Source organism: Zalophus californianus, chromosome 4 (assembly GCF_009762305.2).
Source record: "Zalophus californianus isolate mZalCal1 chromosome 4, mZalCal1.pri.v2, whole genome shotgun sequence".
NCBI classification, from domain to species: Eukaryota; Metazoa; Chordata; class Mammalia; order Carnivora; family Otariidae; genus Zalophus; species Zalophus californianus.
In genome coordinates this window covers 3,484,052-3,555,047 of record NC_045598.1, presented here as the reverse complement: position 1 = coordinate 3,555,047, position 70,996 = coordinate 3,484,052, and the positions used below count along the sequence as shown (strand labels likewise).

Here is a 70,996-nt window from a genome sequence, read left to right as displayed (position 1 = left end):
CATTTGGCTCTTGTTCTGGGACCAGTACTCCGTGGGGCACAGTCCTCTCCTGGTGAATGGCAGAGGCCCTAGAGGACAAGTGGACACATGCAATGCCCCCTGAAGGCCTGGACTTAGAACTGACACCTGGGCAGTTATGCTAACATTCCACTGATCAAAGCAAGTCACATGGCTCAGCCAGGTGCATGGGATGGGGCAATGTATGCCACCTTGAGGAAGCCGGAGCCAGGGAAGGGGCAAAAAGAAGAATTGCAGACAAATAAGACCCCATGGGATCCCTGTGGACCCATACCTGCTGATATTGTCTCCCGTGACATCTTGATATAAACTTGTGGTTAACACATCCTAGATCAGGTTCTCTCTGTCCCAGGGCTTTGAATCTTGACTGGAGTCATGCAAACCTATATAAGTAGCTATAGACCATGCATGCTTATTGGAGATCATTCATGTAGCTGCAGACCATTAATAAGATTGTAGACCATTCATGCTGATTGGAGACCATGTATGCTGGATGCAGACCATTCAGACTGGTTGCAGACCACTCAGGCTGGTTGCAGATCATTCATGTGGCTGCAGACCATTCGTGAGGTTGTAGACCATTCAGGCTGATTGCAGACCATTCATGTTTTCCACTGGCATTGTACTATTGTCACCAAGACATTCTAGAAAGAACCGCTTGACTCCTGGTGCACCATTCTTCCCTTGGTGATCCTGAGAGCTCCCCTCACATCTTACTGCCAAATTTCATTTTTGCTTAACTCACCTGCATCTGGAGAATGCAGACTCCTATAAAAGACTTGTAGAGAAACAGACCACCTTCTTCATAACTAGGCTGTGCACCCTGACCTCCCAAAATTTCCCTGGGGAAATTCCCCAGCTGGGTTTCTCCTCTGGGTTTGTGTGTTCAGAGTCAAGAATGTACTGAGGGCTCCATTTATGTGAGATGTCCAGAATAAGCAAATCTATGGGGACAGAAAGTAGATTAATTGTTGCCTGGGGCTGGGGACATGGGGGGAATGGGGAGTAACTGCTAATGGGTACGGTTTTTTTGGGAGGGATGATAAAAATATTCTAGAAATGATGGTGGAGATGGTTGCACAGCTCTGAATATACTAAAACCTTTAAATGGATGAATTGTGTGGTTATATGGATTGTATCTCAATAAAGCTGTCTTAAAACAAAAGGAATATACGAGGGCCTTATAACAGTAGTTACCACCCAAGGGCAAAGCCCACTCCCACCCAGGGGACATTTGGAAATGTCTGGAGATGTTCTTGGTGGTCACAGCTGGAGTGGCATTAGGGGCATTTAATGGGTGGAGGCGTGAGATGCCGCTGCGCATCCTAGGTGCACAGGACAGCCCCCACAGCAAAGAGTGGTCGGGCCCCCAGTGTCTGCAGGACTGTGCTGGAGAAACTCCGGGGTAGAGAGGAACTCACAGGAGTAGGCTCCAACCGTCCAGTTGCAAATCCTGGCTCCAGCGGCAGACCTGGAAAATTAGGTCATTTTCCTGGGCTTCGGTTTCCCGCCTGTGAACTTGGGGATGTTTGCAATAGCCCGGGCCTCCTCCACCTGCCAGGCTCTGGGACACTCACCCCTGTCTTGCCTGCATAAAGTCACTTAATTCTGTGTCAAGAATCTAAGCTAAAATCCAAAGGGACTCTTTGTTTGAAGGGTAACTTTGAGTCTGAATTACATGGGGATTGAGAGTAATAATAGAAGGAGGAACCACCCTTGTCCGGGGAGGTTTGTCCCCAGCTTTGCGCACCACAAGCACTGCTCATTGAATCCTTGAGGGAGGCAGTGCTAAGACTGCAGGAAGGAATCTGAGGCTCAGGTCCTGGAGGGACCCTATGGCTACAGCTGGTGGGGGCCGTGCCTCCAGAGCCCACACTGTGACCACACACCTGTGTTCACCTCCTCATTCTTTGAGGCGAGCGCCCCTGGGGAGGCGCCTGCCTTCCTGCAGCCGAGGGCCCCAGAGACCCACTCAGATTAGTCAATGACACTTTCTGGATCCCGCCCGCCCCCCATCCCCCAAGCTGTTGTCAGCATTCAGTGAAAAACCTTCCATCAGCATCAGTCCTAATGTTTTCAGGCAAGTCCTTCAACTACATTTCGTGGCAATGGTTTTGTTTCACTGAATCGGGTTGAAGTGGCTGGACGCAATCGGGGCAGACAAACAGATGTCGTCAAGGGGGCCAGGACCCTGATTCCATGGGATTCTTGCTATCTTCCGGCCCTGCTGGCTGCCTGTCACTTCCCATCTGGGAGATGCCCCGGGAAGAACCAACGAGGGTGACATCCCATGCATGTGAGCAGAGCCAGAGTCGGGAAGATAATGTTTTCTCAGGGCAGCTTCGGGTCGAGTGCCAGAAGAGCCTCATAGCGGGACCTCAAGGCCCGCGGACGTCGGTCCGTCAGCATCCTCACTGGAGACAGACAGACTCATCCTCACTGCCAGGGTCAGGGGCAGGCATGAGTATGTCCGTGCGTCTGATAACACCTCATTGTTTGGCAGTCATGTATACAGAACACCGCTGGCTCCCAAACTGTGGTAATGCCCGGCAAGGCACCCATCCGGGGTTTGAACCCAGCCCTGCTGCTAACTGAAGTTTGACCTTCCTAAGCCCTGTTTCTAAAGTAGGAATGGTTAATTCCCTTCCTAGAGGATGTTTGTGAGAAAGACAAGGGAGGGCAGAGGGCTGTCTCTGGAGCCCGCGCGCCCTTGTCATTGTCCCGGCTATGCTTCACCTGCCCCTCTTGAGGGCAGGAGCCCCTCACGATTTCAATGCGTGGTGTGGGCCATGGGCACGAGCTGAAATCACCGAGGGAAAGCCCTTCCAATAATCCTGGGACATAGTAAGTGCTCAGTAAATGTAGTTACTATGATTAGTAGTCGTGTCACTAATTGAGTGAGTGTCGTAAACTCTCAGCATGTTCTGCATTGTTGTTTGTGCCAAAAAGCCTCCATGATCACATGTTGCAGAAAATGCAGTTGGTCTCGCCAAGTGGATTTGCTTAGGGTGAGCTGGAGAGGGGTAAGAGGCAGAAGGAAAGGCCCAGATCTCCACGTCAAGGTGCCGATTCAGACTTCTGATACAGTTTTGAGCTGGCCCCGCCCGGTTGTGCCCGAGGTCACCCAAGCGTTTGTTCACATGAACACAGAGGGTCCTGCTGTCTGGCCGGAGACTCAGGGAAGCAGCAGCTCCTGGTAGAACCTTCCCGGGGACCCCTCTGTCCTCAGGCACGCTCTTGGCTTCACTGCACACATCAGAACGAGCGGTGCTGGTTGGCTTTCTTGAGCAGATCAGCCATTGATTAGGCTCTTAATTAGTTCCTTCCTCTTTGCATCCCCCAGAGCCAGGCACACAGAGGGTGTTTGTGGGTGAATGAAGGACCTGTCATCTGGCCAGGAAGACATCGTCTGTCTGCAGTGAGGTCAGTAGCAGAAATCCGAGAAGATGCACAGATCCTGCCCCCAGGACCCCTGCACACAGACCCTCCACCCACGGGGCCAGGGAGTGTCACCTGTGTGCAGGGACGTATGTGGGACTCTGCAGGCAGGGAAGGGTGTGGGAGGCAGTGAGGGGGGCAGGAAGGCACCAGCAGAGGCCCAGAGGCCCAGAAGGGCTGCAGAAAGTTTGAGCTTTTCCTTAGGCCATGAGGAGCTTCAAGGATTTCCCAGTAACAAGGAGCAATGCTCAGGGGTGACCTCTAGGGTCAGCAAAGGGATGCTGAGGCTGGGTGTCCTGGGGCTCAGTTCCCTATGCTGGAGGGTGGTTGCCTGCTAGGGTTGAAGACAGCAGAAACCCCTGAGTCTGCAGGTGCTGGCCAGGAGAAGGGCAGAGCCTGGGGCTAAGGTTTACTATTCTTCTTACTGTTTCTGATGTTCTGTCAGCCCCTGGACCATTGGGAGTCTTGACAACTCTTGTCTTCCTGGTATTGGGCCCAGGGCCCAGCTCGTATTAGGGATAGTCTGCAGAGCTGTGAGTCAATTATTGAAATATTCCCTTGACTTTTGATTTAAATATGCCCCATGCAGATTTAAAGGAATGTCATCATTGTCCTGAGATCCTTGGGGTGTTGGGGCGGGGGTAGCAATTGCTTCCTCTTTGCCAAAAGTTTGTCAGGTGAGATGACTCTGTGCTGGGACATTTGGGGATGGGCGCGAGAACCATCCTTGTTATATCTGCCAGTGCGTGTCCCCGTGAGCAGCAGTTCCTGGTGTCTATATGACTTCCCCTTCGGTGATGCAGCATTTGGTCCAGCAAGGAGCTAGCAGATGGGTCCATTCTTGAGGCCTTGGCATCAGTCGTCAGAGGATTTAATTAGTGACCTTTAATCATTTATTCTAAAATGGATGGATGTTCACTGATAAAATCCAAACACTCCCACTCTCTCTATATGACTCAGCCTTAATTTGGAAGACAGACTGGCTTTGATAAGAATTAGCCAGGGAGGGGCACCTGGGTGGCTCAGCCGGTTAAACATCTGCCTTCGGCTCAGGTCATGATCTTGGGGTCCCGGGATTGAGCCTGGAGTCAGGCTCCCTGCTCCACGGGAAGCCTGCTTCTCCCTCTGCCTCAGCCTGCAGCTTCCGCTGCTTGTGCTCTCTTTCTCACTGTCCAATAAATAAAGAAGTTCTTAGGAAAAAAAAAAAAGACTTGGCCAGGGAATAATGGCTTATTTATTTGAAATTTGGACGTAGCCAGAAGCCCTTCTCACTGGGTCAACACTGGGTGAAAGATTCTAGTTAGTGAAAAAAGTGAAGGTCAAAGCCACATCTACAGCGAGGAGACTGAGTGGGGCAGAGTGCATGGGGGCAGGGCAAGGAAGCCTGCATTGGCCTGTCCGGTGGCCATCACGAAATAGCTTTGCCGTCTCACGCCCAGTGCTATGGACTGAATGAGTGCCCTTAGGTTTATATGTTGAGGCCCTAATCCTCAGTGAGACCATATTTGAAGTTGGGCCCCTTGGGAGGTCATTGAGGTTTGAGGTTGGAGTGCCCACTGACAGGATTTGTGGACCAGGACTCTCTCTGCCGGGTGAGGGTGCAGTGGGAAGGCAGCCATCGGTGAGCAATAGATGTCTATCGGTTAAGCCACCTGGTCTGTGGTTCTGGGTTAGAGCAGCCGAGCTCACTGATACAGCCGGGTCAAGAGAATGGTCTCCTCAGACAGAAGAGCTGATCGTGGTTCTTAAATATAAGGAGACACTGAGCTGAGCACAAATGGTGGAGGGTGTGAACTTACAACAGGAAGAAGGACGTTCTGCGATGGAGATCCGTGGGTTTCCCGGGTGATGTTGATTTTAAAAGATGGTTTAAATGGCCTCCTGCTGCAGGATGAAGACCGGAGAACATGAACTCATGAGATCTTTTTTTTTTCCCCTAAGATTCTGGGGCTCAGTGGATTCTCAGAAGCTCTTCAAGAGTGACCCGAAATACAGCCCCATCGTGCTGAACAACTTTCACATTCTAATAACCCGACAGCTGGGTTTGCTCTCACGATGACCTCAATTCACAGCACGCTGGAGTGCTGAGCAAGCCTCACGTGTGGAAGGACTGGAGGTCTACTTAAGCACTGGCGTTCACTCCTGCAGTACCTATGAAACGCTTCGCAAGAGTCTTTACATCATTTAGAAAGCAGAGCCTGAAGCAAGTGTTAAAATGCTGATATTGTCTTTGGAAGTTGCAAGCTCAGGGTGGCAAGAGTGAGGAGAAGCGGGTGGTAGGGCAAGAAAAAGAGCAAAGCAATGGGGTGGGATCCATTACCTTGCCTTTGTTGCTCCGTAAAGAGTGGTGGCCAGACACAGTCCGTGGCAGGTGCGCTCACTCGTGAGCAGTACCTGGGTGTGGTCTGTGGAGAGGAGAAAGGATGCAGACGTACCTGTCCCTCCTTCCGTCCATGAACCACAGCAAAGCTGATTCCTCTGCACTCTGGGTGTGTTGTCCACCTTCTGGGGGCTTCTCAGGAAGCTCCTTCTCGGAGCACCTGCCCTTCTATCATCTCGTATCGGTTGGTCTTATGTGCTATTTAACCAAAGTACTTATAACAAAGGCAACCGGCAGAAGCAAGTCTGGGGACACACACAGTGGACTCAGCTGCTGTAACAATGTTGCACCCCGTATTATGGCATTTCACCCAAGTCTGGTCATGCAGGGGTGACTCAGCACACTGGGGGGCACTGGCTAAGAGAGAAGAACCAAAGGTGGCTGATGGAAGCGGAGGAGGTGTCCAAACATTTATGCTCACAAGCACCATGCACCATAGAGTCTGTCACACCAGCGAGGCCTGTGGTGGCTCCTGCCTTCAAGGCACCCACAGCTGGGGAGAAAATACACGCACTCAGGAGCGCCAGATCACTGGGTAACAGTGCACAGCAGGATCTGAAGGCCAGCCAGGGGGGAGTCGCGAGCTTGGCCAAATACGTCTATACCAAGACCCTAAGTTCATTGTTTTTTTTGCTGTTTTTTTTCGCGTAGGATTTTTCTTTCCATCAGCGCAGCCAAGCTCAGAGAAAGAGTGGGGATGGGCAGCAAGACTACTGACATAATGGGGTGATTTAGTTCAGTGAAGTTCAGATAAAGTGGAGAAGCTACATGTGGGCCATGGATGTTTCCATTTTAACACCAAATGTATAAACATGTATTTCATTGTGTTCATCGTTTGGTGTAAGACAGAGTCCTCTTCTCTGGACGCTGTTTCCTGATTGGAATTCCAAGCTCTGCCTCCCTCCCACCCTCCCGTCTCCTCCATAAACCACACTTGCAATAGTCAGCCTTTGATTTCTAGTTTAGGACGGAGAACTAGAAGTCATATTTAAGACAATCTGAGGTTAGAATCCTGGATTCATGTGATTAAGTCTGCAATCTTTCATGGTGGACTCGCCCAACCTAACTCAACCGCACGATAATTAAGAAATTACCTTTATTTATTCTTTCTCAAACAGCCTATCTTCAGAGCACCTGCCCTTTTATCATCGCGTATCGGTTGTTTTACGTGTTATTTAACTAAAGTACTATGACAAAGACACATGGTAGACTCAGCCGCTGGGTGGCTTGTAATAGTTTATTCTCCCTGCGTTCTGGAGGCCAAGGTTCTGAGATCACGGCGTAGGTACGGCGGGTTCTTTCTGAGGCCTGGAAGGAGAGAACCAGTCGCCGGTTCTGATGGTTCGCTGGCAATCCTTGGCGCCCCTGGGCTTAGCAGATGCAGTCACCCAAACCTCTGTCTCTGTGGGCACACGGTCTGTTCCCTGTGTGCACGTCTGTGTTTCTTCTCTTACAAATACATCAGACATGTATTTAGGGTCCACCTTAATCTAGGATGACCTCATCTTAACTTGATGACACCTGTGGAGACCCTATTTCCAAATAAAGTCACATTCACGGGTTCCATGGGTTAGGACTCCACCGTATCTTTTTTTTTTTTTTTTTTAATTTTTTATTGTTATGTTAATCACCATATATTACATCATTAGTTTTTGGTGCAGTGTTCCATGATTCATTGTTTGTTCATAACACCCAGTGCTCCATGCAGAACGTGCCCTCCTCAATACCCATCACCAGGCTAACCCATCCCCCTACCCCCCTCCCCTCTAGAACCCTCAGTTTGTTTTTCAGAGTCCATCATCTCTCATGGATCGTCTCCCCCTCTGACATACTCCCCTTTTCTTCCTCTTCTATTATCTTCTTCTTTTTCTTTTTTCTTAAAATATGTTGCGTTATTTGTTTCAGAAGTACAGATCTGTGATTCAACAGTCTTGCACAATTCACAGCGCTCACCGTAGCACATACCCTCCCCAATATCTATCACCCAGCCACCCCATCCCTCCCACCCCCCACCACTCCAGCAACCCTCAGTTTGTTTCCTGAGATTAAGAATTCCTCATATCAGTGAGGTCATGTGATACATGTCTTTCTCTGATTGACTTATTTCACTCAGCATAACACCCTCCAGTTCCATCCACGTCGTTGCAAATGGCAAGATCTCATTCCTTTTGATGGCTGCATAATATTCCATTGTATATATACACCACTTCTTCTTTATCCATTCATCTGTCGATGGGCATCTTGGCTCTTTCCACAGTTTGGCTATTGTGGACATTGCTGCTATAAACATTGGGGTACACGTACCCCTTCGGGTCCCTACATTTGTATCTTTGTGGTAAATACCCAGTAGTGCAATTGCTGGATCGAACGGTAGCTCTAATTTCAACTGTTTGAGGAACCTCCATACTGTTTTCCAGAGTGGCTGCACCAGCTTGCATTCCCACCGACAGTGTAGGAGGGTTCCCCTTTCTCCACATCCCCGCCAACATCTGTCGTTCCCTGACTTGTTAATTTTAGCCATTCTGACGGGTGTGAGGTGGTATCTCATTGAGGTTTTCATTTGGACTCCACCGTATCTTTTTGGGAGACCCAATCCAAACTGTAACAATGAGCTGTCATTCCTGGCGGGAGCAGAAGTACACAGGCTTACTTCAGGTGAGTCCATCTCACTAAGTATTTGGTGAACACAAGGCAATCCCATGCTCTGCAGCCTGCTGGTCCAGCAAGTTGGTTAAATGGGGAAGGTCAAGGAAGCCTCAGCCACCTAGGACATTCCAGACCCAGCAGTGCAGCGTCAAGGTTCTGGGATGTCTTCGCATGGGCGGGAGGACCTTGGCTTCCATCTGAGACCTGGAAGGCAGGTCCAGCTTCCTGGGCTGGGGCCAGAGCAGGAACCCACTGGGTCTCAGGTGCAATGAGGGGCAGGCAAAGGCCACGGTCTCCCAGAATTCACCCTGGGGGTGCGGTTGGCCAAAACACAGACCAAATCAAAAGTCTTCTTCCCACCTTTGACGTCTTAAATTGATCCATCACTGAACCCTGCCAATTTCATCCCCTCAGTGTTTCTCAAATTCCTCTGCTACCTTTGGTTCTTTGGATCCCAAGCTGAACCCAAAGTGTGGTGTGGCAAAAGACCTCCCACCCCCAGCTCACCTGTGGTCATGGCTTCAGAGACTCTTATTAAATTATTTGTATTGTCACCATTATTATTAGTTGATTGACAAGTAATTTTTGAGCGAGCACCTGCAGTGAAGAGGCTTCCATTTACAAGGGGAGCCCAAGCCCCCAAGGAAGTATAGAACAATGCCTCCTAAAAGCGGGTCACATGCGCTTATCGATATGCTTTGATGTCTAAGACTAAAAGCAAGAAAGTGAAACCCATGGTCCCAGGAAAGAAGAGGAGGCCAGGTGGCCTCAAGTCACTGGCTGGAGGGGCCAGGCGGGTATGGGGCCCAGGCTGCCCAGAGCCGGGACTCAGGTCCCCCATCAGACTCCGCAGAAGCAGTGAGAAGGATAAATGACACGCCAGGACGTACAGAAAATGGGACAGCTTCAAAGGAACATTAAAATATGTGTGTGTAAAGCATTTAAAGAGATAAAGGGAAGAAAAGATGCTCCAAAGCAAGAACATGACACTGGGGCGGGGGGAAGCACACAGAGGGGCGGGGGGCTGCGGCAGAATGAAGCAGAACCACAGAAATTAAGCAAAAATAAAACGAAACCAAGTAAAACCACATGGGTACGTTGACAGTCACCTAGAATGAGTGACTTAGGGAAACCATCCAGGAAAGAGAAGATTCGAGACCCAGGCAGAAGGAGGAGCAGATCCAGTGTCTGCCGAAGGGGGGCACAAATGAGAGGCAGGGGTGGGGAGGACGAGGCAGCTTTTCAAAGCCGCGATGGCTGAGGGTCCCTCTGAACTGATGAAATTCTGCGCAGATGGAAAAAGCAGTCTCTGAGCAGGATACGTGAGAACGCAGTCCCGTACAAACACATGGAGCTTCGCATTTGTTGACTGCAATTCAAAGAGAAAAATCGTAGCTGCCATCAGGGAGAAAAACGGGTGCTTTCACACACTGCTGGGGGGAATGCAGATTGATAAATCCTTTTGGGGGGAGGTATTTTGCTATAACAGATATGAGTCTTAAAAAAAAACCCACAAACCCATTTACTCATCATGTTCACTTCCAGAAATCTGTTCAAAGAAAGCAGTAATTGGTATATACAAGGATTTGAATTTAGCAGTGTTTGTAATGGGAAAAACAAAAATTGGAAGAATCTAAATTATTTCTAAACAAACAAATACATATAAACCATGGTACTAACTATAAGCCGAAATCTGACCCAGCCATAAAAATTATGTTTAAAAGAGTATTTAAGGATGTGGAAGGACAAGCATGACTAATTCACGTGGTTATTAACTGAAAGAGAAAGCAGGCAAGTCACATGCATACTCTGACTCTGTGTGTTCACATGTGCTCATGTGTGCATGTGTGTGGGTGCATGTAAGTGGAAAGATTTTATGATTGCACTAATTATCTCTGGGTAGTGGGCACACCATGATTTTCCATGTGGATCTTCCCTGCATTACCTGCAATAAACATGTATTAATATTGTTGTAATAAATGCATTAACTCCGAGCCCCTTGGAGGCTCCACGTTGGCCAGACCACTAACAGCACAGGGATGAAGAGTGAATGCTTGGGAGCCCCAACAGCCTAGCTCAAACCCCTCAGTCGCTTGCCCCCTGGAGACCAGAGCAAGTCACTTAGCCAGTCTTGAGACTTCATTTCCTTACGTGCCTACCTCTCCAGGCTGGGGAGCATTAAATGCTGTAGCCCATGTAATGTGCTTAACATGGAGCCAGGTACAGTGTTGGTGCAAATAAATAAGTTGCCTAAATAAGCCAACACTATTTCTGAGTATGATACTTCATCAGCTAGAATTCTATGTCCTATGGCACTAGCTTTGCAAAACGTCTGCTGCAGAAGGAAGCCGGATGGGCAAATGGAAGAGGAGAAAATCCTGATAAGAATGTTAAGAAGAGCTCCGCATGTACACGGGGAGTAGACACCTGAAGTGTGGGTGGCGTTCAGGTTCAGTGTGCTCTGGCAACGCTCATAGAGAACCGGTTGGTGTGAGGTCTTGGAGCAGATCATCTTCTGAAGGTGTAACTGGATGGTGTGGAGGGGCATGGAGGCACTATTGTGCATGAGTTCCGTGCCATACAGGGAATCAGAGTCCTATCCAAAGCAATAATGCGAAGTGCATGTGACTGAGGGCTCCAAACAGCCAGGCTGGTAAGCCTGGGGAATGCGGGAGGGCTTCCAACCCGAGGAAGCCTGTTGAAGACTCTGTCGCAATACAATGGTCTCGGGGACCTGGGCTTACCAGTGCTGTGGCGTGCTCCATACCGCACACTCTCCAGGGCTTCCCATAGAACGGCCCCAGCTCTCGGTGGATGGGGTGGGGGTCCAAGCAGGTCCTTGCTGAGAAGAGTGGCCCTGGCCTCAGCCACCACTGCTTCCCAGATACTCTGGTCCCTGATCCCCTTTGTGTTGAGGGCCTGAGCCAGACAGGATGCTGTTGGGCTGAAAGTCACAGAAAACTGCACCAAGCCATGCATTAAACAGAATACAGATTTTTTTTCCCTTTGTCCCAGAGTAATCTGAAAACGTTCCTCCAGGTTTCAGACCCCTGGTCTTGCTGCTGCTGCAGCTGCAGGGTGAGCTGTTGTCAGCCCGACCAGGAGCACGATGGCCGAGGAGGCCAGGAGGCCTGAGGGACCCGAGTACAGGCAAGTCCCCTCCTCTCTGCCATGGCAAGGTCATGGCCTCGTCTTGCACAGGAGATGGGGAAGGGGCTCAACCCTGGTCTTCTGCATGTATGAACGTAGGATGCCCCGAGATCTCATGAATGGGTGAGTTTAATGCCATTAAACTTCACCCCGTTCTCCAGCCCCATGGCCCACTGGATGGAGGCCCATTAGGAAGACAGGCGCAGCTCCAGAAAATAAAGAAGCATCACTCTCTTTGCAGTTCTGAGTGTTGGGAGCGAGCCTACAGTGCTGGGCATCTGTTGGGTGTGTGCAAGGTGCTGGGTGCTCCCTAGAGAATGTCTTTTCATGCCCAAAGTCCCCCCCAGGTGTGGATGACTCTCCCCATTTCACAGCTGAGAACCCAGTGTCCATCCTTTGTCCAGAGCCACTGTGTTTGCTGGGTGCAGGCTAAGCTGCTAGGAGAGGGGCCCTCACTCCAGCACCTTCCATGGCACACGGCTTCCTTTCTCTTTTATGCATGCCCAGAATGAGCAGGCCAGACTGCGCCCTGATTCCCCGTCATCATTCCCTCAGCAGGGAGGGGAAGCAAGGAGAAAGTCCAGGGTGAGAACCTTCGAGCTGCGTGGACACTTTGTGCTCACAGCACGTCGGCCTGAGTTTAAGCACGCGGCCACCCTTACCTCCTAGATGGTCCCAGCTTGGGCTGCTAAAACAAAATACCACGGGCTGGACGGTGTAAACAGCAGGCATCTACTTCTCACAGTTCTGGAGGCTGGAGGTCCAAGATCAAGGAGCCAGCAGATTCGGTCTGGTGAGGGATTGCTTCCTAGAATAAGAGATGGACAGCTACCTCCTTGATGCATCCTCACAGGGGGGCAGTAGGCGAGTGAGTGAGTGACGGTTTCTTCCTCTTCTTACAAGGGAACCAATCCCACCGTGGGTTCCCCCCAGGACCTCATCTAAACCTAGACACCGCCCAAAAGGACGCCTTTCCTCCTACGAGCACACGGGGTTGGGGCATCAGCACATGCCTTTGGTGAGGGGCGCAGGAGTCTGGGGAGGTGGGCTGTGAGCCACAAAACCTTGCAGGGGAGTAGGTTCAAAGTTGTCGGCTGCCCGTGCACGCAGTCCCTGCTCCGGCACGTGGTCTGCACGGTCACAACCTCCCCACCTTGGCCCACACTTGCTCCTCCCCAGGAGAAACTCACAGTCCTTGCCTCCTGATCATCTGCGACTTCAGCATGAACTTTTGGGAGGACACAATGCAGCTCAAGGCAGATTCGTTCTTTGTAGCTCCTGTGTCCTTACGCCCAGCACGGAGCCCCCTTCGTGGGGAAGTGAGCCAGTGTTTAGAACACAAAGGGCTGACTTGAGTATCGGAACTGCTGTGGTGCTGATTTAGTGCACAAATCTTGAGAATTCCACAGGAGAGCACCCTCCCTGGACAGAAGCGTTCCGGAGATGTAGGCAAACAGCCGGGGGCCGGCCCAGCTCTGGAGGAGCCGCCGCCCCCATATCTGACCACACTTGCCACGTTCGCAGGAAATGGAATCAGCCCCATCCACCTAAGAGCTGCAGAGAACCCCTAAGGGGGGCTTTTTCCTAACGGAGCTGCCAGTGACCGAGGGCTGGGCAGACGAGGTGAGTCTCTCCCCAGGACAGGCATGGGCACCCAGTCCAGACAACTCCTGGCCTACGAAGGGACACAGATTGCCCGAATTCGAGTCCACGGCATTCTTGGACACTGGTGGGGGCAGGCCAGCCCCTCTTGCTGCTGTGTTTGATGGGAAGCGGTGAGTGGCCCCAGGCCTGGTGTGAAAGCGTCACTTACCTGCCGCCCCTTCTTCCTCTTGAGATGATGAGCCGGCTGCCGGGAGGGAGGCACAGTGCTGGCAGCCCAGGCTTCTGCCTGGAATATTTAAACACCGGACTCCACTGGCCCAGAAGGTAATCACATGTTAAATTATGGAAGGTCTCTGGGTTCGGCTCAGCCGCAGTCGAGAATGGATGGGTTGTGGTAATTCACGAGGCAGGCACATCTTTAACTGCCTGGCGAGAACATTCTTGCATAACTCGTGAGCGGCTTCGCCGTCAGAGGGGGGGACCAACCGAGCCCCCAGAGCTGGGCCTTATCAGTGGGGTGGTGTCGACATCTGCGCTGTGAGCGGACACTCTTGCCTGGGGCCTACCCACCAGCGGTTAGGTTTTAGCGGCATATTTAAAATGATGTCGCTATTGGACACAACCCCCTGCCTTACGCATTGCTAACTCCTTGTTTGGGTCGGCTCAGGCCTCCCTAACAAACTACCGCAGGCAGACATTCATTTCTCGCAGTCCTGGGGGCTCAAAGTCCAAGACTAGAGTGCTGGCAGATTCAGTTCCCAGTGAAAACCCTCTTCCTGGCTTGTAGGGGTGCACCTTCTGGCTGTGTCCCTGCATGGTGGGGAGAGGGAGGATATGCCTGTCTCTGAGGCCATCATTCGGCCCGCACAGACCCGTCCTGAGGTTGGGGTGTGCAGCCGTGAGCAAGGAGACAGGACCGCTGCCACCACGGGCTCACGTTGTAGCGTAAACCCCGTAAACCCCGTTTCCCTGCACAACACCTTTCCTGCTGACACCCTTCCTGCCGCGGTGGTGGGCATGGAGGGGTGCATACCCAGAGCAGCACTCTCCTGCGAGAACTTCCAGGATGATAGAAACGTTCTCTATCCACGACCGGCACGGGGAGCACCAGAACTGAGACGTGGCCAGGGTGACTGAGGGACTGAAGTTTAAGTTTTATTTTGTTTTAGTTAATGAAAATGCTGGTGCCCACGGGAGGCTGGTAGCCCCCATGCCAGTTAGCACCGCACGCCTGGGTCTCCCTGCAGATCCCGCTCCCCGCCAGCGCATCCCCAGGTCAGATCTGAGGCCACTGTGTTTGGCCAGCATCCCCTCCAACACAGGACACAGTAAGGCTGTGCTTGCTGGCTCCCGGGGCCTCCCTCCTTTTATTTTCCTTTTGTTTGCTAAACCAGGCACTTGTATTCTGACATTTTCCTCTGGATTCTTTCCTGTAGTAAGAAATATGAAATCCATAAGTCCTAAGTCTGCCAAAACCACAGTTTAAACAAATCTTTTCCTCATTGCCTTCCCGATTCAGGAAATCTGACTGTGGTGTCTAATCCCAGCAGAACCATCTCCCAGGCCCGTCCTGCCCACGGCCCTCCTGCCTGCCCTCCTCCCCGACGCAAGACCGTCTACGAACGCTTGCGTGTTGTAGGGCACGGACGTGGGCCAGGCACCCTCCCACACGCTCTGCAGATGCTAACTTGTTAGTTCTTTATCAGTCATGCAACATACATCATTCACCCCATTTTTACAGGTGAAGAAACGGAGTTATGGAGCGCTCTGAGGGACGGCCTGAGGCCCACGGCATAAGGGACAGAGAGCCAGGACTCGAACCCAGGCCGTGAAAGAGAGGTGCTTGCTTTGCTGGGCTTCTCCCCGAGCCCTGAGCCCTGCATTTCTCTGTCAGGACCCAGGTGCCCCAGCACCTACACAGAGGGTGCCCCTTGAAAGCTATGTCCCCTTCTCTGCCCTGTGAGCTGTCCAGCGTTCCTGTCCTGCTTCCTGCAGCTGTCACCGTCCTCAAAAAGGGAGAGCCCCGTGGCTCTGGCCCTAAGCCTCACCTGCAGCTTTAAATAGTCCCAGTTCGTGCTTCTTCCAGGGTCTGCCGTCCCTCGCCCTCTGACCTAGGAGCTGAGACGCTGCCTCGCACCCCCTTAGGAGCCCTTCACCTGCAGACAGCCCTCTTCCTCCTTCTCGATGCTCTAACCTGGCCGGAAGTCTCACTCTCCTTGTTCCCCTGAGAGGGGCGAGCCCTGGAATCCCCCACTCCCCCTTCCCAACAGCCTGGCACCTTACCTAAGGTCTCCCCCTTCCTCCTGAGGGGACCCCTCTGTTGGAACCCCAAATCTGTGTGTCTGACCTCCTTTTGTCTTCCTTCTGTGCGCCTGTGTTTTTGAGAGACACTTGCAGGCATGTTCTCCAGCTCCCCGCTTCCCCCAGCAAAGCTGGTACCGGGAGGCAGAAAGTGCGGGGCCTGAGCTTCCACTCACTGTCTTCTCAGCGCTGGGGTCTGCGACCACCTGCGCCCCGCCCCCCGGCACTTCTTACGGGATGACACTCATCGCTTCCCAGCCTCCCTCCTCAACACCTTCCCTGGCCCTCTGCAGAGCCGGCGGCACTGGGGCCTCAGAAATCGAAAGTCTTGATCAGAACTGATGTGACTGAGAATCCAGGGTCCACCTGAGACCATCTGAGAGGGTGACTGGTGAGGACCCCAGGGCTTTCAGGTTACTGGAAGGCAATTCAGGAACAAAGGGAGGAAGGGAGGAGTATCATTCACCATGTGCTCCCTGTGTGCTGGGGTCGGGGTGAGGGGGGCCCTGGGCGGTCGCAGCTGGAGCCCCAGGCTGGCTCTGTGCAAGCAGAACGTAGATGCTCCTGTGGTTTTAAGTCCTGCTTCCCTGGCCTGAGAAGCACAGTTAAAAAGAGCAAAGATAAACAGCCCGTCCCCTAATGCCTTAAAGTCTGTATACCCAAGGACTCTATCACCAAAGCCGTGCTTTCCCTGTGCTTGCTAAAAATGGCACAGGCTAAAGAGTGGCCACTGGCCTGTGGTTAAAGCCTCCATAAGCTGCAGTGACCTGCCAAGGTCAAGATCTGGCAGAGCCTGAGCAGATGCTGGCCTGAGGCCCCGCGTGGCCTGCCCAGGCTGCACTCCCCAACCCTGGCCGCATGGAACCTTGCAGTTCCCACAATGTCAGAAACGCACAGGGGGTGGGAGGGTGGATGCTAAGGCCTCGGTCCACCTGCTCAGATCGGTCTCCATCATATCTGTGTTCCCAGATTTCGTTCTCAGTCTGTTTCTTCCATTCTTAGAAACGTAGCCGGTGACAGTCTCCCTCCCAGACCCCACCCTGAGTTCAGAGCTGGACACAAGAATCAAATAGGTAAAGGGCAAAAGGAAATCATCTTCATTTCTGGCAAGGTTGTTGGAGAAGGGGTGACCGGGCTGCTGCCAAATGGACTTGCTCCTAGCCCGACACTTGACTAGGCCCAGGTCAGAGCCGCCTGCCTGAGTTTATGACACAGTGCAGGAGAGGGGTCCAGGATCTGCCCCCTCTGCAGGCGGGGCTGGGGCACCCACATCCACTTCCTTCCCCATGCTAGGTTAACTAAAGCCTGCCCCCATAGATGCCCATGCCCTGGCCCTGAAACCTGAGAATACATGACCTCACATGGCCGAGGAGACTTTGCAGATGGGATGAATCAAGGACCTTGACACGGAGATTATCCAGTGGGCCCGTGGTCATGGAAGGGTCCTCACAGGGGAGTGGCGGGAGGGTCAGTGTCTGCAAAGGGTGATGTGAAGGTGAACACATAGGTCAGAGTGAGGAGGCCGTGGGCCAAGGGGTGTGGACACGACCAGAAGCTGGAGAAAGCAGAGAAATTCTCTCCCTGGAGCCTCCAGCCCTGCCGCCCCATTTTTGGGTTTCTGGCCTCCAGACTGTAAGATAATACATCTGTGTTGTTTCAAGCCACAACCTTTGTAGTAATTTGTTACAGTAGCAAGGAGAAGCTAGAAGGAAAACCGAAACTCACCGACAAGCCACGCCCCCTTGTCTGGAGGGGAGCGAATGTGTGGGAGGGAGAGCGAAGTCAGGAACAGCAATGCCCATGGAGAAAACAGGGGTGGTGTGTGAGAACCACCTCCCATCCTCCCCGTCCTGGGAGGATGGGTCTAGCTGCTTAAACAGAAGGAAACCGAGGCCCCAGAGTGAGGGGTTTGAGCTCAGGACAAAGCAAAGCAGAGGACGACCTGTGCTTGCTTGTATGCTTCTGCCCTTCCTCCTGGTCCTGTAATGACATCTCCTCGGGGCTGGCCTCTTGGGGAGGCAGAGCTCCAAGCAGCGGGTTCAGGGATCGGGGAAGAGAGGCAGAGGCTCCTTGTCACAAGGTCACGCAGACTAGACAGCGCACTCTGAGCTTTGCATGCAGATATTGACCGCTCATTATTCATCCTAACCTATTTATGCCTCTTGATGGCCTGAGTCAATTCACACCCTAAGGACTTCTGCTGCCGAGTGAACGGTGCATTTTGTTTTCCCATTTGGCAGGGAGAGCAGGACACGGAAACCGAGTTCAACGTGGCGGCCCTGCGTGACCCGGCTGGTCACCCTCGCCTTGTCTTCCCCAGGACGCCCACATCAGCACCTGGTCTGCAGGGAGATGGGGCTCACGCTCCGCTCCTGTGATGACATCACCTCCCGCCATGTGCTGTTTTCATCTGCTTGTTTACAACAGGTATTTGATAATTCCCTGCTCTGGTGGGGAGGATAAGGCACCAGACACGTCCCTGCCCCCACAGAGCTCATGGCCTCATGAGCAGGGGCAGAAGGGGAACGTGTGTACACAGTCGAATGCATGTGTTGCTCGCTTGCTGAGCGGGGTGCAGGCTTGGGAACCCTAAGACCCTGGTTTGAGTGTCCCTTAGGAGCTGCGGACTTCGGGCCTGTGTTGACCTCTTCTGCAGCAGGGGCAGCTCACAGCACCTTCCCCAAGCTGCACGATGACAGTGGCCCCCAGCCTGGGAACCATGCTGGAATGGGAATTGGGGTGGGGGGACAGGGGAGGTTTTGCTCCCAGGACCCATCTCCACCCACCCCTCCTGGTCCGTGCCCTTCCCATGCAGATACCTAACCACCCACTGTCTTTAGCACTACTTAACCCTTTCTTGGGTGTGGCCCTGGGAGGACCAGGTTTTGCCCTTTGGTTATTAAAGATTAAATGGAGAGTAGGTCCAAGAGCATCAGAGACCCTCTACGCGTGGTCATTTCTCCCTCTGCTCCTTTGCTGTTTGCAAGCTGTACTGTGCTTGGGAGTCACTTAGGGTGTTAAAATACAGATTCTGACTCAGCAGGTCTGGGCCAGGGTGTGGCGATCTGCATGGTTTAGCAAGCTTGGGCTGATGCGGGGCCAGGGACCCCACTCTATGTAGCAAAGTCCTAGGGAAGTTGGTGCTGGAATTATCTTTGCTTGTGGGTGTACTTTCTTGTCTTTGTGACCCTGAGACCTGAAACAGAGCCATTGCATAGTCGGAACTCGACACACGTTTGGGCAGGTGGGCGGCAGGCGGAGTATTTCCAGAGACAGAGCGGACCCCACCTCGGTATATGAGGACAGAGGGGACCCCGCCCCTTTAGGGTGTGGATGCTTGCCCCTCCCCCTGGCCTAGAGAATTCGGAGGCTCAGCCGGTGTTGGTCACCTTGTCCCCTGTCCCCGACTTCTACCTGCTCTGCTCTGTTACCTGGAGGTCCATCTGGCCCAGGTTTCCAGCCTGACTCTGCCTCTCCCCTGGTGAGTAGGTCTGGAAAAGTTACTTGACTTTTCTAAGCCAGTTTCTTTATCCTTAAAATGATGGTACTCCTTATCTCTAAGAGATGCCATAGGAATCACAGGGACAGTGTGCTAAGCAAGGGGCTGGGGGTGTGAAACACGCTTTTTATGTGTAAGCCATTTACCTTGGATGCCTTGCCCACAACTTATCTTAACCCAGGCAATTTCAGATTCAGGAATCACCTGGGAGTCTCTTCCACCTGGAAGCCTGCCCTGATTTCCCTAGATTGGATCAGGTGTTCTTTCTCCATGCCCAATGGTGAGTGCATTATTCCGCCCCCCCCCCCCCCCCCCCCCCGCCCAGTGACTGGGCTCCTGCGGGTCCCTCATGATGGTCTGCGTCTTTCGCACTCAGCTCAGCACCTGGCACTTAGGGAATGCTCCTTAGCGAAGAACCAATGAAGGAATGGACTTCCCTGAGGAACTTAGTCTAGGAGAGTAGAGAAATGGGGAAGAAACTGAGGCCACTGGCAGAATTGGGGCCCCTGAAACTCTTGGGGCTCATTAAGCAGCTCCCAGAAGAGAAGAAGCAGGTATTGACTCAGTTTCAGTTCTAGGTTTAAGGGAGAGGTATTAAAGAGATATTCATTGTTTTTTTTTCTAGTTTGACCCAGTTGCTTCCCTAGGGCTGAGCCACACTAAGACTTGTCTAGAAATGGGGACTGAATTTTGGACATCATGTCTTCTGTGCCGACTCAAGAGAATCCAAACTTGTCATCGTAGAAAGAATGTGGCATCCTTCAATCCCTCCCAACACTATTAGGAAGGAAACTTTTCTTGGCAACCTCCTATTCATCCTTCAGACCCGACTCAGATTGCCCCTTATCTCCACCCCATATATATAAGACCCTTTGCATTTCCCAATTCTCTCAGGACAAGTTTAGGGCCTATGTGCTCATGATCCCCACTATACTGGAACCCCCTGAAGAACAGAAACCGGACCTTGAATCTTCAGGACTTTACTAGGGTTTGGCACACAGTAGTTGCTCAATAAATGTTTGCATCCATGGATGTTACTTTGTGCCTTTCACACTCTACCTGATGGGCACCAAATGAATCCCCTTCTCTTTATGTGGTTCCTGCTGATTAGATTTGCAAAAGCTCCTGTCCTGCCCCTCGGGCCCCTGGACACGCCCAGATGTTCAGCTCCTGGGGGTACAGGGCTGGGGGGGGCCCTCCAGAGTCAGCCCATGGCATCCCTCTGACATGCTCATGCCGATAGAGGTTTGGAACGCATAGTCAGGATTGATTTTTGTCTTGATGATTTAGGCGGAGATTGATTTTCTCAGGTAGAGGCTTTGCACTTAATGAAGTGAGGGCCGCTCAGCTCCATCCAGACAGGATTACGTGCAAAGGACAATTACCCTTCTGGTGACAGCTTCTCTCTTTTTAAAATATATATAACGCCATGAAAATAACTCAGCTGACGAGGCGAGGTATGATGTGAAGTGGGTGGTGACATTACAGTGGTCTGCATACCGTTTTCTCACCACTGGGGGAAGACGTTATTATTGTTTGTTTGTTTGTTTGTTGTTTTTTTTAAACCTGGGAACAGTGCACAGCGTTGATTTAGAAAAAAGGGATGAAATATTTAAGTTAGCAGGAGAATGTTTTAGATGTGCTTTCCTTTAGCTGAAGCCTAAGAGCTTGGCAGAGACCGAGACCTCCCTGCAGGATTTGAGGCTGTTCCTCGAGACGAGGGGTGGGCAGGGCTCTCCCGTGCCGGGATCCTGCAGGCTCCCCCACGCGGCTTCCAGGTGGGGTTCCTGTGCGTGAGTGCGGTTGGAATTGTTCATTTTCCAGAAAATGGGGGGAAACTGCTTCCAGACATCCTCATCTCGTCTTGATGAAGGACCTGTGCCCCTTGGATGTGTTTTCTATTTGAAGTTGGTCCCTAGCTTTGCGCAGTGGCAGTATCGTAGCCAATGAGGTTTATCCGAGGCGCGATTATTGCTAATTGAAGTTGGTCCCTAAGCCCATTTTGCTCAAGGGGTTCACACAGTCCCATTCGTCCTTCAGTGGGATCATTCAGGTTTTAGTGCTGAAATCCAGCTGGAGACCTCCAAGTCCCCAGGCCAACGGGGACGGGTGGTGAGCGAGCGGACACTTAGACAAGCTCCTGAGAGGGAGGAAGAGAGGATGAAGTGCAGGTGTCTCTGATGCCGGTAAGGAAGGTGGGGTGAGGACGTGGGGTGGCGGAAAGTAGGCCCCTTGCTCCGATCTGAAATGCAGCGACAGAATAACCAAGCATCTTCAGAAAGTAGATACAAATGTTAAAGAACTTGGTTTTGTAGGACTATGTGGTTTGGAGACAAGAGATCCAGCAGAGGGTTGTCCAGAGCTGCGGTTGGAGCATCAAGAGGTGCCCCGAGGAGCTCCAGACGTGCCTCCCACCTCAGGCTCCGGGAGTCCCACCAGGTGTGTTCACAGGACCTGCTGGATCCAGGTCCCTGTGCTGCCCCATGGCTGTCATCCTTGTCCTCTGGGGACAGGAGCCCTGCCCCAGAGCTGTGACGTCTGGCCCTGGGGGCGGGGAGCCGTGTGTAGGACCAGCTGTCTCCCCCTCTCCCCCCTCTCCCCCCTGCTTTTGTCATCATGAAGCATTTCGGGAGATGGACCTGTGGGCAAGGTGAGTGCATCAGAGATGATCCCAAGTGAACACTAACTCTGTGCCATGAAGAGTGCCTGAAGCGAGCTGGGGAGGTGACCCTCTGTCGAGTTTTTTTTGTAGTATTACATGAGCAACGTTGGTGTGTCAGGGACCCCAGATATGGAAGAGTTGCCTCCTGCCCTGAGCCTTGGCCAAGCAGCAGGTGTGGCTACCATTTGGAGAAGAGAGCGGGAAGGAAGGTGTTGGGAAGGAGGGGCCGGCGCCCCGTGTTAGACTCTGGGACAGTGGGGAAGCAGACAGGAGCGTTCTCGGCAAGGAACCCCGATGGATTCGGGGGTCAGTGAGCAGACCAGATTGGAGGAAGGTGAGTTTGGAGGGGTGTGTGGGCCTCCACGGGCACAGCTCTGAAGGACAGAGAAGTCAGTCTCACTCCCTTACGGGGTGTAATGTGTAATTAGGGTGACTGGCCTTCCCAGTGTGCCTGGGACTGAGGAGCTCCCGGGACGTGAGCACACGTTGGGGGCCAAAGCAGCTGTTTTGGGCAAATGGGGCCAAGTTGGTTCACCCCATGAATAAATATCCCGATCGGTGTTCAGACAAGGAACAGATGGCCAGAAAAGTCCCCAGGCCCCTGACATCCAGAGCTGTGCTCCCTCCCGCATCTCTCTGTGAGGGCACCGTGCTGTGGTTATGGGGGCGACATGGGCAGGGCTTCCCTCGCAGGGTGCCGGTGAGGCCCTGGCTGAGTGCTGACCGTGTGGGGCTCGCCGGCTGCTGGTGGGCTTGCCATCCTCCGTCACCGCTCCGGGGCCATAGTCTCCGTTCCTTCTCCACCAAAGGCATCAGGGAGCATTTGCCTTCTGCATTAGAGATTTTGGCTCTGGCTGTTACCAACTTTCTTAAAATGAGAGTCAGGAGGATGGGATGGCCTGTGGACGGTTGAGAGCTTTTAAGGAGATTGCACCAATTGGAGCCCTAATTAATGTTTGTTTTATGATGTTCCAGGGAATGATCGCTCGATAAGATAATGCAAATAGAATTTAAAAAAAAAAGTGTATGTTCAATTTAAACAGTGGGTATAAACAGACGCATTGCAAAGTAGCCTGTTGGAAGATGTTATTATAAGAAGGGAGATTGCTCTTTCTGCAATCTGTGCTTGGTAATCATTTCATTAATTGTAAACAGATGTGACTGGGTGCCTGGTTCCCAGCTCACTGCAAGAACAGGGGTCAGAAAGGAGAAAGCCCTTCAGGCACGGGTGCTGATTCCCAGGTTCTGGGAATCAGGACGTGGACATCTCTAGGGGGACATTATTCTGCCTCCCACAGGCCACGCACACGTTTTGCCTTGGAACACACCTAGCTTGCTTTTGAGGCATAGAAGTTTCTGGAACAGGGGACCCTGAGGTTTGGTCTCAGCAATGTCACTAACTTGGTGTTCAGCCCTGGGCTGTGCTTACTCAGCCTCTCTGAGATGCAGGTTACCGTCCTTCTGGCAGGAACAAAGCCACTTGTCCTGACTATGTCGCCCTGGGGAAACAAGACAAGAAGGCAGACTTGGAAATGCATCAGAAAGCATAAATGCTATACAATGAGCCATGCAGCACTCCCAGCATTTCTGGCATTGAGCAATTTTAGCGCATTGTCTCCAAAGCCCAAGCTCCAACTGGTCTTCAGCAGGAGCACCCCCACGGGTCTCCGGAATATTCTTTCCATCTGCCAGGTCCCATCCCAGCCCAGGGCGGGCACAGGGGAGCTTGGAATGATGACCCTTTTAGGGAAGAGCTCACCCTCCCTCATGCTTTGGGGTGGATGGCCAGACTTGCGTGCAGGTTCTCAGCCCTTCGGCCATGGGACACCGCCCGAGTGGGGCACCTTTTTGAGGCAAGGCCACCACAGTCTCTGTCTTTTTGGTCCAGTGGCTACGCAAGTCACCATTTGAGTTTTGGCAAATACACACACGTGTAACTCAAACCCTACCAAGAACCCCAGAACGTCGCCTCCTGCCTCTGCCTCTGCCTCCTCTGTCCAGTGGTGCCCAGTGGCCAGAATTTTTAAGGTCACAGGCGAGGTTGGCCTATCCTAGAGCTTCATGCGACTGGATCCACGTGGGCTGTGCCTGGCCACTGTTGCCTAGCACGTGTGGTTGCGTGGATCAGCACTTCCTCCCTTTTTGTGGCTGACTAGTATTCCATCGGGATCAGGCCCATTTGTTCATCTGTCCTCCTGCTGAAGGCCCCCTGGTCTGCTGCCAGTCTTGGGTTGCTCCGAGTAAAGCAGCCACGTGCATGCTGGTGGAAAACAAAAACCACGGATCTGCTTGGTTCCCTGTGTGTTTCAGCTGGATGCTGCTCCCCAGCTCAGGAAGGAGACCCAAGCAGTAGCCCCGGGAGTGACAGCGCCCCACAGCCACACTGTCTAAGGGAAGTCGCTCATGCTGGGATGGGAAGGGGGTGCCCGGGACTCATCGCAGGGCAGGTGGGCGTGTCCTCTGAGTGCCACGTTCCGACCTGGGGGCTGCGACCACCTGGGCCCCTGTCCTGTCTCCTGGCCCGGGCTCCTGGGCCTCGCTCCATGTTTGCTTATACATTTATGAGCCCAGCAATTGCTGCTTCCGGCACACTATTTACTTAACAATATAACAGTAATTGTAGGATAATTGGGCTGCAATGAAGTAACAGCCAGGGTCTGTGCAGTAAGTGGATAATAAAAACCAGGGTTTATGTGTTCTGTTCCTGGGAAGATTTATGGCCTTAATATTGCATTAAACTAATTATTTCCAGTTCAGCGTGGCCCGGGACTTGCACTGAGACCCTCAGCCAGCTCAGGGGTAATCAGGGAATAGGAAAAAGCACCAAGCCACGTGGCTTCCCGGCTAAGATCCACGGGTTCAAACCTCCTTCATCTTGGACAGGAAGAGGGAGGCAAGGAAGGACCTTGCTACACCGTCCCCTCCTTCCGGCCTCGGCTGCCCCATTTCTGGCAGACAGCAGGGCACCAGAAAGGGTGACAGCATGCAGGGACCCTGACATTCTCAGGCCCCACACCACACCCTGGGCATCTGCAAGGAGGTCTGTCCTCTAAGTCTTCTGAGCGGGGACAACTTGTCTTCAGTTTGTTTCAAGGTGTGAGGCATCGGAGCTGGGAGGCTGGAAGGCCAGCAAGCACCACCTCCTCGCACCCCCCAGCCACATTAGACCAGGCACTCAGCTCCAGAGGTGGACAGGGCAGAGAAGAATCACGCATTTCGCCTTTGTCTCCTGCAGTGCAGGGGCAGGAAGCCAGGACCTCGGCCCCCATGTGCTCCAGGCATTGCCTCAGTGTCCGAGAGAAGGGGACCCAGGGACTCGAGCCATACACCTGCACTCACGGCATCCTTCCTGCAAGTCACCAAGTCCGTGTTGTGTCCAATGGGCAGAGCCAACCACTGTGGATGATGGTCCACCTGCACCCTTGTGCTCCTGGTCAGTGACTCAGCTGTGTTCTCTTTGTGAGCTTCATCAGCATACACTCTGATTGGAACACTTTCTTAAACACATTGGACTCCAACACAACAGTGTCAAAATGGGCCATGCTTTTTTGTTGCATGACCATCTCGGATCCTGGTAAAAGTTGAGGTGACGGGTGATGCTGATGCGCACCTAGTGGGAGCATAAGTTAGCAATTTAAAGGGATTTCTGAAAGTTTGTAGTTTTTGAGCAATTACTTTTATTTCTGATGGGAGTACATCCTGAGGAAATAGTAAAATGTTAGACAAAATGTGTGTAGCACATGTTCATCACTGTGATCTCAAATAGTTTCTCAAAGTCTAAGTGATGCGTTCTGTACCTTGGAAAGGGTGGGTGTTGCACGGACGTGTGCATTCGCTACAACTTGTGAAATGGTTTGCTTAAGATCTGTGTGACTCGGGCACGGCACTCACATTTTGGCTACAAAAGCCAAACTGGTGAACACCCACTGAGCCGTAGTTAGTGGGTTTGCTTATTACAGTGGTATGGGTTAACAGTTGTCAAAGTATTTTCTCTTTATTCTAATTATGAGCAAATGAGTAAGTATATCAAGGAAAATGTGAGCTCAATCTCTCACTGATGGGAACGGGAGTTGCAAGTGCGGACAGGAGGAAGATTAAAATTGTGGATTGGGGCTGGAGAAATCAGTGGGAATTCATTTCCGTGTGTATGTGTGTGTTGATAGAAACACACACATACACATATAATATGTATACATAGGTATATACACATCATAAATAATACACATAGACACATATCTGTATATACTAATATCATGTAGATTTATATGAATATATTTACATTCATTCTGTTACCAGCACCGAGATCTTATTTCTAGGACCATTCTCCATCCAAAGGAACCAGGACTCCTTGGAGAAAAGCCTGACTTCAGGTCTGAGGCAGGGAAAGCACAGGGCGAATCTGGATTCTCTTGTTGCATCAAAAAGGAAGAAAGTTCTCCAAGAGGGGTGCATTGTGAAAGGACACGGGGCCGGGTCCTGGGGGCTGCTGCAGTCTTGGGCAATCTGCACACCGAAATAAGTGACAATAGAGATGGATTATAGTCTGTTGAATAAAATAAAACCCATGAATCCATACTGATACAGGAAAGTAGATAATCCGGGGAGGAGGGAAAGGTCTCCTCACATCAGAACCCTCTCCGAGAAAGGATTCAGAAAACCAGTGGTCGGTGCTGAAACCAGGGGCTGAACATTTGGCAGCAAACGGGATATTTATGGAATCACAGTATCTCCCCACAACTTACTTATTAATTGTGGAAGGAAGAGGTAATTTGACAGTGGAGAGACCCGGCGGACATACCTTCACCAGGCGGTCGAAGATTCGTCCCGAAGATTTGGGATGACAGGTGCCTCCTGCCCTGGGGCAGTGAGGGGGCTGCAACCCCACCTGCCCATCACTGATGAAAAGGGGAACTTGGATCTGACCGTGAGAAAGCACCAACATAGAAAGTCATCCCACAGGAACCAGTCTTAGCTCCCCAGAAACGTCAAGGTCAAGGAGAAAGAAGGGGAGGGGACTGCCTGAGGTTGAAGAGACCTGAAGAGACAGCGAAGCAGCGAGAAGGCGGGGGCCTGTGTTGCAGGGACAGGCTCGCCCGAAGCGCGGCCCAAGTGTGCCCCAGGGTTAAATGTCCTGATTTGGACACCTGGGCTCTTTCTCCTTGGGAAAGATGGAGGGGGAGGGGCAGCGGCAAAGGGGCCAAGTGTAAGCGTTGATGAATCTGGGTGAAGGGCCCGTGGGTGTTCCTTGCACCGTCTTTCCTGCGGGGTTGGAATCACAACCAAATCCAAGTCCAGGATGGACAAATCTGGCAGAGAGCGTTTCTCTAGACGAGGATGGGGACGAAGGGTCTCAGAGGAAGAGAAACAGGCGAAAGCCTTCCAAACCCAATGTAGGGGATGTCTGGCGTGGCGAGCCCGCAGCACATGTTCAGATGCGCCAGTCAGCCCTGGGCCGAGAGCAGGTGTGGGTCCTGTCTCTGGCGGGCATCAGGACATCAGAGAAGGCCTTCTGGAGCAGGTGACCTCAGGAGCTGCCATTGGAGGTGGAGGGGGTCTGCAGCCTCCTTGAGGGACGGTCTGCTCGCGTTCCCTGCTGAGCTGTCCTCTTGCATTACGATGTTCCCTCCAATCTGCCCTCCTACGTGGAAGGAAGCAGGAAAACTGCAGCTCCATCGGAGTCCTCCTGGGCCGGCGGGCGGCTGGCGGTGCTTTGTACCATTTCCCTGGTATGTTAATGCACATCTGTGGAGCGCCACCCCCCTCCCCAAGGCCCTGGGGAGCAACTGCAATTGTTCTGCTTTTCTTTTTTCTTTCTTTTTTTCTTTTTAATGACCCCCTTGTTTACTGGCCTGGCAACTCTGAAAGCTGAGATTCAAAAGGCTCCTGGGAGAATGAGAAAGCAAATTTCTGGGAAGGAGGTAGCCACAGGCCAGAGACTTGTGAACAGGGGGTGCTATCCAGCCTGGATGCCATGATGGTTCGGGGCAGGGAAACCTAGATGACCTCGTCCAGCAAAGAAAGAGCAGGTACGGCTGAAGGCGACATTGATGTGAGCCCGAGGGGGGCGTTCAAAGATGCGGGAAGCCTGGCTGAAGACCGGAGAGGGCCTGTCTGCCCAGCCCGGACCTCGACCGGCACCTCCAGCTCCACCCAGGTCAGGGTTGCGCCACGGGAGCACCCACCCCGGCTCAGGCGTCTGGAGCGCCGCCCCACTGGCCAGGGGAGGGGGCAGAAGCCTTTGTAGATGCTGTGACAGAGTCCTGAAGGCTCCCAAGCCGATGGCTGCTACACGTGATTTGGTACGGGGCCCATCCCCTGTGGTCGTGTGGGGTCCCCAAGCCCCGCAGAGGCAGCTCTCCCGGTGCGGGGTCTTCCTTCCTCCACCAGTTATTCCTGAAAAGCCTCCGAAGGCCTGGGTCAGGCCAGGTGCATGCCGCGAGCCTGGGGGCAGAAGGCTCACACCCCTCCTTTGCAGAGCAGGTCTCCTTGCACAGGATACTAAGGCTGTGACCTGTTGAGGTTCATCCTTGCAGAGTTGAGGAGATTCCCGCTCACACCACTCCTGGCTGCAGCAAGCAAGCAAGCGCCCCAAGGGAGCAGAGAAATTCAGGGCAGTGTGGTGAGCTCACCCCTGGGAGGCCTGAACCCAGGCGGTGGTTCTCTTCTCTAAGCCACCTTTACCCCCATCCGTCAGAAAACTTGCCCCTCCTGATCCCCGGGGAATAGTAACAGTAAGGTCTGTGCCAAGAATATGTAACTGGAAAAGCATCAGATCCTGTAAAACAGTGATTCTTCGGTTGCTTGACTCATGTATGTGCTCATGCAGCGGACACTGCAGGCACGGTGGGGCGGGTGTCCAGCCCCCCTGCAGGAGGAAGACTGGGGTACCAGCAGCACCTAAGGCTGCCCTGGGCCTTGGTTCTCCTCCACCCATATAGCCCTTCCATTTCCAGATACCCGGTTGGTATTTGAGGTCCCAGAGCCCCGAAAGGCAGCTGCTGGGGTTTCTACAAGTCCAGCTTCTGAGCCCCTGGCCTCAAGGAAGAAGATAGCAAAGCAAATGAGCCCTGAGTGGGCTGGCCTCCCAAGGGGACCTTGGGGCAGCCTTGCTAAGCAGGTGGGTCTCTGAGCTCACAGACTATTTACCTTCTCATTGTTTTCCCCAATGAGTCAGTTGGGGAATGTGGGCGCCACAGGATAGCCTGCCTGTCTTGAACCCCTTTGTCTAGACACCCCGAACTGCTCCATCCCCTTCACAGGAGCTGCTTCCAGCTCACAAAATCAAACAAGCCAGTGGGCGACCCAGAGAGGGCCAGGTGTGCGGGGTCGGGAGGCCCTGGATCCAGGTAGGGGCACCTGGTGAAAGTCACATTAGCATCATAGGGAGAGGAGACAAGACATCGGGAGACCCACTGTTCCCCAGGGAAAGCCTCCACCACCGTGTAAGCAACAACCACAGCATGTGTGTGAGTGTCCTTGGGCCGCACTAACAAAGGACCACAAACTGGGGCCTTAAAACAACAGGAATTTGTTCTTTCACGGTCTGGAGGTCAGAAGCCCAGAATTAAGGTGTCAGCAGGGCCATGCTCCCTCTGTAAGCTCTAGGGGAGAAACTTCCTGCCTCTTCCAGCCTCCGGTGGCCCCTGGCTTGCAGACACATTGTTGCAACCTCAGCATCCGTCTTCACATGGACTCTCCCTGTGTCTGTGTCTCCCCTTTCTCTTAGAAGGCGCTCCCCATTGAATTTAGGGCCCACTCAGATTATTGAGGATGATCTCACATGCGCATCCTTAACTTAAGCACATCTGCAAAGACCCTTTTTCCAAATAAGGTCACAGTAACAGATTCTGGGGATTTAGGACAGGGACATGTTTTGGGGCCACCATTCAGTGCATTACCAGGTAGGTGTCGACCCTTCAAGGGTGGAGCCGGGGTGCTGATGAGGCTGGGAGAGCACTCAAGAGCAGGAAGGGACCACAAGAGAGCAGGCGGGAACACTCAAGGGCAGGGAAGGAGCACTTAGAGAGCAGAGCATTAACAATGTCTAGGGAGCTGAGAAACCTGAACGTCTTGCCTGGTGTCCACTTGCCCGGGGTGGGGGTGTCCTGCATGCATCCAGACCAGGAAGAAAGGGCTTTCTCATGCCGGTGGGATCTGCATGCAGCAAGGTTCCGGGAGTTTGCTGGGGAGGGATCTGGGCTGGCAGGTCGGGCTCTTCCTGCTTCGAGGGCACAGATCTTGGGCAGGGGCCTGGGGACCGGGGGCCATCACACTCCATGGGGGAGATGAGGGAGGGACGGAGAGCACGGTGAGAACTGCAGGGACCCTGACGGTTAAAGGAATGTCTTTTGTGTTGCACGGGTGGCCAGGCCACTCCTTTGAAAGCCAGGGTGGACAAATGTCTGATTTCTCTTTATACAAGATTGAGCTGTTCATGAGGCAAACAGATTCTTGGTGGGATCAGGGATGGAGTTAAAATCTATAAAAGCAGAGCCGTGGGAGAGAGCTGGCTGACTTCCAGTCGGATACGTCCGTGTCTGCCTCGGTTCCACCCAGGGTCTCATTTTCAGGATTTACTGTTGATTCTGAGCAAGGTGCGGCAGGAGGGAGAGGATCATTTTCTCTGCAGCAGGAGGCTGGGGCTCCCAGCAACAACTCTTTGCTGCCTCCTCATTTCAGGAGAACTGTGGTTGCCTGAGTCAGGCCCCTCGCTGGTTGGCTTTCTGTCCTTGGTTGGACAGACATGCATTTCTTGCTTTATTGCAGGGATTTTGCTGGGTGACTCAAAGCCAGGACCATTCGATAGATTCCGGGCATCCGGTATCCACAAGCTGCATCCAATTCATGCAGTAACAGTGGGGCAGCACCCTGGCCCTCCTCCTCCTCCGCTCTCTCCGCCTGCTTCCCCACAGAATATTCTCCTGGACGTGTCTTCGTCGGGCAGCTGATGCTCACCTTCTCCTCCAAGGGTGGACGCACATCAAAACTTTTCCTTAGCGCATCCATCCTGACGGTCAGCTCTTTTGGGGTAATGTGGGGGAAGTTCAGTAACTTATGCTAAGGGAGGAAGAACTTGGGGACTGAGTCTTGGTTTGGACCTACCCCTAACCATCACTGGGAGCAGAGGATGAACAAGTTTGCAACCTCTGTGGGCCTCGGTTTTTTTCTCTGTGGTCTGGGGCTATATGAATGCTTTCTGGTCCTTCCAGCAGCAAGTTCCTTCACATCTCTTTTGAAATGCCCACCTTGTTGGGCATAGGACAAGCAGCCTTCTTTGTTACGAAATAAGGTGGATTATCAGTTCCTTTTCTTAGATGCCATTGTACCCCTGTCATTCAAGTCTCTGCACAATCACTCGGCTGGGCATTGCCCAATGCTCCATAGACCCTGGCCCTGTGTCCATCTCATTAAGCCCCCCACATGTCTTATAAGGGAGCAAACACCGAGCAAATGTGGCGGGATTGTGCCGAGCCCCCTCTGGGGCAGTGGGAGTGGGTGGTTACTGCTGCAGTCCTCGCTAAGCGGGGTTGGGAGAGCACCAGATTGTTCTGGAAGTTCTCTTCCTGACAGATGCACGAAACACCTGGTGCAAGTCTCCTTAATCTTTCTTCAGGTCAGAATGTTCCAAAAGAGTAGACAATTTTTTAAACCTTCTTTTCTTAATTACCCGGTCATAGACATTCGGGAACTCTGGAATGTTCTGACGACTCCTATAGTCCCTTGATTAATTGGACGTTTTTGACCACACTGAGTCTCTGCTGATCAGCAGATAGCGGGCTCCGAGAATTTAATAGGAGAGGAAAACGTAATAGGACTAATTTCATTCCCAGAGAGCTGGGGAGGTGGAAGTCATTTTTTTTATTATAGCAGCTATTAAAAGGCCTGTTTTTTCAACACAGAGGAGCACTGCACACTTTATATAAAAGTGGACTGATGGTCAGATACACAGAGTTTAAGGGGCTGGGAGCTGACGGGAATGGGGTCCAGCAGGGTTTACTGTTCAGCTGTGACGGATCTGGAAGGTGTTTCATTTCTTTCTTTTCACATGAAGTCCTCCAGGAACCCTGGCACTTAGGAGGTGGCCCAGCCCAGAAGCACTTTCAAGAAGCATTCCTTGCATACATATGCAGACATATTTATTTACATACACTCGTGCACACACACACACACACGTGCATGCACACACCCCAGATGCTTTCCTGGTGCAAAGTTAAGCTCTGTGGACAACAGTCCAATTCCCCTTTCAAACTCGTGCCTGAAGCCAGAGGGTACTCCTCTGAGGTCATGTTCCCCACCTCATTATGATGAGTGCTCTTACAGCCTGGAGCCCCTTGATGCACCTACCCCTCTGCCTAGCTTTCCCTCTCCAAGCTTCACTCCTGAAGGTGGGGGAGAACAGGGAACAGAGGAGACTCTCACAGTTGGAAATCATCTGTTCTCTACTTTCCCCGTGGATGTGCCACTTCCTTTCCTAGGTCCCCCAGAGCTGACGCCCAATGCAGGTTCTCCTGCCACCTGCAGATGCCTCAGGGGAGAACGTGAGCTCAGAGATGCGTTCATTTGGTCAACAACCCTGATTCCAGCTGGGGGTGGAGAGGAAAAGTCCAGAGCATCTCAGACAGGCTCTGCCTCCTGCACTCTTGTCGTGACATAGAGTCCAAAGAGGGGCCCATGCAGACGGTGGGAGGGCCATTTGCTCCTCTTATTTTTTGGTGTAGAAAAATGCACTTGGAGGTGGGTTGTCACTGGGATGCTCAGCATTGGGTCCCTAGAAATTGTATCAGCACTACAATGATGACCCGCTGCCTGACAGCACAGGAACGCTCCCTCTGAGTGTCCTGCCGAGCCCCGGGTACTGCCCTGAGATGCTGCTGAGACAGTCCACCCCCATGAATGGTGACAGGACTGCAGCTGCCCTGGCTGAGCCCTGCTGGCCAGGGAAGGGCACAGAGGGAAGGCTCCTCCAAGGAAGCAGGGCTGCTTGCCTTCCAGTAGTGACCAGCCTTGACCCAGCCCTGGGTGGTCTGGTGGCCCAGCCTGTCCCCCTGCCTGTCCCGTGAGCACAAGGCAGGTTTTAGCTTGGATCCTGGTGTGGACAGACTGGCAGATACATGGCATTTCAGGAGAGGGACTCCCGCTCAGGAGACATTGCAGACCAAGGTTGTCTGGCTCCCATCTGGGCTGAGTTGTTGACCGAATGAATGGGTGATTGATCTATCAGACTCAGTTTGCTGAGAGCTTGCAGTGTGCACTCTCAGATCATCTGGAGCCCGTGGTTGACTGATCAGGGCAGTTTCTGAGTTTATATCTTCAGAGATCAGAGCAACGGCAGAAACCAGCGGGGGAGCCAGAGAGAGAGCGGGGCTGATCCCTGTGGGGGTTGGTTCTGCCTTCTGGGGCACATGGTTCCCGGGGAACCTGGTGGTTCTAAGACTTCCTTTCCCAGTTGGAAGACCAAGATGCAAAGTACTTCGTCCAATGTCAGAGGTTTCATGGACCCCTTGGCATTAGTCGGGGGGAGGAAACCAAGCCCAGGCAAAGTGCCCAGAGTGCAGAAGCAGGGTTGAAATGGGTGGAGTACAATGATAAAGATTGCAAATTTGGGAGTTAGGGCACAGGTGGAAGGGGGAGGGGCCAGCTGCAGTTTGCCCTCAGTGGACCAGGATCTCAGGTGGTGGATGGGTTCGGAGAACTTAAGTGCAAAGTGGGCGTGTGGGAAATAGATGTGGAGGTGCCCAGGGAGCTGTATGGGCGGGTGGGGATGGGGGTGGGCTCCTGCCTGGTGCCGGACCGGGCGGGGCTGTGGGCTGGGTGACCAGGTTTGGTGACTTCCCAGGCAGAAGCCTGCTATATCACCGTGGAACTGGGAAGGCTGAGGGGTGGGCGGTTCGTGTCTGTGCATCTGTCAGGAATCGGGACACATCACTGGCTGTTGTGCAGAATCCCAGCCACCCTGGGAGACCCCCTCAAAACTCTCCAAGGGGATCAGTATATGGTGTATGAAGGGAGCTGCAGCTGGTCCTGTAGGGATACTGGAGTGTCAGGATCTGCCACTGAAAACATCATCTCCAAGTTTCATACTGAATTGTAAAACCAGAATGAAAAATTCCTCTGTAATTGCCTGATGGGAGATGGCTTGTCTCAATATGACCTCGTGGATTCTCTTTCATTTTGTGTTAAAAATGAAAAGCTTCTGATAGCCTTGGCCCGCACGGGCCATGTGGGTCTGGGGGCTGCAGGTACCTGGAACGAAGAAACAAACCCAGGAGGACTTCTCAGGTGACCCAAGGCTCTTGTCTCCCTTCACACGCAACAGCTGGTGATGGCAGTTTTGCAAAAGGGGCATGGCACTGAATTATCACTAAATTATCACAGCATTATCCTCATGTCTCCTTTCTTTGTGTGGGGCAAACAGTGCTCGAATGAGAGGACAGTCTGTGACCTTGAGCCTGTCAGCAAGGTCTCCGCTAGCTGCTGTCTATGTGAGTCTGCGCAGTGTTTTGGAGGATGGGGAGGAAGGACCGGAGCATAAAGAGCCCACAATAACATCAGCAGATGTTGCGAACGTGCATCAGGCACGGTGAACCCGCAGTGATGTTGGCTCACACAGATCCGAAACTCGATGCAGCATTCCAGTAAGTGTTCAGGGGTCCCCTCTGGGAACTGTGACGGCCGGCCGGGTACCATGGAAGGTACAAAACGAGGATGCCTCTGCTATTTCAGAGCCATGCTCCAGCGGGCAAGGGGCCCCGTTCACTAACACCTACACCGAGAGTCAGGACCTTGCCTCCTGGTACCCATGTCCTGGTGTGCCCCTCCCATGTCGCTCCATGGTTGACTTGTGTGACCGATGGAACCTTCCGAAGCTTGGTTATGAAACCCGGTGCTTCTGTCCACCTCCTGACTTTCTCTTTCTTGGAACCCAGTTGCCACGTGAAGAGGTGTAGCTCATCCTCCTAGAGGAGCCACATGGAGAAGAGGGACCCTGGAGGACGAGAGGCCAGCTGGTGGAGAACACCACCAGTCCTGGACCCTCCAACCCCAACCAGGGCTCCAGATGCAGCCTCTCCGGAACCTCAGGAGGGAGCCCGAACAGGAACCACCCAGTTAAGCCCCTCTCGGCTTCCTAAGATTTGGGAAAAGCATGAGATAATCAATGCTTGTTCTGAGCAAAGTGATTTGTTGCACAGCCATAGATAACATATCAGTAAGCATGTCTGTGGTGGGAGCTGAAGTCAAGTAGACACGGAAAGTTCTGGAAGCAGAGAGGGAGATTGTGAAAGCTTCCTGGAGGAGGGGGCTCTGAGACAGCTAGAGTTGGTGTGGGCGGGTAGAGGGGTGGAGAAGACAAAATACAGGATATATGAGTGGAAAGGAACTGGCTCCATGAATAGAAAGGGGAACCTCCAGAGCAGGCAGGGGTTGGGGGATGAATCTGCCCATCTAGGGATTCCTGACCCGAGGTGTTCGCAGGCGGTGTTGGGATTGGGTTATCTGCCTGTCCCTTTCCTTTCTTCTGAGCTGCTGTCCCAGGAGACGAGGCCAGGGCTGGCAGGGTGGAGGCACGGGTGAGGCGGGGCGCTCGCCCCCTCCTGCGACATCCTCCCGCTCGGCACCAGTGGGCCCACTCCTCACCCCTGTGACAGAAAAGCCTCCGGAAGGTGGTTCACTGTGCTGGCTTTTCACTTCCTTGCTTTATATGCAAAATCTCTAGCTGATTTGGATTTGGCTTTCCACCTCTGCCCAACCACCCCACCGTGTGCCGTGCGGACATGCCCTCGGTAGGCTTTCTTGTGCCAGCTTCCTGGCTGAGGCTCCTGGCTTGTCCTCTCTAGAATGTTCTCCACCTCACTGGCTCCTCCTCCTTCCTTCCTAGGCTCTCATCTTTGAACTTTATTCAGATAATTCAGATACCATTAGGCAAAGGTGACCAAGGCTGGGTACGTATTTTGTGGGAACATTTCAGAGGAAGTTAAAGCCAAGGTCGAGGAGTTGGACCCCAGCCATGTCATCTGTCTCCCGACCGGGAAGTGACCGGATTCCAGCTCTTGTCTTGAGCAGCATGACCAGTCATGGGGACTCAGTTCTGCAGTATCCCTCTGCCTGCCTCATGACAGGTGCCCTGTTAACAGGGGTCACACCCCAGATTCGTGGAGGCAGAGTGCTGCCAGAAGCGAGCTCTCAGCCCCCAGCTTCCATACCATCCAGTCCGACGTGACGTAAGCTGCTCCACAGAATCACAGGGGGGTTCTGCCGACCCCTCGCCCGGCACTTCCCTTCAAGATGCCTTCCCCTGCGCCCGCCTTCCTCCTCTTCCGTTCAAGATCACGTCTTCCTTTCTCAACGGAAGTCCTCATTGCCATGTCCCGACTGTATCCCTTTTAGTCAGGTCCTGCATTTTTAGAGGTGGTCCTGCATGTGAAGCTGAAGTTATGGAGCTGGCTACTTACTTTGATGCCAGGGTCCCTGCTGGATTCCCATGGGTCCCGCTGCTTCTGGAGGAGACAGCCCTTTCCTATCCCCAATTCCCTTTCCCCTCCAGCTTCCCAGCAGCATGCCTCCCTCCTTCTCTCCCCTCCTCTCCCCCACTCCGTGCTAATGAGAGCGATGAGTCTGGCAGATGGAGGCTGATGCTCCCCATGTCCGCCCTCAGGCGCAGAGTGGGGGGTGGCCCCCATCTCTCCCCTGCCCACCAGGCAGCACACTCCCCCACACTGCAGACCGGTGCTCAACCGGCCCAGTTTCGGAGCTGCTACAGCTTTCCATTATGACACAGTGGAAACCTGGTTACTTATAAAGCAATTTGCTCTTACAGGCTGGTTTGAGATTAAAATGGTAATTATCTTGCAAATGACTGTAACTGTCTTTCATAAATGTGGCAATGTTTGAGATGTGACTGACTGCGGCCTGCAGCATAATGGGCTTTAATAAACGATATCTTCAGTGTATTGTCACGGAACAGAGCCTATTAGTTTGGGACGGGACAATACTGTAATTTCAAGTGAGACAGATTTCATTCTTCTCTCCAGCCGTATTTTTTTCAATTGCATGTGCTCATCATTTTTTTTCTTAATAGGACATTTTTCCTTAGGATAATTTGCAAATTGTTAATCTGTTTTTATTATCTCTCATTTTTCCCCCTTAAAATTTTTGCTTTGCCTGCTGCCACTGAGCAGAACTCTGCAGCCCAGGACGAATGTGAGGAGGCAGCCTTGTTTGCTGGGAGGGGAGGTGGTACCCCGGGACCGTGATGGCCACTAGCATCACCAGTTCTGGTGTGTTCCAGCAGGGGGTTTCCCCACACAACCACACAATTCTCAGACACTAGCTGGGTGTCCTCCAACCATCTACCTGAAGACAGCGTCGGACCGCACAGGTGAGGGGCTCCGTCCCACACGACTTCAGAGGCCAATGGTAGGTAGGTCAGGGTGGCCACCAGTCCTTCGGACAGGCTGACTATAAATCACAAGTTCCCCGCGCCCTCCTCCTTTGCTAGAGGGCCTAGGAGAACTCCAGAAACCAGGTTACTCACCAGATAACTGGTTTATTACAGAGGCTATTAAAGGGTAGGGATCAACAGCCGGATGAAGACATACTTAGGGCCAAGTCCTGAACAAAGAAGATTCTGTCCTTGCAGGGTTTGGGTCCTGACACGGTGGCACATGGAAGTGTTCTGGTTCCCCAGCCTGGAAGCTCTCTGACCCCCTCCTTCTGGGTTTTTTATGGAGGCCTCATTACACGGGCAGGATGGATTGTGTCAGGAAGGTGGGCACAGCTGTGGGGAGGGGGAGGAATTGCCCAGGGGGACAAGGGTTTGGTCCAACAGGAGTTGTAACCCCCAGGTCTTGGATATGGCAACACAAAGCAGCTGCCTTCATTTAGAGTGAATGGCCCCATGCATTTTGCAAAGCAGAAGCCTCTTGTGGTCCAGAAGCTGAGGATCTCACCCTTGGTGGGCGAACCTGAGCAGCACAGAGCAGCACTGGGGATTCTCCTGGGGTCTGGCCGGCACCCGGTGTTGCCCGACGATGACTGTTTCCAGGTGTGTGGACTTGAGCTTGGCTTGCTTCATAAGCTAAATTTCGGAGCAGGGCAACTCTTCCTTTGGTGAAAGCTATTAAGTGTGCCAATGCCTTGATGTCTTTTGAATCCTTTGTGGCCCCAAATCAAATAGAAGCTTTTTACATCCACGCTGGAAACATTCTTGTTCCCATTTCCTTTCACCTGCAGGATCTCTCCCCTGTGTGATTATCACAAATCACTCCTGAATGGTGCTCGGCTATTCAGCAGTTGGGCATTCATTAAAAAGGCAGACACACACATACCCACTTACGCAGCTGCTTTTTAAACACTGGACGTGTGTCCACGGATATTTATATATACATGCCCAGTGTTCATGGGCACAAACCCTGTCTCCCACTTCCATTAATGAAATTATCCTACAGAATTGTCATCACTAAACAGTTGCCTTGCTACCACCCTGTGACTCTTTGTGATTTCTGCCGTTTTCCATCACAATGACTGTGGGCAATTACTCAAGCTCAGTAATTCAAGGCCCAGCTTCCTGCCTATGGAGAGTGTTGGAATAAGATGCATTTTTTATAGCTGGAAGAATGTTAATGGATGTCAATAGGTTGAGTGTGAGAGAGCCAGAGCCTGAGAGAAGGAGCCGTGTGGATCTCTATCTGTCCCTGCAGCGCTGGCAATAAAATCCTTCTCAACTTTTCTGTTGCTTGAACAGCAATTACTGAAACATTCTACTTGGGAAAATGCATTCATTAGATGCTTTCTAGAGATTTTTCAGGTTTATCAACCCAAATGTCTGTATAAGCTCCTCGGAGGAAGCGAGGTGCTGATGGAGCATGCATCTCTGGTTCAGCTCGAACGCCGGCTTCCTCTGGGTCTGCAGCCTGGACTCAGCGCTCGCCCAGCTCCTGGGCTGCTCACCTTCTTCCTTTGCGAGGGGCTGTGCTGGCTCTGGACCCTGACCCCAAACCATGCCAAGAGTGAGGGCTGCTGGTTACTCCGTAAATGTGCCCCAGGTGCCTCTCTGGGAAGACCTGGTATAGGCCACATGGAGAAGGACGAGACCCCTTCTCTGAATGTTACCGGTGGTAGAGGGCGCCAGCCATCCTTGGTGCACGACCTTAGGCAGTTCTCCTAATCTTTCTGTCAGCATCCTCATTGGTAGAACGGGTGTAATGCTAACATCACTTGCCACCGCAGTGTGGTCTCAACTGGGAGAATACACGTAAGGTGCTTGCTAGGACAACGCCTAGCACATGGTGAATGCTTCATAAATATTACCCGCTGCCACAACAACTTCGGCTACTAGAATGTCCGCTACAGGAGAGCAGGACGTGTGTCTGTCCCATCCACCGCCACATCCCAGGGCTTACGAGGAGGAGGAGGGGGCTTGTGTCCATCAGGCCTTCAGCTGATGTTTGTTGAAGAACTGAATATAGTGAGTAGTGTCACAGTTATAGTCCTCATTCTGTTGCCTGGGATCTAACTGTGGAGTCGGAGGAGGGGGACTTGTAGGGGGCGAGGGGTGTGGGGGAAGTAAGGGCACTCACTGCTGGTGGGCACCCGGGGCATTGCATGGGGTGGTGCTCAGCCTGGCCTTCCAGGGAAGGGAAGACTCGGCACCGTAAGCTGATGATAGTCATGTTCCACACACACTTGGCATGGTTTTAGTGCTTCTCGTGTTTAAACTTAGTCATATCTCTTTATCTTTGGCACACATGGGAAGCTGGTTTCACACAAAATTGGAAGGAATAATGGCCAGGGCCTCAGGACGTCCTGGTGACACTTGGTCATCCTGTCCAGACCCTTGCCCCCGAGTAGGACTCTGTACAGCCCTCTGGGAGAGGAGATTCACAGCCTCTGGTCACGGCTGCCCCAGCCATCCCTCTCGCTGGGGAACCCCTGCTTCATGCTGTGGTCCAGCCTCACAGCACTAAGTGCCCCCTTTCTTCTCATACCCGACCCCCCATTTAGATGTGTGACCACTGTGTTTTGGAATGGGGTTCTGCCCTGAAGTGCAGCTCCAGTAGAGTTAGATGGGCACTTCCAGCAAGGGTGAAGGCCCTCATCCCGGAGGCAGCCAGCCTCCACATAGGCATCAGGGATGTCGCGGGTGAGTGCTCCTAAACAGTTTGTGAGGAAAGTGGGCAAGGTTACAGGAATCAGCAGCTTCTGTCCAAGGCCTGGGAGGCAGTCGCATCTCTGTGCAGCAGAGATAATGTGGATCTATGGAGACGTCTGAGGACCTGGCATAAATCCCTGGCCAGGACCCCTGGGCAAGCCCTGCCTGACCCCAGAGACCAAGCCCCTGCCCCACGGCTCAGATAGCTTCTGAGCCCTGCATGGGCCGCCTTGCTAGAGCAGGAGGGGGGGCCAACCCTGGGAAAGCCCAGCTGCGAATACTGTTTCTGGAGGGGACATGGTGCGGGGGACAGACACAGGTGACCAGAGGAAGACATCCGGCCAAGGAGCATCCATGGGAGGCAGCACCAGTCCCAGGTTTGAGGAAGTGGGGACATGCAGAGTGGCTGGCTTCCAGGGAAGTGGGTGGAGGTGGGGGACCGGTGAGGGGTGGGGGGGGCAGCTGCAGAGCCTTACAGTTCAGAGTTTGGGATTCTTGGAGCACAGGAGGCCTGTGAAGATGAGGATCGTGGAGTTGTGCCCTTTGCGCTGACGGGAGGAGGGGCCTGCGGTAAACACCTGCCCCATCCCTGGCTGGCTTTCTCTCCTCCTTCACTGCTGAACTCTCTTCTCACTTTCTGGGGTACTCCTCCGTGAGCCATTGGGCTCAGCAACAAAGCCACAATCCTCTGTGGGGGCTTGTTTCATCCACGGGACCCCTCATACCCGTAGCCCAGGCCACGGTGTCCCAGAAATGAGTGTTGCTATCTCCCGTGCTGCTCCCTGTCTTAGAGTGCCCTCCCGGGACGGTCTTCTCTGGGAGCAGGGGCTAAGCACACTGTCAGAACCAGACCTCTGGGAGCCCACCTACCACGTGTCCACCTAGACCAGGAGCGAGAGGGCTGGACCCTTGAGAACCAGGGAATGCAGGCCGCAGAGTATTGGGGCTCCTGGTGTGAAGGGGGTGTGCAAACCCTGAAGCCTGCAAGGAGTCTAGCTTTTAAAGTGGGAGGTAAGGGCCCCAGGAGACCCTGTGGGTTCACTGAGATCAGGGAGCAAGCTGAGGCTCCCACTGTGGAGGACAGGACAGGGCTGGGGGTCTGTGGTCAACACCCCCTTCATGCTCCTCTGCACCGTGAAGGGCCCCCCGAGCTGCATTTCCTGGATGGTCCTGGGCTAGCAGAAGCTGCTAGCAGAAGTGCGTGCAGGTGACCCATGTGATGTTAGCGAGGTCTTCCCAGTGAGCCCCCACAAACCACTTGCCTCCCTGACCATTCCTCCCCAGCTGCGCAGCAGACATCCCAGCCCTGATCCCCTGCATTCAGATCTTCCTGCGGGAGGCTTCTGTGCTCCCCCCTGAACCCAGACCCACATGGCCAAGTCAAAGAACCCGCTGCAGGGAGTACCAGGGGACCCTTCAAATGAGAGCTGCCAGAGAGGAGACGGCAGCCTATGACGCATGTTCAGCATGATATTACATGAAAAATGTTATAAAAATCTGCCAACGTTGTGACTTCAAGTGAGTTAAAACAAAGCCTCGTGTGATGAAATCCATCAAAATGTTAACTGCAGTATCATCATTAATATTTGCTTCCACGCTGTGGCCTACTTCTCTGTATTTTGAAAAGTTTAATACACAATTGTTGCTTAAGTAATGGAAAAAAAAAACCACCTTGTGAATAAAAGAACTGTGAATGCAAGCATCCTCACCCCACCCCCACCGACACTCTTATTTTGACCATGTGCTTCTCACGCCCAGTCCAGCCAGAATTTTCTGCTGGGAAAACAAGTGGGTGAGAAGGGGGGCTGAGATGCCGGAGCACGTCTGCTCCGAGGGGGGGAAGCCGAGCTGCCTAGCCCGGGAAGCAGCATGCTGCGGACGGAGGACTGCTCGGCGGGATGCTGTCTCTAGGCTTTCCATGTGGCCTTGATATTTTGGGGAAATGTGTGAAGGGAGAGGGTGGCCAGAAAATTGAGGAAGGCATAGGCAACAAGAAAGATGAGGAAGATGAGGCCCCGTGGAGGGAGGAAAGAGAAGCAGCGTGGGGGTGTGGGGGTGACTCCTGGGCCTCCGTCATGTGGCCTCCCGGGGTCCGGCGACCGAGGGCTTCACTTCTGTCTGGTGCTGGAGGTCAGTGCTGCACACCTGCAAAGACCTTGGAAGGATGGGCATGCCCAGCCTTCCGTGCCGTGCAGGGGGAGCAGGGGCGGGCCGGGATCCCTGCCGATGCTCAGGCATCCCTGTCCTCACAGGTGGGCTGGTGCTGGGCAGCGCCCCTGTCAGGGGTCTGTGGTTTGTCGAGTGAGGGTCCTGTGCCTCATCCCCACCCAGTACCCTAAGCAGGATTTGCAGGTAGCTCTGTGCAGAGACCCCAAGAACGTGCCTCCCCCCTCCCCAGTGCTGAACTGGCCTTGGGATGGAACCACCTCCTCTGAAGACACATTCCACAGTACGCCTCGCAGCCCTTATGGTGGCCGTGGGACTGGTTTTGTTCAGTCAAACCTGTACAGAGACCTACTCTGTGAGACCAGGTTGGCGGGCCCACCCTCTCCAGGTTCTCCCAGGCTGAGGGCAGTGGGCCCTTGAGAGATGGAGCCACAAGATAGAAGGAGTCTGGGTCTACCCATCACCTTGCAGACAAAGCTGTCCACTCGGATGGGACAAACGCTGGGCTTCCACATGCTGGAGAAACCAGCTAGGTGTGACGACCGGTATCTCAGCACCACCACACAGCAGCTGACATCACCACAGGGAGGCTTCTCCAAGCGTCTCCTGCTTTCCGGACCAAACTGATGAGATGTTGGGGCGCCTCGGTGGCTCAGTTGGTTGAGCGTCTGCCTTCAGCTCAGGTCATGATCCCAGGGTCCTGGGATCCCTGCTCAGCGGGGAGCCTGCTTCTCCTTCTCCCTCTGCCCCTCCGCCTGCTTGGGCTTGCTCTCTCTCTCTCAAATAAATAAATAAAATCTTTAAAAAAAACTGATAAGATTTCTAGGGTCTGGGCTCACAAGCGTGTGTCTGTCCCTTTCTTGCTCATTTTTTTGATACACATGACAAAGAGTAAGCTTTCTTTCAAACATTTCTACATAATGAAACTTCGAAGGTGCAGGCACTTCGGACTCAGAGGTTAACACTGGGGAGTCTGACGTGTAGACAGACACCGATCCAGCTGTTCCTCATGGCCAGGGCACGCGTGGTTCCTTGGAGACGCACATACAACATACACGTGGGGGATGCACCCAGCAGTGGAAAGCTCTGAAGAAGCTGAAATGCCACCCGGGTGGCCCCTTTCTGCTGAGGGGAGATTCACCCGTAAGGATCAGAGGGGTGCAGTGTGGGGAGGAGGCGTGGGATTAGGGGCGGGTGGTCTGAGTCCCCACTCAGCCCATTGCCTGTCATGGTAAATTGATAGGGTAAATCCTTGGCCAAGCCAAGAATCACAGGCTCATAAATGATAACTGTTATAGGCCTCTAAATTTTGGGGTGGTTTGACTTTAATTAAAAATTTTAACCACTCTGAGCCTCAGTTTCCTTTTTGATGAGACAAGAATAAACACAGTAGCTACCTGTGTTTACGCGATGCCCCCTTGTGTAAAGACCACTGTGGGGATGAAGCAAGGCTGGGTACCAGGACCCTCGAGAGCGCCAGATGCTTACTCAGGAGGCTGCTCTTCGAGGAACCAAAGTGAGACTCCCAAAATGCCATGTCTTTGTTTTTGATTGAGCCTCAACATTGAATGTGGGAATCCAGGCCAATGTGCTGGTGTGGGGTAAGGTAGGGAGGGAGGTGCAGGACCCCAAGCTTCCATTCCTGTCCCTATGTCTTGCAGGAGGAAGAAGAGGAAGGGGCAGTGAGCAGCAAGGACATAGCAACATTTGCCAGACCTTGGCAGCCACCTGACCTCCAGGCCAAGGGCAACCCCACTGGGCTGGACACACGAGACGAAGGTGCAAGCATTCTCCCTGATACCACTATCAGAGGTAAGGATGCTCTCCCAAACCTCCTAGCCCCTCTTCATATCCTGTTAGCAACCTGTCACCCATGACACATCCACACTACACAGCATCCTGGAAGGCGCCAAGGCTGGGAGGATGTGGGAGGGCAAACGCGGGCTTGCTGCACACCTGCAGCTGATGCCCAGGGGTCAGAAACACATTTTTCCAGAGCTCCTGTCAAGCCCAGATGCCCAGAGCCCTCTGCATCTCTCCTGCATAGCTCTGCCAGATCTGTCTTCGTAACCAGGATCATCCTCAGTGCTTGTGCTGGAAGCCTTGAAGGAAGACAGAGCAAGAGGTGAGCTGGAAGCCAGGCTGGGCTGCAGAGAGAGATTTGCCGGGCAGCTTGGCGGGGAAGACAGCTCACTGTGCCAGCTAGAAACACAGAAGGGAGAGAATGGAGGGCTTGACCTTCCTCCAGTGAGCACGTCACCATGGAGAGGGGAAGCGGGCTGGTGCAAAGGGGGAGAGGGAGGGGTGCAGGCCAAAGGAGCAGCCAGAGGAGAGCAAGAAAGAGGGCACAGAGCTGACCGGCGCCTGGCTTCCGTCTGATAAGGTGGGTCACGTGTCTGAGCAATTGGCATCTTGTTCCTTCTCCTGGATGGTTTGACTCCGTCCATTGAATCAAAGCCTGCGTGTCTGCCTCCAAGGACGTGCCCGGCTGCTAGCGGCAGCGCGTCTGCATATGCGCACGTGTGCCTTGGCTTGCACACACAGGTGTTCCAACAGTTGTCTCACGGGAACACGATCTTGTTTGAAGTGAGTGGAAATCAGGGTCTCAGAGGGGAATCTGCCTCCCCATGCCCGTTGCAGCTCTATGCACATCAGTCAAGATACAGAAGTCACCTAAGTGTCCACTAACAAATGAACGGACAAAGAAGATGTAACATACACACGGTGGGTATTGTTCAGCCTTAAAAATAAAGGGAGTTCTGCCGTTTGTGACAACATGGATGGACCCGAAGGACCTTGTGCAGAGTGAAGCCACGGTCACAGGACGACAAACACTGTTATGATCACTCTGAAATCAGACTCGAAGAAGCAAAGACTAGAAGGGCTACCAGGGACTGGGGGCGGGGAATTAGGGAGACGCTGCCCAAAGGGGAAAACATTTCAGTTATGCCGGACGACCTGCTGGACAACACTGTGTTTACGTATAGTTAACAAAATGGTTTGTGCCCTTAGAAACTGGTCAGATGGCAGACCTCCTGTTAACTGTTCTTAACACACTAATGAGTAAGAAGTAAATAAATAAAGCTTTGTAGCGAAAGCTGTTTGGAGGACATTATCAGGTGCCTGCTGTGTCCCAGGGGCTCGGGGAGGCACCTGATGCTCCAGTCCAGGCTGCAGACCTATTTCACCGGGGAGAGAGGCTGTCCATCTCACACGGCTAGCCACACCCTCAGCTCTTGTGCAGCACGACCTCCCATGGCCAAGCCCCCATCAAAGAGAGAATTCTTTGGGAGTGAAGGTACATTTCAAACCTAACTGTGCTCAAAGAGAGGCCAACTTCTACTTTTTGTGGTGGTGACAGCCATGAAGGGGGGGCATGGTCCAATACCTCTCACTACTGGGATATTGTTGAATGCCAACTGGAGAACATGACCTCCTCCCTGCCCTTAGGACTCATTCCCAGCCAAAGGTATATCCATTTGTCTGTCTGTAATTCAGTGTCCACTCTGGAGCCTACTGGGCCAGGGCTGGAACCCATGACCCAGAGCATGCTGGCTTTGCCCTGACCCCATCCCAGATCCCTCTTGCTTGAGCTGGGGCTGCTGCCCAGGTCTTAGGACACACTCAATACCTGTCCTCAGGCTTCCCAAAGGCTGGTCTGGGGTCCCGCCTGAGAACCACCTCCCTGGGCAGTGTTTCCAAACTATAGATTCTGGGGTTCTGCCCCTACAGATTTGATTCCTTAAGTTTGGGCAGCATCTGGGAAACTGTATAGAAACTCTCCAGTTGATTCAGGTATGGAGCCAGACTTGGGAACTCTGATTTGACCTCCAAGGTCCCAGCTGCAGGGAGTGAGGAAAGCAGGACAAAACCCCTGGGACCAGGGACACGTGATCCCGCTTCTCTCATCAATGCACATCTTATCGAGCGTTGAGCATTTATTCACTCACCATACATTCATTGTGCATCTTCCGTGAGGCAGGCCTCATGCCAGGCACTGCCTCTGCAGAGGTGAATGCACATGGTTTCTCTTGTCAGTGAGTTCATGGCGCAATGGGGAGGCAGAGACATAAATCTGTGGGTACACAGCTGTGTTACCAGTGCCTGAAATGCTGGGGGTACCGCTCAGTGTCAGAGATGGCTAGGATCTGGGGGTACCGCTCAGTGTGATAGATGGCCAGGATCTGGGGGTACCGCTCAGTGTGAGAGATGGCCAGGATCTGGGGGTACCGCTCAGTGTGAGAGATGGCCAGGATCTGGGGGTACCGCTCAGTGTGAGAGATGGCCAGGATCTGGGGGTACCGCTCAGTGTGAGAGATGGCCAGGATCTGGGGGTACCGCTCAGTGTGATAGATGGCCAGGATCTGGGGGTACCGCTCAGTGTGAGAGATGGCCAGGATCTGGGGGTACCGCTCAGTGTGAGAGATGGCCAGGATCTGGGGGTACCGCTCAGTGTGAGAGATGGCCAGGATCTGGGGGTACCGCTCAGTGTGAGAGATGGCCAGGATCTGGGGGTACCGCTCAGTGTCAGAGATGGCCAGGATCTGGGGGTACCGCTCAGTGTCAGAGATGGCCAGGATGCTGGGGTACTGCTCAGCTCTAGAGATGCTGGACAAGCTGGAGGTAATGCTCAGGGTCATAGGTGCTCATCTTGCTGGGGATACTGTTCAGCATCATAGATGCCCAGGAAGCAGGAATTTTGGTTGAAGGGACCCCACACCCTCCTGACACACCTTCTTCCCCACAGTCTGTTGGCCTCTCTGGCTTGAGCCTGAACCAACCCTGGCTGAGATTTGGCTGTGCAGAGACAGAAGGCCTCTGGGCTGTGTCTTGACCACCATGTTCCAGACTGATGAGCCATGTGGGCCATGACCTTGACAGGCTGTTCTGCTCATGGCTCACCTCTAGCCTGCCAATCTGAACAGGGGAGAGCCTGTGGTGTTGAACATCCGGCATCAGCAGAATGATGGTGTTCAGTGCAGAAGAAAGGGGTGAGCGGCTTGCAGAGAGCTCATGCTGGAGAGCATGCCCAGGGCACCGAGCTGTGGGGCCAGCAGGGGGGATTCATATCCAAGATGTCAGATGGATAGCAGGTTAACTCTCCCTCCACCCAGCAGGGGTGAGGAAGGAGCGGTGGGTCAGAAGACAGGAGACCCAGGTCAAGACAGCTATGTGCCCTTGGGTGGGTCTGTTCCCTTCTTAAGGCTGCAGCTTCCTCCTCGTAGAGGAAGGCAATTGGACAGGGGCCATCCCAGGCCACTTCTGGCTTTTAGGGTCAGTGCTAAAATCAGTGGCCTTGGCATTATGAGAGGGATAGGTGATTCCACATTGCACACGGTGGCCATATCTAAGAAGGTGACCTCTAGATGCTCAGAGCCCATGGGGAGAGGTCTTGGGTCTTACTGGATGAAGAAAAGAGAGTTGGTTTCAAGCAGACCATTGGATGCCAGTGATGGTGATCCAGGGGGCCTTGGGGGGTGAGTGGACAGTGCAGGTGAAACTATGGAGCCAATGAAGCATACAGCAGTGGTCCCAGCCTAACCCTCCAGTCTAGACTCTCACTGCACTATCCCACCAAGCTGTGCATTAGTCATCTGGAGTGGCCCATGGGCCCCGATCACAGAAGGCCATTTTTGGATCCTGTGCTGTGACATGTTGCACTGGCAGCCCCAGTCAGTGGCCTCCCTGTCTCTGGGCACTTTGCAGTGTGACTCTGCACCTCCCCCCATCAGCAGGTGGGAGTCAATGAATCTGGGCTGCTCCTGTGACTTGCTTCGACCAACACGAAGTGGTGGCCATGATGGCGGGCCACCTTTGAGCCCAGGCCTCAGGTGGCTTGCACACTTCTGCTCTCCCTTTCAGATCCCTGTCTCCAATGATGAGGGCAAGCCTGGGCTGCGTGAGGGAGCACATGAGGTGAGGAGCCCAGTCATCCCATCACGCCAGCTGAGAGCCAGCCAACTCTGAGCAGCACGGCCATCTACCCAGCTGATCTGCAGAAGCACATGGGATCCAGGGAACCACCCAGCAGAGCCCAGCCTAAGTTGCTAACCTGCAGAATCATGAGTTGAAGGAGTGGAATCTAAACCTTTGAGTTTGGGGCTGGTATGTATTTATTTGTGCTCATGCAAGCACCATGACTCAGCAGGCAGGCATGGTGTTGACTTTGTCCTGTCTTCCCCTCCAGCCCAGGCAAGGGGAACACCCCCTGCCCAGACCCTTGCAGCTCTATGGGGCTGGTGAACAGTTCCAACAAATGGACTGTGCTGGGTCACTTCTGAGCCAAGGCAGTGCAAATGCTCTTTGACCCTCCATGTCCCTGTGTCCTTTTTTTTTTTTTAAGATCTTATTTATTTCTTTGACAGAGAGATAGAGAGAGAGAGAGAGAGCACAAGCTGGGGGAATCGCAGAGGGAGAAGGAGAAGCAGGCTCCCTCCTGAGCAGGGAGCCCAATGCAGGACTCGAAACCAGGACCCTGGGACCATGACCTGAGCTGAAGGCAGACGCTTAACTGACTGAGCCACCCAGGCGCCCCCCCTTTGTCCTTTTTGTGGCCACCAGGAAGCCTCATGTTTAGATGCCCGAGCCTTTAAAATGAACAAGTCAGGAAATGACAGATGTTGGTGGGGATGCGGAGAAAGGGGAACCCTCCTGCACTGTTGGTGGGAATGCAAGCTGGTGCAACCACTCTGGAAAACAGTATGGAGTTTCCTCAAACAGTTGAAAATAGAGCTACCATACGATCCAGCAATTGCACTACTGAGTATTTACCCCAAAGATACAAATGTAAGGATCCGAAGGGGTACGTGCATCCCAATGTTTATAGCAGCAATGTCCACAATAGCCAAACTGTGGAAACAGTCAAGATGTCCATCGACAGATGAATGGATAAAGAAGAAGTGGTCTATATACACAATGGAATATTATGCAGCCATCAAAAGGAATGAGATCTTGCCATTTGCAACGACGTGGATGGAACTGGAGAGTGTTATGCTGAGTGAAATAAGTCAATCAGAGAAAGATATGTATCATATGACCTCACTGATATGAGGAATTCTTAATCTCAGGAAACCAATTGAGGGTTGCTGGAGTGGTGGGGGGGTGGGAGGGATGGTGTGGCTGGGTGATAGACACTGGGGAGGGTATGTGCTATGGTGAGTGCTGTGAATTGTGTAAGACTGTTGAATCACAGACCTGTACCTCTGAAACAAATAATGCAATATATGTTAAGAAAAAAAAAGAAGAAGAAGATAGCAAAAGGGGAAGAATAAATGGGGGTAAATCGGAGGGGGAAATGAACCATGAGAGACGATGGACTCTGAAAAACAAACTGAGGGTTCTAGAGGGGAGGGGGTGGGGGGATGGGTTAGCCTGGTGATGGGTATTAAAGAGGGCACGTTCTGCATGGAGCACTGGGTGTTATGCACAAACAATGAATCATGGAACACTACATCAAAAACTAATGATGTAATGTATGGTGATTAACATAACAATAAAAATTATTAAATAAAGAATAGATGCCCGAGCCTTGAGCAGGAAGGAAACCACTCAAAGAGAAGCATGTGTTGCATGAGTGAAAAGTGATCCTTTTTTCTGGGTCAAGAGTCCAGGGTGATTCATACACTGCCTCTATATAACCCAGCCCATCCTGAGAACCAGAGGTGCTGTTAGTCCTCACCTTATGGCCACCTGAGGGGCCACCTGAGTATCAAGGTGAGTGTTGGGTCCCAAGGTGAACACACTGAGGGAAAACAAGCAGACATAATTCTGGAGTGAACAGTGGGTTCTTGTCCAGGGACATGTCTGCGGGGTTCAGTGGGCACTGCCCAACTGAGGGCTGTAGGTGGGGATTTGCCCATTTGCCCTCAGGCCCAGGCTCACACTTATCTGCTGTTCTCAGGAATCTCTGCTAGGGAGTTAGCACAAACTGTGCATTTACTCAGCCCATCTCAGGATGGACCAGGGCAATGTAAGACTGAATAAAGCTTATATCGGGCAGGGCTCATTCGATTATTGACAACTCAACTGAAGTGAACCTAAGCAAAAATGGGAATTTATTTGCTTAATATAAAAAAAAAAGCCAGGTGGAACTCAGACCTGGCTTGATCCAGATGTTCTTATGATGGTGTAACCATCCCCTGGGTCTCTTCCCCTGCTCTGCTCTCTTGCTTGCTGACATCATTCCCATGTGATGGCAGATCGGCCAACGGCAGTGGACCTCCTACCAGTTTGGCATCTCTGGTGAAAGAGATGTTTGTTTCACAAACATTTGATCAGCAGCCCTGGGTTTGGCCTTTCCTGGTTCAGGTGGGGTCTCCTGCCACCCCATTTATTGATCACTGTGCCCAGGGGGATGCTTCCATTGGCTGGCCTGGTCATGCACTCAGACTTGGAACCAAGGGTCTTTCCCACCCAAGCTATGTAGACTGAGAGTGGGGGGGGGGCACTGTTTCCCCAAAGGACCATCCAGGTGCAGGCCAGATGGTGGGGAAGTTGGGTCAGGGAGGAAAACCTCACCATCTGTGGCACAGTCTGGCTCTTCTTTTCCCAATGTGTTCTAACCCTTGCAATGAACATGGGAGCACAGATGTCTATTTGAGATCCTAATTTCAATTCTTTTGGATATATATACCCAGAATTGGGATTGTTGGATCATAGGATATTTCTATCTATTTTTAATTTTTGGAGGAGCCTCCCTGCCATTTTCCATAGTGGCCACGCCAATTTACTTTCCCACCAATGGCACACAAGAGTTCCAAAGTGTGCACATATCTTTTGGTGCTTTGATCACAGGCATCCTAACAGATGTGGTAAATCATTGTGATTTTGATTTACATTTCTCTGATGATTAGTGATAGTGAGCATCCTTTCCTATACCTCTTGGTCGTTTGTATGTCTTTTTTTGTAGAAATAGCTGTTTAACTCCTTTGCTGGCTTTTAAATCAAGTTATCTGTATTTTTGTTTCTGAGTTGGAGGAATTCTTATATATTTTGGATATTAACCCTTTATCAATACATGGTTTGCAACATTATTCATAATAGCCAAGATATGGAAAGAGCCTAATGTCCAACAGTATAGTTGTATAAAGAAGATGTTGCATGCACACACAATGAAATATTATTCAGCATTTTTTTAAAAAGAGAAATCCTGCCATTTGTGACAACTTGGAGGACCTTATGTTACGCGAAATAAGCCAGGCATGGAAGGACAAACACTTACGTAGAATCTAAAATAGTGACACTTGTCCAAGTAGAGAGTAGAATGGTGGTTGCCAGGGGCTGGGGGAGGGAGCAAAGGATTGCTCAATGGGTACAAAGTTTCAATTATGCAGGATGAAGGCATTCCAGGGATTTGCTGTACAACATTGTCTGCAGCCAGCAAGACAGTGTTGTGCGCTTAAAAATTTAGGAGTGTAGAGCTCATGCTAAGTGTTCTTGCTACAATAAAAAAGAATTGATCATAAAGTTAATTATTTTTTTAAAAGTCATTTCTAGGATTCTGTGATGATAGTATTTGAAAGCTTTTGAAAATTTTAATTGGCTGTGACCTTTTTTTCATTCTAAATCAATAATCATTTTTGCACACACACAAACTTGCTCTGACTTCTTGCTTATTTTGCGCATTAATTCTTACAGTACTATTAATACTTGGGTGGCTGACCCACTTCTAGCCCCTCCCGGCCCATCCCCAGCATCACCAGTGCTGTAAGTTATGACACCGATTATGTTTTAAAGCTGAGGCTTTGTGTGTAACCAGCAGGAGTCCCTATGTTCATGAGCAGTGCCAGGAGTCTGCACAAGGGCAGGTAACCGGAGGGACAGAGCTCCCAGCTTTTTGAGTTTAGTTTTGGTTCCTAGAGTGGATGCTGCTCTGTACTCCCTACAGCGGTCCCTGAGAAAGAATAACTGGGCAGTTTCTTCAGCGGCTTGGAGGACCTGGTGTATATTTTCTCCCATGTTGTGCTGGTTTCTTTCAGACCAAGATGCTCCGCTCTGGATGAGCTCATCCTCTCTCTGACCCGAGTGACGGTTGACTGCATCCCCATGTGCGAGGCTGCACATGCCGATCCCTGGCCCAGGGCTGATGTGCTCTCCCCTGACGCTGGGTCTGGATTCCAAATCAATGTTCAGACGACTTGTGTTGCTCTGGAAGTGAAATGAGTTGAAAATGACGTAGGTGCCCTGTTACACTGGGGACCCATAGGTGAAGTGCCGTGACCGTTTGTGTATTTAAAAGGGTTAGAAGTGGAGGTTGGACACCTTCTCACAGCTGGTGCAGGAAGTGCAGCCCGGCGAGGCAAATGCAGTGGACAGAGGGAACCCGCCGGCTGAGAGCTGGCCTCCTGCCCACGGGGACTGGCGGCGGTGACACGAAGAGTGGATTTACTGTCACCACGGCTGGAGAGACCACAGGCTAGGCCCCAGTGTGGGACATTTCATAGACAGCTTGCTTGACATGACCCCTGGCAGCAGGGGCGTGGGATGTGGGAGTGTGGAGAGCAGCCCTGCTGAGAGTGGCACCCAGGACGGGTAAGTGGTCACACCGCTCCCTCTCACTGGACCCCTGCCCTCTCCCAGCTCAGAATCTCTCCCGGGCTCGAATAACAATTCCTCAGTGCCCATCTCTGACCGGGACTGCCCTCTGGCTTCATCCCCACACCTTCCTGCCCACAGTGAACACTTCCTTCTTCTCCATCAGACAAACTTCTCTGTGACCCAGGCAGGTGAAGGGCCACATGTCCTGCGTCCTTTCCTGCAGAGCCGCCACTCCAATGGCTTTTGAACAATGAGCTTGGAAATCTGTTTGATTTGACAGACTGACTTGAGAGCTTGGTGAGGAAAAGAACAATATTCATTCATTCATTGGGTTCATCGAGATTGAGCTGCACATTCTCTGGGTTGGGTGTTGGGCTACAGGCAGAGTGTGGTGGGGGGAGCGCTCAGAGAAACAGGTAAGTCAGCCGTCTCGGAAGCCTGAGGGCATGGCCTGGCACAGTGGCAAGGTCAGGGGGCTCTCTGTCCTGCTAATTTCAGATCCCCACACATGGTGGGCACCCGCACTTTCACACAAATCAAATGCCTAGGAGAACGTTGTGGGCACCCAGCTGCTGCTGGGTCCAGCACCCCCTCAAGGCCCTTCCCTTGTGGTAGGTGGTGGCTTAGGATGCATGGGAACTCCCTTCCCATGGGGGCCTTTGGCCTTGTCTGGAGACATTTATTTTGTCACAACTGCTGGGGGGGTGAGGAGGGGGAGAAATACCTGCAGCTACTGGGTGGAGGCCAGAGATGCTGCTGAACATCATGCGGTGCACAAGACAGCCCCACAGTGAAGAATGGCAGTAGCGCTGAGGCTGAGACCCATGGTGGAGTGTGGTGCACCCCATGGTGGTTGTTAAACACCCTTGAGGGTGCTGTCAATACTGTCACCTGGAGAGGGAACATTGGGCAGGCAGAGGGACCCTCCATCCCAGCCTGTCCTCGTCATGAAGTTAGAATGTGAGTTAGAACGGCATCACCCATGCACCACACCTGCCAGTAGGTTCAGCTCAGATGCTGGGAGTAACAGGAAGCTTTGCCGAGTTCGAAGAGCTTTACAAGCACTGGGTAGGTTTTATCAACCCCTTGCCCAAAGCCCTGCAGAAACATGGTATCTAAGAGACTTCCAGCTTGGAACTCGATCCGTCTGAGCGATTCCCAACAGAGACGATACTGTTTGGGTGAGCCCGCTTCCAACTGCATCCACACGTGCGGTTTGCAAGTTGTCTGAGTCAGGCTGTGATTAATGAGTGGCTCTGATCATCGGGATTGAGGAGTGCTTCCTCCTTGGCTGCACCATTTCCCTGCCATTGTCTCCCTATGGAAGGTCCACCATCTGCACATCAATCACGTTCCTACTCCGGTCACTTTGAAAAGTTTCCTTTATCTCATTAGAGGCTTCCTGTTTCTGGGAGCAGTCCACCTCTAAGATGCTCTGCTGTTTTCGAGATTGTTTTTTGTGTTCCTGGCAAGCTTGGTTCCAGGAAGAGGAGGTCAGAGGATTGGAGGAGATTTGACCACTTTTGGAATGGAAGTGGGAGCTGCCTGAAGCACAGCATCCGGGCGTCCCGGGGTCCTGGCACTAGAGCCTAGTGCTCAGTGGCTGTTATGGGCTTGGGGAGGGCACATGGGCAGGTGGAACCCAGGCTGGGGTTTTGCAGGCAGGATCTGATGGATGCATGAGGGAGTGGAGTTTTCTTGGGAAAGAAGCTGAAGATCCACAGAACGTAGGCTGGTTGAGCAGAGAATGAAGACAGAGAGCAAGGGGAGACAATGGAAGGAGCAGGTCCAGGAGTCTCACAGAGAGTGAGGAGTACTGGGAACTGGAGAGATGGGGCAGGAGAAGAAAAGGAGGTTGCAGATGGGAGGTTTGTCACCACCAAGAGGATCCGCCCCACTCCAACTCTGAATGAAGTGCATGGAGGGGTGACTGGGGAGACAGAGTCGCCAGGGTGAGAGGTCCTGGGGGTGAGACTGTGACATCACCCTCTCTGCTCCCCAGGAGCCTCGGGGCATGGAGCAAAGGTGGGGCTAGGGGCTTTAAACGCCCAAGGAGGGGTCCTGATTTAGAGGAGCTGACCGCTGACTCCCTGGGGAGAGTGTGGAGCTGAGAGGCTGGTGTGCTCTGGCTGTGGGTACCATTTGCACACAGCCATGGATGGCACCATGGACAGAGTTCACCATGACAAACAGGACAGTGGCGCCTGTCACAGCAGGGGCTCCAGCCTGATGCCCCGACGTGTGACAGACACCGGGGTGACAGCTGATCCAGGTGACCTCAGCCTGTTCCAGGTGGCCCCGGAGGACACTGCCAGCCCAGGCCTGGCCAGCTGTGTGCTGGGATGGCCACGTGCCCCATGCTGAGAAACGGAAAGCTGGAGGTCGGGGCCACGTCTGCCCTGGTCATATTTGTAGCCTTGGGGTCTAGCACAGTTCCTGGCACGGAATAGCCTCACTACATGAACTGCATCCCTGTCCAGGGACCCTTCCTCTTTCTTGCCACTCTTTCAGAAAGTTCTATCTGTATCACCTGAGCCCTGGTGTCATTTGGCTTCTAAGGCCTTTACTTTTTATATGGTGATGGGCTTTTTCTTGGACACTCAGGGAGGGTGTCTGACCCCTAGAAAATAAATAAATAGGGGTCAGAAAACTCATACGAGAAGCAGGTGGTTGCTCGGTAAAGACTGAAAATTCATTGGTTGAAGCTCTAACCCCAATGTGACCTCCTACAGTGAGGTGATTCAGTTGAAAAGAGGTCATAAGGGTGGGGCCCTAATCCAGTAGGATCGGTGTCCTTATAAGAAAAGGAAGAGACATCAGGGCATGTTCTCTCTGTCCAGGTGCACAGAGAAAGGACTGATCGAAGGCACAGCCAGAAGGAAGCTGTCCACAAGCCAGGAAGAGAGGCTCACCCATCACCAACCCCGATGGCACCTTGATCTGACTTCCAGGCTCCTGAACTTCGAGAGGATGGATGTCTGTGTGTAAGCACTGTGGCTGTGGTATTCTGTGGGCAGGCCCGCTGACTCATTACCCAACCAGCTGAAGAATGTGAAAGTCCATCCAGAGATTTCATTGTCTCCCTCCCATAGCCAGGAGACCTCAGACTGGTTTTGCTTCTTGGGGTCTCTTGGCAGGTTCCACAGAAGCAAGGTGCTCCTTTCCTGGGACCCTTGGGCTTTGGAGAGTGGCCTTGAGGGGTGATGGCAGGACAGTTGCCAGGGGAGAAGAGTGGTGGGGCTGCCCGGGTGTGCTCTGGCCCCGGGAAGCCAGCTTGTGTTTCCCTTACTAACTGGTTTTCATTTTGGCTGCTGCATCGACACCAGGTAGCTGTGAACCCAGAGGCTCTGCATACGCCCTGCTGAGCAGCTGAGTTCCTCGGCTGTTCACTGGTGGGAAGATGTTGGTTTTCACTTCACCTGCCGTCGGGTGAAGTGTTCTGAAGAACTATTTGTTGTTCTAGTTCTGAACAACTATTTGTTGTTCAGAAAATGGTGTGTTGGCAAATGCAAACTCTGCGAGGCCTTTGCCGTCCCTTGGAGTCCATGGTGTGCTGTGGAGGAAAGGGCACTTGTTCTGTACCCACGTTTCCATTTAACAAATATTTATGAGTGCCTGTTAGGTACCTGGGTTTTACTCCAGATGCTGGAGATAAGTAGGTAAACCACATCTGTGCCCAGGTAGCTTCTGTTTTAGTTGGGAGGTGGTGCAGAAAATGAGCACCTACAAAAATATCCAGCAGTGACGGATATTCTGAAGAGAATAAAATGGGGTACTGTATTGGTGGGGGTGGTAGCGGTCAGGGAGGCCTCTCCGAAGAGCGAGAGGGGAGCAGAGATCAGAATGTCAAGAATGGAGCCACCAGGTGAGGATCAGGAGAGAGCACTGCCAAGGTCCTGGGGTAGGAATGAGCTTGGTGTATTGGAGGAACCCAAAGGAGCCTGGCATAGTTCCAGTGCAGGGAGTGAGGGGGAGAGGAGGAAAGGAAGGTCAAGGGGGAGGCAGGGGTCCCTGTGGGTTGGCTGAGGAGTTTGGAGGTTCAGGTCAATAAGAAGCCATGGGCAAGTTCCCTCCGGGAGGTGGGATGGGCTGATTACATCTTCAAAGACTCACTGGGGCTGCTATGAGGGGTTAGCTCCAAGGGCAGAAGCCTTCTTCTCATCCCCTGCTGTCTGGCCCAAGCTGCAGTATCGCTCTGGGCTTCTCTCCCTGATCCTTTCTGCAGCCCCCACCTGGTCTCCCTGCCTCCACTCTCACCTCTTTAGGGACTAACTTCAACAGGGCAGCCAGGCAAAACCATTCACTCCTCACCATGAAATCCCCTGAGGTTTCCTTCTCATCCAGAGAAAAGCCAGAGTCCTCGTGGGGACCAATACAATCTCTCCCCACGCCTGCCCTCTTCCATCCCTGACTCTCTCCCAAGGACATCACCCCACTTCCTGCAGGCCTCTGACCCGCACCCAGCTCTTTCCATCTTATTTTTCCTCCTTGTAGCCATAGGTCTCGTTGCTGGTCTCCCTGCTCTGGGGTTAGGGTCCCAGAGCGGGGGCTTCCATTTGGTGCACTGTTGCCTACCAGTGTGTAGGCCAGCCCCCAGCCCACTGTGGGGTCTCAGTCAACACCTGTGTGCTATTGTCAAAGTCCCAAATGGGGAGGTAACGGGAGCTTGTTGCAAGGTGGACGTTGTGCGTGAGGAGGGAATAGAGGGATCCAGATGGACTTGAAGACCCAGCCTGCAGGGCTTGCTAGCCTATCAGGTGTGAGGGTTGTCAAGGGGGACAACGTTCTTGCAGGGTTTTGGCTTGAGCAGCTGAGTGCATGGTGAGTAGAAGTACGTGCATGTGGGAGAGATGGGGCAGGAGACACATGCCCGGCCAGTTATTCTATCCCCTCTCACACTGGACCTCAAAGGGAGATGTCCAGAAGCCAGGCTACCACCTCCTGAAGGTTGCATTAACAAACAACTGGGATGGGTGTCCTGGCTTTCTTCAGTGAGATGTCCTTTTTGTGAGCCATGCTGAATGCTGCCTCTCTCCCACGAGTCCTGCACAATGCCAGCCACAGGAGACTTCCCAAAGGTGAGGCCAGGAGGGCTGCCAGCCCATTTCCTAGGGAACGTACAATCAGCCCTGGTCCTCCCTCCCAACCCCACTCTTTCAATTTTCTTCTTGTGGGCTGATATTTTCATTATGATTCCGTCCCAGGCCCCCTGACCTAATTCCAATTTACTTGTTGGATTTTCTTGTTTCCTCTTGATGCTGACTCTGATACATGAGGCTGTTTTATCACTGGGCGATTTTAATTTTCATACAGAGACTTGTGGTTTCCCATTTTCTGTGTTTCCTTTGAGTTTTAGCCAACAGGCGCATAATGCCTGTGAAAGGCCCATGGATTCCTTGGGCTGTTTGTTGAATTATTCAAGGTGCTCCTTTATTATTCCCTTTGTGTCGGCCTATGTGGCTTCCTACCAGAGGCATGACTTACATGGTAACCTACTGTGTGCCCAGGACAGATGAGCTTAAGGGGAGAAGCAGAGGAAATGCAGCTTTGCCCCATGAGAAGTTGCTATCAGTTCAGCTAAAGAACACTCACAGGATCTAAGATCACAGATGCAGTAGGTCAATGGGATGCTGTGAGGTAAAGCCCTTAGCAAGAACAGAAGTAGAAGTAAGCTCATGGGATGGGGAATTCTCGGTATTATTGGATTTTGAGATTGATCCATTCATTTAGCCAATAAATATGTGCTGGACATTGTTCTCTGTGTTGAGAATATAAGGAGGAAGGCATCCATCCATTTAGGTACCATCCATCCATTCAGGCACCATCCATCCATTCACCCATCCATCCATCTAGTAATCCATCTACTGTCCATCTCACTTACCCACCCACCCACCATCCATCCATCCATCCATTTATCCAACCATCCATCCGTCCACCCATCCATCTACCATCCATTCACCCATCCATCCATTTATCCATCCATTTACCCATCTATCCATTTGTCCATCCATCCATTAACCCATCCATCCATCTATCCATCCATCCACCATCCGTCCCACCCACCCACCCACCATCCATCCATTTATCCATCCATCCATCCATCCCTTTATCCACCCATCCACCCATCCACCCCTACATCCACCGTACATCTAAGCATCCATCCACTATACTTCTATACTCTATCCATCATCCATCCATGAGTACCAGTATGCTAAGCATTCTTCAAAGTACCAAGAATATAGCAGTAAAACAAAAACAAAAACAAAACAAAACCACAAACCTTCCCTTAATCTTTCATCTTGGTGGTCAAGACAGATGAGGTTAACTTATAAGAGCACAGAGGATGGAGTCCAAAGGACATAAGGCCTCCCCCAAATAACCAATATCTGTTAGATGGTGAGAGCTGCTCTGGAAAATAAAACAGAATGATGGTACAGAGGGTGGCTGAGGGGGTAAGCAGACTGGTCTCCCAGTGACAGGGCTACCTAGAGCCCAAGCCGGTAGGACACTCAGTCCATACTTCTACCCATGAGCGAATGGGGTCCTCAGATAGGTGTGTAGGACAGGAGTGGCCACAGCTGACCCTCAAGTGATAAGTAGGGCCAGACCTTTGAGGCCCAGTGGCATTGTGTGTCACAAGAAGGGGTTGACCAACGGTATTTTCAGTGCACCAAGACACAGACTGAATGAATAACACCGCTGGCCAGCAATCAGCCAGCCCAAGGGACAGGGCTAAGCAAGGCTCCCTTTTCCCTTCCGTGACTCCACAAATCAATAAAGGATTATACTAGGCTCTTGTCATTGGCACTGATTGATTTTGGAATTTCAAAGGATGTTAATTTTAAGACGACAGCTTTTGGGGATATTTCATTATATCCCATTAGGACATTGAGAGCATCAAGTATTTTAATCTGGGGTCCTGAATTATTTAGGGTCCAGCATTGACATGCCTAATGAAATATGCTTCCTCCTTCTTTGGGGGGTTCCATATCTGGCTATGGAAATTATTCATTAACAGAGAGAGAAAGAGTGAGAATGCCCTTATATTAGAGCCATTAAAGTGTTCTATTCTGATGATCTATAAAGGGAAAAAACACTGATCAGACTTTACCAGGCACACTGGAACATTTGGAATATCATTAATTTTAATGATCTGTTCCAAAATCACAGAGCTATTAAAATAAAACTTCAAGTGTGGGGGAGAAAAGGAAATGCATTCTAAATTATTGCTAATGAGTGGGAAATATTTAAATCATGCTAAATTGACCTTAAAGTTTTGCCTAATACTCTCATCAGACACAAATTATTTTATTTCGTATCAAGTGTCCTCTGCGTGTCCAAAACTCTGTCCTGTTTGCCAGTGTTACAAGCTTCCTTGTAGCAAGGCTCTGTTTATCTTTATTCTATCCACAGACCCTTAGCTAGTAGGACCTTGGAACCAGAAGGAGGGTGGAGGGAGAGGGGAACTGGAAACCTCAAAGTCCAATGGGTATCTGACACCAACCAGCTGTATGGCCCACAGTTGGGGGTGTTACCTCTCTGAGCATTAGTTTGGGCTCCTTCCTCATCCTTCGGGACAGAGATTAAACACCACCTCCTTTAGAGAGGGCTTCAGGGACCACCCTACCTGCATGGCGGGGGGTGTCTTCATCATATCGCTCTCTGTGCCTCTTTCATAATACAGATGGTTCCCCACTTAACGATTTTTCGACTTGACGATGGTGTGAAAGTGATACACATTCGGTAGAGACTGTACTTGGAATTTTGGATTTTGATCTTGTCCCAGGCTAGCGGATATGTGGTCTGATTCTCTGTCCTGATTCAGGGCGGTGGCAGGGAGCCACAACTCCCCATCAGCCACGTGATCACAGGGGACAGCAACTGATAAACTTAACCATTCTGCACCCATACAACTGGTCTGTTTTTCACTTTCAGTACAGTATTCAATAAACTACAATCAACCCTTTATTATAAAGTAGGCTTTGTTTACATGATTAGCCAACCATAGGTGTAATGTAAGTGTTCGGAGCACATTTAAGGTAGGTGAGGCTAAGCTATGATGTTCAGTAGGCAGGTGTATTAAATGCATTTTCAACATAATGGTATTTTCACCTCATGGTGGATTTATCGAACGTAACCCTGCTGTAAGAGAGGAAGGTGTACACTTTGGGCTATCTGAAATCATTGCTTGCTACTTAGTTTTTGTCTCCTCTGCTCGAATGCAAATTCCATCTATACAAGGACTTTGTATTTTCTGCGAATGCTCGGCTCCCCAGTGTCTGTAATCACGCTTAGTAAAGCTGGTTTGAATGGAGGAAGGTGAACGAATGGCTCTAAACGCATCCTCTTGCTCACCCACGAGGGTAATGTGGAATGCACCTGCACAGGGTGTGGGGAGGACGTGGAGTCTACCTGGAAGTCTGGACCACGGGTGTTCCCTGCTGGTTTATAGCATAGACAGGAATAATGACACTACTAATAATAGCCCATATTGATACAACATTGTGTTCTTTTCACTTATATTTGTATTTGTGCTCTTCTGTGGTCACCATGGCAACTCGGCGAGACGAGGCTGAGAACTTCCACTTAAAAAGCGTAACTGAGACATAGAAAAGTTAAGAGACTTAGTGAAAGCCACCTCAACAGAGCAGTGAGGAGTCCTAAATTTCAGGAGTCTTGACATTTTATTCAGTCCCATTTTCACCCCTGCCCCACGGGCTCCTTCATACTTTGAATTATCTGTGCACTTAGAATGGACTAGCAGTAAATTTTGTTTTCACTTACAGCAGCTGCATGTGGGGATTTTTCAGTGTCTGTCTCGACACGGGCTGTGCACAGCATTGCACACTCACTAGAGTTTCTGCCACTTCCTCTACATGGGGTGCTCTGCATGTGACCCAAGGCTTTCAGTGGGGGTGCGTCACCTGCCAGGGAGCCTGGAGCCCCCAAGGGCAGGTCTGGTCATGGCCAGTGGAGCTTGGGGTGACGTGGACTCTGTGTAGGACACAGCCAGCCCTGTGCACACCTCTCAGGGATCCCCCACTATCTCCACTGGTTCTGCATCCTGTTCCTCATGGCCCTTTGCACAGGGATGGGCATGGGGAGAGCCTGGTGGTACCTGGACTATACACACAGCACCCGAAAACTGGCCAGTGCAAGATATTGCAAGGTGGGTTGAGGAAATGGACATCTGCCATCAGGAGAACAAGTCAGGGCTAACCTGTAAAGCTGCTTGGAGGAGAATCATCCTGAGTGAAACCATTCTTGATCAGCCAGCCTCCAGTTGATCTGTCAGTGACCATAAAGGCAGGGGTGAGACCAGCTGAGCTCAACCGAGCCCTACCCAGATGAACAGAACTTCCTAGCTGACCTGTAGACTTGTGAGCTTAAGGAATGCTTGTTTTAAGCTGGTGAGCTCTGGGGTGCCTTGTCACATGGCATTAGCTAACTGATACATACCCCCTATCTGGATGCATGCTACAGGCTTCAAGCTCAATCCCAGCATCTGTGTGGACGGGGCTCAAGTGCATTTGCAATCCAGTCTCGTGAGAAGCAACTGGGCCAGCACAGCATGTGAAGTCAGCCCTGTGAGCACCAGCAGGGGAGAATGGGAATCTAAGTCAGACAGCCGGGAAGACTGTTGAGGAAATGGTGAAGGGTTGAGTTGTCACATATGCAGGCTGTGTGTGTGTATGTGTGTGTGTGTGTGGGGCATGTGTGTGTGCGTGCCTGGGAGCAGTCCTGCTGGAGGGAAAAGCAGAGCAGAGGCCACGGGGCTCAGCCACAGGCACGCACCTGCCTCGCCTTACTTCAGCCGAGGAGCCCTTCTCAGGCAGGTCAAGGGTATGCAAACCACACCTTTCCCCACGGCCCCCTCTGTAACTCTTGGAACAAAAAGTGGAATATTCTTTGGAGAGATCTTGGTCATTATTTACTGTAATTGTGACAAGATGAACCCGTCAACTAGATGTTAAAGGAAGCTGTGGAGAGTGGTTAATTAAAACCTAGTGCACACCACATTTGAGAGCTGACATGAAGATTTATTTGCACGAGGAACATCAGTAATTTTCAATTAGCATGAAAGAAGAAACGGCTCAACGTCGATTCCTGTAATGTGATTATGATCATAGTGCGTTCAGCGGAGTTGGGGGCATGAGGAGACTGTCTCAGGTGCCAGAAGATGCTGTTGGGGGGCTGTGACACCTCGGAGAGCAGGAGCCGTCTGGCTCCTCTGGGGACCGCCCAGCCTGTTCTAGGGAATTGTAGGATATTGTAAAAATGTGTTTCAGGGCTTGGCCCATCACCTCTCCCTAAAGCTTATTGCTTATCTATTTGGTACCAAAGTTGCTTCATTATTTGCAAGGAACTTTCTCTCGGCTGAGGGCTGCTGAGAAACACAAACGGATAACAACAGGGCAGGTAAAGGGGAGGGAGGATGGTATCGGTGTGTTCTGGAGAGCCCTCACATGGGAGGGACAGTTGTTAGGGTAGAGTCAGGGCCTAGGCCCCCCTCCTTCCTCCCTTCCTCCCTCTGTCCCTCCCTCTCTCCCTCCTCCACCCCTGCACCCTTTCTTCCTTTCCTGTCCCCCCTTCTTCCCAATCCCTCCCTGTCTTCTCTCAGCGCAGGGATCGATCGGACCCAAGAGACTAAATCACGTACCAAACCCAACCCAAACCGTACAAATAAAACTACGGCATTTGTGGGAACTAATCCAGCAGTCTTTGTGTTGAAAAGCTTAACAAACTCTCTCCCCATTGTCAAGACTCACAGGAAACCAGGTCAGAGTCTGAGTCTTAAGCAGATTCGCTGCTGGTGGCTGTGTCCAGGGGAGCCGCCCCCCAGCAGCAGGATCAGTCTCCCTGTCTTTGCCCGGAGTGCTGGCCCCTGGTGGGTACTTTCTGGATGCCGGGCAGGAAGGCCATGCCTTCTTCTTGTTTTCTGAAATGGCACCCTGAGGGCCTCTGGCCAAGTTCCCCTCCCCCGGATGATGCTGGATGGGGTGCAGCCCGGGACTGCCTGGGGCCCCTCAGATGCCCCGGCCCGCTGTAGCTCTGCTGTGGGGCTCTTTGATCCTGTCTGTGGGCAGCATCACTGTCTACCCAGCTCCCTTCTGCGAAGGCTTCGTGGGGGCCCCTCCCCACAGCCCCGAGCACTGGAAGACCTAACTAAGCAGAAGAGAACTGAATGCAGAGCTGACATTCCTTTCTCAAATAGAGCTGCTTTGGTTGGGGGCATGGTAGCAGAGCCAGCATTTCCGGAGGACGCATGGCATGCCGTGTTCAACATTCCACCGCACAGACTCTCCCCGCAGTCTCCTAGCCGACTGGGGATCTACATTTAGAGCACCCGGTCCCCTGATCTGGAACCTGTTCCCCTAGGAGGCATTTGAACCTGGATATGAGGCCCCAGAGAGACAACGTCAAACCCCGTGATCCTACAACACGGTGAAGATTAAGAAATCGGACCCTTTGCGTTCTGGGAAGAGCTCACTATGGGCAACCTCCCCATGTGGCGTGATGCCCTTGCTCACCCAGGGCGAGACCAGACACAGACCCTCCAAATCGCCAAGCTTGCCCCTGATCAGCTGAGCGGCTGGTTCCCACTGTCACCCACCCTCAGCTTGAGCCAGCAGACAGCCCCTCCTGAGAACAGGCCCATCTCTCCGACTCCCATCCTAACCCCCACCCCAGACTCTTCCCCCCTTCTACTCCTGTCTGTAAAAGAAAAGCACTTTTGCCCAACTCCTGAGACAGTGGCCGACATTTTGGTCACAGCGATGGCCCCATGGCCGCATCCCCTCCCCGATTTGGGTAGCCCCCACCTTGCAGTGGGCTAAGCTCCAAGCCAGGTCAGTTTCCCCATGAAGCGGTGCCTCTCACCAGCCTTCTGCTCCCAATGATGACTAGTTAGGACCCTCCCCGGGGTTCGCATCCCCTCACGCCTGCAGACCTCATCATCACCGCCCTGGGTCACACACACAGGTCCCAGAAGGTGCTCTGTGTGCAGAATGAAAACAAGTAATGAAGCCGGGGGTGGCACTCAGGCTTGCTGGGTTCCGGGGCGGGGCAACCCTCCCTGTGTGTGGGTTCCTGGCCTCGGATGAGATGAGCACAGAAATCAAGAGGAAGCGTCTGGAAATTTTTACAGCAACTGGACAGACTTATTTCCTTTGAATCCAACAATAATTTTTAAAAATTGGAGGTTATCTCTTGTGTGCCTATTTTTATTTCATTTACCCAGTGATTTACTACCCCTCCCTGGGTTCAAGGCATAATCGGCCAACGGAAATTGTACTTATTTAAGGTATACAACATGATGATTTAAGATACATATTATTGCCGTGAAATGATTGCCACAATCAGACATAATTACCATTCTGTGCGAGAACACTTAAGGTCTGATTTACGTTTTAAAAAATATTTTATAAGAGTATTGGTCTGCAATGCAGGGGTCCTTCCCCTCAGACAATCTGTGAGTCGGGCTCTGGAGGACCTGTACCTGGGGCCTGGGGCGGCTCCCAGCCTCCCCTCCACCTGCATGGACACAGGGTTCGGTCCCAGACTCTGAAGGCAGGAGCAGAATGGAAGGACCCGCACCTTCAGGAGGGTGGGCTTGTCCAGTGAAGCTGCACAAGGGGGCGGGTGTGTGGGGTGGGAGACCCCATCTGAGGATGCCTGCTGCCTCCGAGGGAGTGCCAGCAACGGCTGGCATTGCGGGAGCACCTATTATGTGCCAGGCACTGATTGAGGTCCCCGGGTGCCTCAGGGCCATCCTCTGCAGTACATAGGACGATTGCTGCCTCTTTACAGATGCACAGGGAAGTGAACAAACTTGCCAGAGATGCCCCAGGACAGAACCAGAGGCAAACTCGTAATTTGGATTTTGGAGCCCAGGAGCCCAGGTGATGTGCGTGTGCACCTGTGCATGTGTGAGGTGTCTACACACACGAGTGTTCGAATGTGTGTCTCTGTACATGCATGGTTGCATGCACATGTGCTCATACATGTGGGTGTCCAGGCGAGGACGATGAGATCTGCTGGCTGCCGGCAGGGTGGGCACCTAGGCCCTGACCCACATTCTCCCTGGGCTCTGGGCCTTTGGCACCAGCCTTCAGTGATGGTGGGCACCATGGCAGTGGGGCCCGACCCTCCCTCCCACCCTCAGAGGCCAAGAGGAACCAGTTCCCTTTGCCCTGCCATTGCCCCCCACCCCAGTAGGGGGGTTGAGGATGTGCCTCCCTGCACCCCCAGGGGAAGGAACAGCTGGTGTCTGACCTCCAGCGGGAGGGGTGTCCATGCAGGAGTTACCATCAGGAGATGCATGACTTTTGGGGGGCTCATTCCCTGTGACCAGTGAGGCAGAAATGATGGAGCTGATGCATCTGCGTGTGTTCTTTGCCCCTGCATGATGGCCCATTGCTAAATAAAGCTCAGACAAGGTGTTTCCTCCAAAGAGGCAGGACGTTGTCACTGAAGCCAGACTCCACCGAGGCTGCTCCCCACAGCCCTACGCAGGCATGGCCAGGCTGGCACCCCTGCCCTCCCACGGAGGAAGGGCGCCGTGGCAGCCAACCTCTCCCACCAGAGGCCCTCCCCCACTCCTCTGCAAGGGCTTTGTCTCTGAACTCGTCCCTCCCCTTTCCTAGATCTGAGTCTGCCCAGCCCAGAGGATGGATCTATGACCAGCTGTCTGTCTGTCTGTCTGCCTGCCTTGAAGGAGGAGAATTGCCCTAGGACTTAGGCCTGGCTACCCCTTTCTCACCCCCAGCTCAGACCAGATCCACAAACAGCTGTAGTGTTTCATGTACAGAGGCTTCTGGCTACAGATGCCGGAGCCCAGTACAACCACCCACGGCCAGAAGAGGCACATTAGCTTTCTTCTGCTCAATCAGGTCTCCAGGGTGGCTGACCAGGCAGGCTGTGGTCTTGGGTAAGCCGGGTCACCCCCATGTGTCTGACTACTGTAAATCCAAGGTTCGAGGAGCTGAGACATGCAGAGCCTGAATCCCTGAAGAGACGTCTGCCAGTAGGGGGTGTCTGGGCAGGTGGACAGGGTGGTTACAGCTTGGGGGCTTTGGACTCCAGGTTCTTGGGGGCAAGGCTCTGCCCCCTTCTTTCCCCACAAGCACCAGCAGACACCCAGGGATCTACCACTGGGGGTCCAAGACTGATTTTGCAGACTCCCACTGATGTCCTTGGGAAGTTGAGTCAGAACATTGGTCAGATCGTGTTTTTGGGAAACACAGCCCTGGTTTGGCAAAGGTTTGGCCTCTGAAATTTGGGGTTCTTTCTTGATTTTAGAAAACTGCCCTTCCCCACTTGCTGAGCAATGTCCAGCTGACCCCAGTAATGATCCAGTGCCCCCAGGGGATGGCAGAGCTCCAGGCAGATGGTCTGTGGCCCGCAGCCCTGGGCGTTTCCTGGTGATACCCCCAGAGCGTGGTGTAATGGGACCAAGGGGTACACCACATTTGCTGGGACAGCAGAGCAGGAGCATTGCCTGGGGAGGCAGGGTTGTGGCTGTGGGTGATCAGTCTGTTTGGGACAGAAAACCCACCAGCATCTGGGGGTGCAGGAATCAGGTCTCAACTTGCCCCACAGAGGGGCTGCAAGGACATCAGAATATAGGGTTCCAGCTGGGTATGCAGGCCTGAATGGTTCTGCCTAGCAGAGGTCGGAGGTTGTAACCCTGGACAGTGAGCCCAGGGCAGCCCCTACCTGTGGCAGGTGTGAGCACCTAGCACAGCTCCCCTTTCTCATTCTCATCTGAGCTATAGGTGCCCAGGATTGCGGCAGAAAGAGCCCAGTGTCCCACCAAGAATCTGGGGTTGTCCCCTCCAGAGCATCTGCAGGGGTGGTGGAGAGCATTGGTTTTCCACGCTGTGTTCAGAGTTCTCAGAGCATCCCATCTAGCCTGGCTCAGAACCCGGCCATTCCTGGTACAGACTATGTGTGTCCTCGGTTCCAGCTTTCCAGGCAGATCTAAAACCAGAGCTGCTCACAATAAGGGGCTTTTTTTTTTTTTTTTTTTGACAAATAGGGACATTTCCTAAAATAGTGGTCTTTATTCAATTGGCAGTAAGTTTTCAGGAGCTGTTGCACACGGTTAGTGCCCACTGGGTGGCAGTTAGGGACAGAGCTCTTTACAAACCTGTGTATTCAGGGTCAGTGCCCCCCACCAGCTTCCTGGTCATGGAGCCCCCGTGCGTCAGGGGACAGTGAGTTTTTCATGCTCATGCTGGCTGGAAATGCCACCAGGTCCTGCCCCTGCAGTGCCGGGGACTTGAGACTACACACTGTGCTTCCAGTCTGCAGTTTATTTTAATTTCCTTTTCTTTGAAAAGAAGGACTCTTCCTTCATTTACCCACCTTTCTGGCCACAAGATATGAGTCACAGGTGAAAGCTGCATTGTGAAAGAGGGGTAAAAAAACAAACATTTCCTGGCTTTGAGGCAAAGCAGGAGAGAATGTAAAAATATCTGAAATAGCACGTTTTGAAGAAACAGCTTTGACTGAGAGACTCTGTGTCTGAAACGCATCAGCACTGAAAATAACTGGAAGGTTCTAGGGGGAGAGTTGGGGAGTAGGTATTGGGAGGGTACTGCTCCACCAAAATTTTACCAACCTATTTTTAAAAATACCAGCCTTTTTAAAAAACTCCCAGAAGGCCGGCAGTGTGATGCACGTGACTGACCAGCCCTCCTCCCCTCCTTTCCACACGCGTCCTCCTGCGGGTCTCAGAAGGACACCGGGCACCAAGCATTGGAGGAGACCAATGCTGCTCCCATTCCCAGCTGGGGAAGATGCATTGAACAGACACCTCTCTTTATGAAACCACCTTGTGGTTCAGTGGATAATTCTTTGGCCTGGGGGCTCTTCTCCTGAGCCTCCAGTGAATCCCGGAGAGTTAGGGCCATGAGGAAGGTGCTGGTGCCTCTAGGGCTCTACGTGTCTTCAGAAATGGACTCTGGGAGCATTCACAGAGGAGCTCACAGGACAGAAATGACAAATTGCCCTGCTGGTTCAGAGGGTGTTTCAGAAATGTCTCTCCTCCTTCAGAGACTGTGGGCTGGTGTCTGGTCATCGAAGACTTGGTTTGCCATTTCGCCAGACCAGGGTAGCTGGCTTTGGGCTTGTGCATTTTCTTAGGGGTTTGCTGGTTTCAAGGGAGAGTTGGATTTATAAGTGAAAATCCCAAAGGGACTCTGGCTGGGTTATCATCTAAAGCCCTTTTGTTTCAGAGCCGGGGGTGTTTTCTCAGACAAGAACCAGTTCTCCAATTCCACCACACCGGCTGGGTGTTCCATGATTCAATCCAACGGTGACCCCCATCTACCTGCAATTAGTTTCAGATCCTACAGGTTAAAGGGCTCAGTCCCACAAGACCACCCCTATGCCAGACGCCAGTTGCAAGTCCTGACAGACTGGCTATAAGTCAGGGGTTCCCATGACCCCTTCTCAGGCTCCATAATGTATTAGGATGACTCACAGAACTCATGAAAGTGCTTTACTTAGCTTTACCAGTTTCTCTAAAGGATACAACTCAGGAACAGCCAACAGAAGGACACAGAGGAGCTTCCCTGCCCCTCCCCAGCCCGGTGCACCACCCTTCACACCTCCATGTGGTCACCAATCTGGAAGCTCATCAAATCTCCTTGTTCGAGAGTTTTTAACTGTGCTCCCTCCCCCTCCCTGGAGGTTGGACGTTGGGGCTGAAAGTTCCAACCCTCCAATCCTTTGGTCTTTCTGGGGACCAGTCCCGCCCTGAGGCTCTCCAGGGGCCTCGTCCTGAGTCATCTCTTTGGCAGGACTCAGGATCCTTGTGAATAACAAGTCACGCTGCTTCTATCACTCAGGGAACCCCGGGGTTGCAGGAGCTCTGTGCTAGAACTGGGACAAAGCCCGCAGAGCCTCTCTGGCAAAGAGAGAGTGGGTAGAAGAATGGGGATGGAGGCTCGTGGCCAAGGAGGGAGACAAGTGTCCTCAGCACACCACGCTCCGACCTCCGTGTCTGCTCCCTGTCCCCATGTGCCCTCCCACCCCCTCAGACATCCTCCTCTTCCTCGTTCCCCACAGTGGCAGCCACACAGCTTCCTTCTCCCCTGATGGCAGGGACATAAACTCTGAGTCATCTAAAAGGGTGCCGGCAGTCCTGCACAGCCGGAGCCGTGATCCTCCTCCCAGGAGTCAGCAAGGGGTGGTGTAGGAAGAAGGGCTGGGTCATCAGGCGCGTCCGGGGGGTTTGGAGTAAACAAGTTGGAGCACGACTGCAGGGCTTCTCAGAGCTTCCAAGAGCTGAGCACAGTCGAAGGCATTTGCCGAACCCACTCCACTGTGACGTAAGTCTGTTAAGGTCGAAACTGTGTTTCCCAAAAAGATCTGTTCACGTCGCCAGAATAACACCTGAGAACAGGAACTTATTTGGAAATTGGGTTTTGCAGACAGATGTAATCAAGTGTAGATGAGGTCCTTAGGGTGGGCCCTAACCCACTAGGACTTGTGTCCTCATAAAGGGAGGGAGGTGTTGAAGACAGGGAAAACAGCGAACACACCTGGGAAGACAGGCAGCAATCAGACGGCACCACCAGAGGCTGGAAGAGCGAAGGACAGATTCCCTTAGAGCCCCCCGAGGGAGCTTGACTTTGGGTTTCTGGCCTCCAGAGCCGTGAGAGACTAAACTCCTGCTGTTTTAAGCCACCGGCGTGTGGCACTTTGTTACGGGAGCCCGAGCGATCCCACACAACAGCCAAGCAAGAGTCCTGCTTCTCTGCTTTACCCTCACTTCTGCCCGGCTCTTCACCATTGTTCATCCGGGCCAAAAACCTCAGGGTCAACATTTTCCCTCCTTCTCTCTCTTCCTCTGGCACCCAGCTCCTTGGCAGGGCCCGGAGGCTCTGTGCCAGAAGACATGGAACCTGCCCCTCCTGTCTCCTCTGCACGCCCTTCTGCCTGGAGAATCGAGTCCCAGCCCCTCTCCTGCCCCCATGCAGCCGAACAAGGGCCCTGAACACGGCCCCAGCCTGACTGTCTCTGGCTCCCTCCCCGCCCCCCCCACACCCCTCTCCCACTGACTCAGGACACTGGACCATGCTGTCTTCTTTATGTTCCATTGTTTCAAATATCTTTTCAAAGCTAATCGTTCTGCACAGATGAGGAGAGATCCAGCAGGCCCTTGATTTACCCTCCCCATCATTGCTGACACTTCCCAGAGCCAACCCCTCCACTCTTTACACTCCGGCTTCTACTCTGGCCTTGGTATTTGTTAAAAAAAAAAAAATAAAAATAAACAAAAACGAAAGAAAAGAAGAATGCTTATCTGACTTTTTCTGTTTAATTTCAGTTTCTCCTCCATGGATTTCCCGCTGGGAGGATCAGGCTCTCACTCTAAGCTGTGCTCCCCGAACCCTGCCAAACAACAACCGAAAACATACACAGGGCTCCTTGCCC

The 70,996-nt window shown here is 52.4% G+C and overlaps 1 long non-coding RNA gene and 1 pseudogene across 2 annotated transcripts; both read left to right on the top strand.

The window, feature by feature from the left end:
• The first annotated feature begins 20,954 nt into the window (after positions 1–20,954).
• Positions 20,955–21,104, top strand: LOC113917057 (annotated as a pseudogene).
• Positions 21,105–27,621: 6,517 nt separating this feature from the next.
• On the top strand, positions 27,622–38,195 carry LOC113939080. Of its 2 annotated transcripts, none has more exons than XR_003525124.1 (3): positions 27,622–27,725; positions 36,876–37,075; positions 37,542–38,195. It is a non-coding gene; the product is annotated as an uncharacterized LOC113939080 (long non-coding RNA). The 2 variants fall into 2 exon arrangements; XR_003525123.1 differs by lacking the exons at positions 36,876–37,075; positions 37,542–38,195 and adding exons at positions 28,653–28,816; positions 30,466–31,307 and having other exon boundaries at positions 27,636–27,725.
• Positions 38,196–70,996: the final 32,801 nt, after the last annotated feature.